The sequence below is a fragment of the Sorghum bicolor genome, chromosome 10 (genome assembly GCF_000003195.3).
Source record: "Sorghum bicolor cultivar BTx623 chromosome 10, Sorghum_bicolor_NCBIv3, whole genome shotgun sequence".
NCBI lineage: Eukaryota > Viridiplantae > Streptophyta > Magnoliopsida > Poales > Poaceae > Sorghum > Sorghum bicolor.
In genome coordinates, this window is record NC_012879.2 from 6,416,740 (window position 1) to 6,486,393 (window position 69,654).

The 69,654-nt window shown below is 44.1% G+C and overlaps 8 protein-coding genes across 11 annotated transcripts; 6 read left to right on the top strand and 2 right to left on the bottom strand.

Annotated features, from left to right (window-relative positions):
• Positions 4,647–6,000, top strand: LOC8077322 (anthocyanin regulatory C1 protein). 2 transcript variants are annotated; one of them, XM_002436613.2, is made up of 3 exons: positions 4,647–4,811; positions 4,956–5,085; positions 5,168–6,000. In XM_002436613.2, exons 1-3 carry the CDS (start codon positions 4,679–4,681, stop codon positions 5,772–5,774), a joined length of 870 nt encoding a protein of 289 aa, XP_002436658.2. In that variant the 5' UTR covers positions 4,647–4,678; the 3' UTR covers positions 5,775–6,000. The 2 variants fall into 2 exon arrangements, with proteins under 2 accessions (XP_002436658.2, XP_021305926.1); XM_021450251.1 differs by having other exon boundaries at positions 4,656–4,795.
• On the bottom strand, positions 11,447–15,512 carry LOC8077323 (mechanosensitive ion channel protein 10). Its single transcript, XM_002437980.2, has 5 exons — positions 13,917–15,512; positions 13,698–13,821; positions 13,011–13,304; positions 12,724–12,926; positions 11,447–12,281 (listed from the first exon to the last, which is right to left on the bottom strand). The coding sequence occupies exons 1-5, from the start codon at positions 15,254–15,256 to the stop codon at positions 12,005–12,007; spliced, it is 2,238 nt and encodes a 745-aa protein (XP_002438025.1). The 5' UTR covers positions 15,257–15,512; the 3' UTR covers positions 11,447–12,004.
• LOC110431064 (spidroin-1-like) lies at positions 23,660–24,770 on the bottom strand. Its single transcript, XM_021449753.1, has 2 exons — positions 24,278–24,770; positions 23,660–24,165 (listed from the first exon to the last, which is right to left on the bottom strand). Exons 1-2 carry the CDS (start codon positions 24,768–24,770, stop codon positions 23,660–23,662), a joined length of 999 nt encoding a protein of 332 aa, XP_021305428.1.
• On the top strand, positions 25,935–26,894 carry LOC8077324. The gene has a single exon (XM_021449754.1). The coding sequence runs from the start codon at positions 25,935–25,937 to the stop codon at positions 26,892–26,894; it is 960 nt and encodes a 319-aa protein (XP_021305429.1).
• LOC8077325 (omega-amidase, chloroplastic) lies at positions 34,269–36,973 on the top strand. Of its 3 annotated transcripts, none has more exons than XM_021448987.1 (10): positions 34,269–34,463; positions 34,725–34,919; positions 35,106–35,324; positions 35,448–35,541; positions 35,802–35,876; positions 35,991–36,069; positions 36,259–36,274; positions 36,352–36,438; positions 36,546–36,628; positions 36,717–36,973. In XM_021448987.1, the coding sequence occupies exons 2-10, from the start codon at positions 34,776–34,778 to the stop codon at positions 36,832–36,834; spliced, it is 915 nt and encodes a 304-aa protein (XP_021304662.1). In that variant the 5' UTR covers positions 34,269–34,463; positions 34,725–34,775; the 3' UTR covers positions 36,835–36,973. The 3 variants fall into 3 exon arrangements, with proteins under 3 accessions (XP_021304662.1, XP_021304663.1, XP_021304664.1); XM_021448988.1 differs by having other exon boundaries at positions 34,270–34,463; positions 34,803–34,919; XM_021448989.1 differs by lacking the exon at positions 34,725–34,919 and having other exon boundaries at positions 34,270–34,463.
• On the top strand, positions 38,587–46,511 carry LOC8077326. Its single transcript, XM_002436617.2, has 11 exons — positions 38,587–39,028; positions 39,630–39,673; positions 40,296–40,422; positions 40,735–40,849; positions 41,376–41,893; positions 42,669–42,978; positions 43,470–43,728; positions 43,908–44,012; positions 44,355–44,453; positions 45,130–45,576; positions 45,862–46,511. Exons 1-11 carry the CDS (start codon positions 38,815–38,817, stop codon positions 46,201–46,203), a joined length of 2,580 nt encoding a protein of 859 aa, XP_002436662.1. The 5' UTR covers positions 38,587–38,814; the 3' UTR covers positions 46,204–46,511.
• Positions 49,227–52,731, top strand: LOC8077327. The gene is made up of 6 exons (XM_002436618.2): positions 49,227–49,505; positions 49,602–49,652; positions 49,783–49,834; positions 49,929–49,987; positions 50,862–50,907; positions 52,406–52,731. Exons 1-6 carry the CDS (start codon positions 49,377–49,379, stop codon positions 52,543–52,545), a joined length of 477 nt encoding a protein of 158 aa, XP_002436663.1. The 5' UTR covers positions 49,227–49,376; the 3' UTR covers positions 52,546–52,731.
• On the top strand, positions 64,360–65,729 carry LOC8077328. The gene has a single exon (XM_002436619.2). The coding sequence runs from the start codon at positions 64,375–64,377 to the stop codon at positions 65,464–65,466; it is 1,092 nt and encodes a 363-aa protein (XP_002436664.2). The 5' UTR covers positions 64,360–64,374; the 3' UTR covers positions 65,467–65,729.

Sequence of the window (69,654 nt, forward strand, 5' to 3'; positions counted from 1 at the left end):
AGCCCGGCCTTCACACGCGCCTCCAGCGCGGACTTGGTCACATTGCAGGGAGGCCACGCCTCAACGCCGGCCATGGCTGAGGGTGGAGAAGGACTTCTACGCGGCGGAAGTGGACAAGATGGCAGCAGAAGAAAAGGCAGGAGGCAAGAGCTTTTTGGCGCAGGAGCTAGAGGAAAGAAACCAAGTCCCCTGCGGCTGCTTTTTATAGAAGGGGCACGCCACAACCACACCACCCACGCAGAAGGCCAAGCGGGATGGAGAGCAACCGTCGCCCACTCCCCACCAGGTGAAAAACTCGAAGCACCAACTCCCTCCGGTTCCCGTGACCGTCGCACGCGCGCATTTATTTCGCAGGTGAAGAGTCCCATCCAGCCAGGGCGAAACGGCACGGCCGTTTCGAGTCCCCACGCGCCGCGCCTCAAAAGGTGCGCCTTGAAAAGTCATGTCAGGGCGGTTCCTTCCAAGGCAAGCGGCGCTCGACCCCCCGCTGACCAAGGTCGCAGGGCGGTCTCCGTCGGACGCAGTCTATGTCTCGCCCGACCCCCATACTAACCCCGAGCTAAAATCGCAAGCCGGTTCCCGACGGGCGCAGATTCCGTCCCAACCGACCGCGACACTACAAACAAGTTCAAAAAAGCCTTTCGAGGCCAAGAATCCCCAGGCCATGGCCGCCTACGTTCCAGAGGTTGCGAGACTGACCCACAAATTGGGTTCGAACAGTCGCCTCAGGATAACCGAGCGAGGGATGACTGAGGATGAGCACAATAGAGGCCATGGTCCGACCCCACTAGAGGATCGGCGCATCTTTGCCAGTCGTGTCCGAGACCCATACGGGTGTCGCGTGAGTGGGATCCCATCGAGGGAAGCATCGAGCCATCAGAACCTAGCGAACGGTTCCGACATCCACCGTGACTGCCCTCGGGTATTTTTGAGATGTGCCCATAGGGCCACTAGCCGACCCCTATCGAACGGAATTCGGACATCCACTTGGATCTACCCGCCTGCAGCTCCCGGGAAGCGTCGTCACTTGCCCATCGAGGGTAGTACGGCACGACCCACCCCTCCTCCGAGCGAAAGGAAGAATGAGGGACGTAATTACAAGACGAGAAAGAACCTGATCGACCCTTGTGGGGAAAGGGCTCGGGGGCTCCCTCGCACCATGGGAACAGGCACTACGTGTAAAGAACACGCAACCTACCCCTCAAAATACTCCAAACTATAACTATCAGGGGTAAAAGCCTTTGAAGGAATAACACCATTCCTCCAAAAGGCTCGGGGGCTACACCCGGCGGGTGCGCTCGCGCGCACCCTCCGGAAAAAAGTAAAAAAGCTCTCAGTCAACATTAGTCCCTTAGAAAAAGAACCTCTGAAGAGGTGACCTCACCCCTTCAGAGGCTCGGGGGCTACTGTTGAGTACCATAAAAAGGGATACCCAAATCAGAATAATAAAAAATGAAAAACAGAGCATATTAACCATAATCACCGGGGCACGGTCCCCAGCTCATTCGACCCCTCAGGGCCTCGGACGCAAGTTTCGACTCGCCCGACCCCTCAGGGCCTCGGACGCGAGTTCTGACTCGCCCGACCCCCCAGGGCCTCGGACCCAAGTTCCGACTCGCCCGACCCCTCAGGGCCTCGGACCCAAGTTCCGACTCGCCCGACCCCTCAGGGCCTCGGACGCAAGTTCCGACTCGCACGACCCCTCAGGGCCTCGGACGCAAGTTCCGACTCGCCCGACCCCTCAGGGTCTCGGACGCAAGTTCCGTCTCGCCCGATCCCTTCTGGGCTCAGGCGCCGAACCCCGCTCCACCAGGTCAACAAGACTTCCACAATACGGCGCCCGTACCCACAAAGTGACAAGCGCGATGACTCCCATACCGCAGCAGGGCAGGGTGCCGACTGTTCCAACCACCCTGGTCACTGTGGCCTTACCTCTTTCACTATGCAACCTTACCTCTTTCACTGTGGCGCACTGCCTCACAGTAAAAAAGGGGATGGGGAAGGTCAACCAGCGTCACTGTCTGCTGTCTTCTCCCACTATTAACAGGACGATCAGCAGTATCACCGATCCGACCCCCCTGACTCTTACAGGGCACAGTAACCCTCTACAGGAGCAGCCATGCTGTCAACCATCCCTCAAGGACGAGATGGACTGACGGGACTGTGGCTTCACCATTCAACAGAAGAAATCTACTCATGTAAATACTTGTCTTCCCTTGAGGCTATAAAAGGGGAGCCAGGGATCACAACTAAGGACAGGTTCAGAAGGTTCACACACGCGACCACCACACTCTTTCACAGAGCAGCGATCAGCACTCTGTCCACCACTAAGCCGAGACCTGGGACTTAGCCCTCTCTCGCAACCTGCTTGTACCCCCTACTACAAGCACCTTTGGGTGCAAGGTTATACAGAACCCCCAATCACACTGGACGTAGGGCATTCTTGGCCCGAACCAGTATAAACCCTCTGTGTCTCACTTGCATCACCATCCAAGCTTGGGTAGTCACGCAGACTTACACTCGTTAGTGCCTAGACCACGAGTCTAGACGCCGACAACTACTCTATGGACTACTCTATAGACTGGTGTCACAATGTTTCAGCTAACTGATACAAATTATTACCCCCTCTATCCCAAATTATAAGTCATTATAAGAATCTTGGAGAGTCAAAGCACCTCAAGTTTAATCAAAGTTATAGAAAAATTACAAAGATTTATGATATCAAATAGATATAATATGAAAATATAATTTATGAAGAACCTAATGATACTTAGTTGGTATCATAAATGTTATTATTCTACTATATAAATTTGGTCAAACTTAAAATGCTTTGACTCTCTAAATTTTTTAGAATGATTTATAATTTGAGATAGAGAAAGTATAATACATATGGACTACTTTTGAGCAATATTTTGAATACTCTAAGAGTCTAAGGTCTTGTATTATGGGACGGAGGATGTAGTTTGCTCGAAACATCATAATGCTATATATGGTCTCCAAGCTGCTAAGTACTACTAGTTAGTTTTGTCTAGTTCTAGCATCATAATGCATCGGCACAAATGGATAGACAACGAGAGTAGTACTATGCATTATATATCAAGATATTTTTTCACGTGATGAACCTATGTAGGCAGCGCCGTCAAGTTCTCTATAATAGAAAAAAGTCCAAATAACCCTCTAAACTAACATTTGGTTCAATTTACTCCCTCCAACTATTTAAGTTGGTCCAACTAATACCTTATATAAAAAGTTTTTTTCTTTTTTGTTTCTCTATGCATAAATTATATTTTAGTTTCAAATTTTGTGAGGTGATAGAGGACTTTGTATTTTGTGTTAGAAAAATCCAATATAATTTTTTCATCATTATGTTTTTTATGATATTGTATCTCTACTGTTAATTTATTTTTAAATTTCCTAAGCTATCAAAAATTTGGTAAAAAGTTAAGATATATTTTTTCTAACATAACTTATAATGTTCTCCAATATATCACAAAACTTGATATTAAAACTCAACTTATATGTGGAAAAACATAAATAACAAATCATGTTAAGGGGTAAACTAAACCAATTAAAATGGTTGGAGGGAGTAAATTGAATCAAATGTAAGTTTAGGGGATAATCTGAACGTAGGACAAACTTGAGGGGAGTAATTTAGACATTTTCCTCTATAATATATAGGCTAATTTTACTTATAAAGGAAAACTAAATGCAATAATATATTTAAAATTAAACATGTTTGATAATTATCAAGATCGAGAAACAATGTAGGACCTACACAATTTAGCACGATCTTATAACAGAAAATACAAAACTGAATTAATTAATCAAATTAACAAGAACCTGATTGGTAATTGCCTAAAGCCCCTAAACGCAGCGACAGGTGTTGGCGTGTGTTGGCGGCGGCCGCTTGGCTGATCGGCTCGTGACTTAGCCCTTAACCTATACGTATACTAGAATATACATACATGGGGTTAGGCCCCCAAGCCGCTAGGGCCCATGGCCTGCGCACCCATAGGGCTGGCACTGTATGTAGGGTACAAAAACTATTACTAATTAAAAAAGTGTAAAGTTTACGCATATTATACAGCACAGAAAGCAGTTAGCAGTTTGGACAAGAACCGGCACCACCCATGACACGAAAAGATGACATATATATAGGGTACGGTGCAGCCCAACCCGATCCTAGTATATATCATGCAAAAGCGTTTTGCCACCTTGTAGAAACGACAGTGACACTCATCTGGAAAAATAATCACTCATCCCTCTCCGCTCCAAGGCAACGTGCTCTATTTTGGAACGAACCGGAGGAAGCCGACTCGCCACCTAAATCGAGCGAGCCATTCGAAAGCTGCTACCCTCACATACCGTACGCGTGCGATCGATCGAAAAGCAACCATGTAGCCGGCCGGCCGTCCGTTCGCTGCATGATCTACTAATAAAATACTCTACTCCCTGACCCACCGGCAGTGTCGTCCGTGCATGCAGTTTTAGCTTTGCAGGGCCTCAACTCGGCCACGTAGTGCTGCCAGTGCTACAACAGAGTGAGTGACCGATCAGCCGGCCGGCGGCCGGCCACGCGCACGTCGATCCCAAGTGGCCACTGCATATAAATACGCCGAGACGGATCGGAGCTCGGTCGACGAGAGTCCAGCAGAGACACCACCGCACCGAGAGAGAGATGGGCAGGAGAGCGTGCTGCGCCAAGGAAGGCGTGAAGAGAGGGGCGTGGACGGCCAAGGAGGACGACGTCTTGGCCGCCTACGTCAAGGCCCATGGCGAAGGCAAATGGAGGGAGGTGCCCCAGAAAGCCGGTAAAATTACCTAGCTAGCTAGCTAGTCTCTTGCTATATATATATATATATATATATATATATATATATATAGAGAGAGAGAGAGAGAGAGCTTGAACTATGAACGGATTTCATTTGGCTGATCATGCATGTGTGCTGGTGCAGGTTTGCGCCGGTGCGGCAAGAGCTGCCGGCTGCGGTGGCTGAACTACCTCCGGCCAAACATCAAGCGCGGCAACATCTCCTACGACGAGGAGGATCTCATCATCCGCCTCCACAAGCTCCTCGGCAACAGGTCGGTGTCGGTCGTGCGAGCTGGGGGTGGCCGGTGAGTTCAGAGTTGAAGCTCATGCGGCATGTGTTTCTTTGGCTGGCAGGTGGTCGCTGATCGCAGGCAGGCTGCCGGGCCGAACAGACAATGAAATCAAGAACTACTGGAACAGCACGCTGGGCAGGAGGGCAGGCATCACCACCGGCGCCGTCGGCGGCAGCAGGGTCGTCGTCGTCGCGCCCGACACCGGCGGCTCGCACTCGCGCGCCACCCCGGCGGCGTCTGGGAGCTGCGAGACGGCCGGCCGTCAGAAGCAGCAGGGCGCCGCCGCTGCTCCTCCTCCTCCTCGCGCGGACCCCGACTCAGCCGGCTCCGCCGCAGCAGCGGCGGCGGCCGGGACGACGACGGCGGTGTGGGCGCCCAAGGCCGTGCGGTGCACGGCGGGCGGACGACTCTTCTTCTTCCACCGGGACACGACGACGCCGACGCCGACGACGCCAATGGCCGGTGGAGGAGAAGCGTGCGCAGGATCGTCGCCGGACGACTGCAGCAGCTCGGCGGCGTCGGTATCGCCCCTCGTGGGAAGCCAGCAGGACGAGCCGTGCTTCTCCGGCGGCGACTGGATGGACGACGTGAGGGCCCTGGCGTCGTTTCTCGAGTCCGACGAGGAGTGGCTCCGCTGTCAGCAGACGGCCGAGGAGCAGCTTGCGTAGACAACAAGTACACGTACGGTACTACGGTGTAAAATATATGTAGCCATGCGTATGTATACTTTCTTTTTAGCCTCCAAAATCCAAACAGAAAATACGTATGCGTCTCAACTGCCGCCGCCTGCCGGTGTGCGCGCGCGCGAGGCGCGACCGGGGGCACGTGTGCCCCTGTTGTTGTACACTTTTTCATCATGGCCATGCTGTGGATTGGCCTGTTGTGGCTTCATCATGTTCGTAACCATGCATCGTGCATGCATAAATGTTGGTATCCACAGCGCATATATATGTCGCATAAATCCTGCGCCGTACATGTAGATAGACAATACCTACTCTCTTTTTTTAAAAAAGAAAAAAAAAGGTAAACTGCACTATATACTTGTTGTTCAATGTAGTAGTGTTGTACGCGATATTAGAGATGTATAGATATTTACTATTACTAGATGTGCATATAATACGGTAGCGCTGAATGCTTTTGTAATATAGAGTACGTCAAAAGCTAAGCAACTAGCCTTCTACTTATGTTTACCAAATTCCCCTGCTCCGTTAGACAAATCCACATGCAGCGGCAAGGGAGATATTGAGTCCACATGTTGTCCCTATCGATCAGTCTCGTGATTCTCTAGACTATTATTAGAGCATCTCCAAGGAACTTTGCAAATGAATTTTGCATTTGATGTTGTTTGCAAAGTCCCAAACTCATTTGCAAAGTCTAAAAATAGTCCAACTCCAAGGGACTTTGCATTTAGACTTGGCGAACCCAAAGTGTGGACCTCACTTCTGAATTTTTTTTTCACCGATCGCGCCCGCGCGTTTTTTTCCTTCGCGCCATTTTGACGTATGTCATGCGTGCCAGTCGCCGCCCAGGCCAGGTCGCCGCCAGTTGCCGCCCACCCCAGGTCTTCGCGCCAGTCGCCGCCCAGCCCAGGCCGCGTTCGTCGTTCGTCGCCGTTGTCGTTCACGTCAGTTCGGCTCCGTCTACCTCCGTTCTCCTCCGAGGGAAGGTCCACCTCCGTTCCCGCGCCGTGGCCGCGTACATCGTCCAGACGTGACCGCGTACGTCGTCGTTCGTGGACGCGCGCGAGTCTCCGTGGTCGCGCCGCCGCCAGTTCGGTGCGTCGTCGTGAAGACACAGGGCGGGCGCGCGCGGTAGGGAGGGCGGACGGGCGTAGAGAAATCGCGCAGGGTGGGGGGCGGGGGACGGAGTCTGACGTGGAAGGCCGAAATTGTAGATGCAAAGTGGTGGGAAGGTTTGCATATATGCAAAGCCTCCACCTCTATTTGCAAAGTTAACCAAATTGCAAACCTTATTTGCAAAACCATTGGAGGGGTATTTTCTACTCTTTTTTGCAAATAGGGCAATGCAAAGTTTGTTTGCAAAACCCTTGGAGATGCTCTTATTATGTATTTCTATAACATCCTAATTAAGGCCCTAATATATACTTCCTCCGTCCCAAATTAAGTCGTTTTAGAAGATGGCATAGCTTCCAATGCTGAAGGCAAATGACCTCGACGCCAGAAATGACCACAATGCCCGAATGCCTATGGTTGGCACACAGACAGTGCACAGGTGAGCGCTCCTCCTCGGCGGCGCGCGTGCCTCTCCCAACACGACGACAACTTTGGCCTTGATCCGCGCCCATCCTTGCCGGTGGAGAAGAGGAGAGCCTGGAGAAGGAGAAGAGGAGGAGAAGAGGAGGGAGGACGCTAGATCTTGGTAGAGGACAAGAGGAGGGAAGGCAATGGCTCCTCGTTGGTGCACCGGCTGTGCTCACCTTGCCAACCCCGCGTCTGAACACTTGGGGGAGCGCTACTCCTTGCCGATGCATGGGCCTCGCTCTCCCAGCACAGTGGCATCTCTAGCTTGAGCCATGCCTGTCCTCGCCGCTAGAGAAAAAGATATTGGCGGACGCGGGGGGGGCTAGGGTGGCTACAGCCCCCCTCTTGGACTCAAAAATTTTTTAACATGTTTTTTTTTTTGCAAAAGATTCTATATATTTGGTATTTTTCTATGCTTATTCTACGAATCTTTGTATTTGAAGACTTTGAATCAATACTGAACTATCAATCTTAGCTATATCTATTAGTGTACTGTATTGAGCAAGCAAAAAAAATTTAGCCTATGTTATTTAGCCCCCCTTGTGGTTCGTTTCTGGATCCGCCACTGGAAAAAGAAGGAGGGCGTCGACGGAGGATAAGGGAAGGAGCCACCGGTAGAGGAGAAGATGAGGAAAAGCGTTGGATCTCGGTAGAAAAGACGAGAGATGGTGCTAGACTCTCAACTGGCAGAAGAGAAGGTGAAGGGACGCCGCTGATGGTGAAGATGGTTGGGTGCCGCCCGTGGGGTGGTGATGGGGTGGAGATGAATGCCGGGAAGTAAGAGGGAGAAGATGAGGGGTCGCGGGGAGAGCTGGTGAAGTAGAGCACAGCTGGGAAGACAGCAGTGTGGGATAGGTTATGGAACCCATTAGGGTACTTTTTTGAATGCTAAAATAACCTAAAGTGAAACAAAATTCAATGCAATTTGGATGAGACAACCATGACAGGGAAACAAAATTCATGCCCACGTTACCATGCGCTCAACTCATCTGTCCGTCTCCATCACGGTGAAAAAAAAAAGAAGGAACTCATCTGTCCGTGGCGTGGGATGCATGGTACGTGGATTCCAGCTGAAACTATGTAACGAACTGCATCTTCTCCTCCTTTGTTTGGGTGCGGGGATGCCACGGTAACTCCCATTAGACGCTTCGTCAGTTACAGATATCCAGCTTCCCGGCCCCGTCAGCAAACTACCTGTCCCGTTCCATGGGAAAGCTAGCTCTTCTGTTCCATCGGAAAGCTGCCAAGCAATGCGCCTATGTGCAAGCACATTAGCCGCGCAACATTGGTCCGATCAGGCGATGTCCACGTCTCACAAACGTCCACGTCGAAGTATATATCACAGTTAGTTTGGCGACTTGGAAAGTTCAGATACCTTTCAAGAAAAAGATCGTTCTTTATTGGTTACTTGACTAAAACAGGGATGATTCTATAATAATTTACCAATAAGGAATGGGAGTGAAGATTATAGGTCGTGTTAACTCTACACAGCAAGCCAGAAATCATCTAATATTTTATTCTTTGATTGTTATTAGTCCATATGGTGCTAGGAACTAATCTCCTCTAAAAGTCCAAAACAATTTCGAACAATTTCTATCTACTAGTCGCTTGGATTTATATATATATATATTTAAAAGTCACAATTTCTATCTATTTTTGAACGCAAACAATTTCTATCTATTAGTCCCTTGGATTTTTTTTAGTTCGTACAGGCGATCACTAATATGTTCCTTGGTGCCAGGAAAGCCGTTGCATGGTCAAAACAAGCGACGGATGGCACGTAGTCACGGCTGCTAGCTGCGTGGATTCTCTAACTTGTAGTAAAGTCACAGGTGGCTTTACCTCACCCGGATGTCATCTAATTCCCATCCAACGGTTGGAGCGCTCTTCATTTTATTTTATTTTTGAGAAAAGGGATCGGATTTTCAGATCTTGTTAAAACAAATGTTTTATATCCAGCCCCCTAACAAGGCACCCCTGAAAGAAAGAAAAATTATAAATGAATCCACTGAAGGACCACCCAGAGTCCAGAGACCGTCATTGTCGCCGAACGCTGTTGCCGCAAGCTAGATCTTTCCCACCTCCTGGTTCCCACAATGAAGAAGACCCAGAATGAAGTTCATGGTTGGATCCCAAATCAATGAAGAGTCAACTTTTAAGAAGGCCATCAGTAGCACACTGCAAGCATGCAGTTTATCTGCTAAACGCTCATGCCAAACCTCGATTTCACCAGGATCGGACATCGATCGCCTCACCGGCCAAGCCCAATCGACAGCAACTGACCCGCAAGAGGGATCGAAATAATACCAACCCGTGTAAATGAGAAGGTGGAGAAGTAACCTCACAAGGCAATTCCACTCGACGCCGCAGCCATCTGAATCATCTTGAAGGGCCAAAACAATCTTCCAGACACCAACAACCATGTCGATCGAGGGCTATGGCGCCACCGGCGTAGTGAAGCTCACGGAGGATTCGAAGACCAACGCACAAGAAAACATCGTTGGTGTTGAACCCTCTACATATAACATCGTCATTGACTCATTGTGCACCACACGTACATCGACAGCCACCCGATCCCAACCACATTATTCTTGGAAAAGAACAGAAAAGAGTCCGAAAGGAAACAAAAGGGTCCTGACGAGCACCCCACCAGGAACAAATCCAACCCTAACATTATTCTTGGAAAGAACAGAAACCAAGGTCCAAAACCGAGCACGTCGATGACACCTGCCATGCAAATGTCAGCCCAATTCATGGACGGAGCAAGGATAGTTGGCAGGATTTTCCTTTTTTTTTTCTTTGCAGCTTATCTTTTTTATATAAAAACTACTCAATTCATCATAAACTATAATATGTTTGATTTTTTTAACACCAAGTTTGACCACTCATCTTATTGCAAAATATCATTTCTTTTGCTGTGGCTTGATTTATTAATAAAAGTTCTTCAAGAATGACTTTAAATTTAACTATGTTTGTACAAAATTTTTGAATAAGACAAATGGTCAAACCTAGGGTTAAAAAAGTCAAACGTTTTGTAATTTGGGATGGAGAGAGTATTATGTATTAGCTTGGTGAAGATGAATTTTATACGAAAATTATAGTACTCAAGAATATCTATAACTTTGTATATATTTTTTTCATTTAAAATTATTTTGTGTGAATAAATGACCTCAAATTATCTATTGTTACATAGCAAATCTCGAGCCAAGATAAAACTTATAAAACAATCTTATTTGTCAATAATATATATAGCCTTTTAAGTCATAATAGTTTTTATTTGAATCCATCTTGGTACTGAAATAATCGATATAATATATTGATCTACAAGTATCAATTGTTCTCACACAAAATGGTTTTGATTTTAAATGAAAGGTCACGTACCACAGAGTTGTAGATAGCATACGAACTTTATCTTTATTTCGCTATCAAGATGGATTCAAATATTTATGCAATCTCATATGTAAAAGTTTTGATATAAAAAAGATAAGCTGCACAGAAAAAAGAAAAATCTGCAACTATCCTTACTCCGTCCACGAACTGGGCTTTAAATGGGCTATTATTTGCATCTCGGCTAAGCACTAATAAGTGAAGCGCTTTCCATGCACCGGATAGGAATTAGATGGCATTCGGGTGAGGCAAGGATGCAAAAGAATTAGACACGGACGAATATCACTAATATTTTATTAGTTTTCATGTTGCTGTTGGGATTTGAATTCAAATACCAATAGTGTAAGCTATATCTACTGATACTATTGAATATCTACATCATAAATGGATTGGAGTGTTTAGATACGGATGTAGTATCAAATGTTGAACTCCTCTAAATGAATTTGGTCAAAAATATGATCTAAAAATATCGTGACGGTTTGCACTTACTGCTGCAAGTCAGGCAATCCACGAGGGCGATCTCTCTGGTCACCGGTTTGTGTGGGGAGCCCGCCGGAGGAACAAAACCTGTTCTCAACCAGACTATTTCCGATGGAGTTCTTAGAGTTAACTATTGTACTATTATATATGGGTGGACCAAGGGATAGGCTGTAAAGATCTTTACAGTTTACAGTGAGCAGCAGACAGGTGTATTATTAGTCTTGCTCTAAGATGCAGAGCCCGGAACTTTTCCATTATCCAGAAAAGCCAATCCATCCTCCTGCACCCAGACACAGCAGGAAGGCAAAAACCATGGTGCAAGACACCAAGTGTTCAGATGTTCTTGTCGCATGTCACCATGAGCGGTCCACATGAACTGTCAATGACAAATGTAACATGAAAACATTTGCACGGTCCATGATGATTGTTCATATTCCCTGCACTGTGGCCAAATAAACTGTTGACCGGATTGACAGTGCTTCTCCCACTGCTGCAGTGCTGCTTGAACATTTTGTGGTTGGTGACTATTTCCTAACAGTTTCGATTGTGATGCACCAAACGGTCTAGATAACCATAGCCAATCCCAAAGCATCGATCATCAGTACCATCACCGCTTACAAATCCATTATCTGACAAATTATTATACGAGCTAATATCTACTGTGCAGAGTTTTAAGAACTTCAGAAAAGACTGCACAACTAGCCATCTATTGTCAGATCCCACGAAACTGATCTAAGTTGTTAGTATAACACCTCGTCTTCACCCATCTTCTATCTTGTATGAGAAACAGCCATAGGCAGTGGGTTTGGACTGACATAGGTGAGTTCAACTTTCTGGGGTAGAAGATGGTACCGGATGTTCATCTCCTCAAATATTTTCTTCAACTCCATAACGAGCTCAGACCTCCTGATGTTCTTCTCCCGGATGTTTTGAAAGTTCATGGTGTGCTGGACACACAGAGACATGTTGATCTTGTTCACATCCAAGATGTCCTTCAGGTTTACTGTGTGGACAGGGTGCCAATGTGTTGGTTTGCTCTCCAAGTACCTGAGAGTAAAGGAATCAATGAGAATTGATAATGTGAATTCTTCATAAACATGTGATTAAACTAAGATAACTTATTCATTGCTGGTGTCATCTGCCGTTTCAGCTACCTCATATCTATAAGACTACAACTATCTCCCTCTCCAATTTCCTCTTTTGTGGACAAATTTGAATTGTACTCTCTCCCTCACTCCCCTCTTTGTAAAAGTTCTGCAAGGGTTTGCTTGCCCCCTGTAATCTTAATCCTATTTTAATAAATAAAGTACAAGCTGCCTAAACTGGTTGACGTATGTCTGAAAAGCCGTGGCTGAAAATACTGTTCGCTGATTTATTGTGAGAGAAAAACACCGTTGGCTGGCAGAAAAAGTGCGGCTTATAAGACAAGAGAACAATAAATTTACAAATCTGAAGTTAAATATGAATTCAGATTAAGTTTGAGACTTACCCTTTAATTTTGGACCTCAAAGCTCCAATGCTCTCGACTGAAGTTGAAACATCAATTGCAAAATCAATCGTGTCATACATGTTAGGGCTTCGGTAAAAGTTGCTGATTGGCTTTGTGGACAACACAGAATTTGGATAATATATCTTTTCGTTGTCATTCTTCAACAAAACAGTGGTTAATATATTCATTTCCTCGACAGTCATCTATCATCAGAGTACATTCATGTCAGCAACAAAACATGGGAAATCAATCGAAACAGGTACCAGAAAGGGTGATCTAGAAGTTACCTGTGTTCCGTCGATAACACAGCGGTCACCAACATCAAATGGATGCATGATGAATACAAATATAAGGGCCTCAAATACAGTCTTGCATGCATTCCCAAATATGAATACCACAACCAGAAGCTGGGATGAGATGACAACAAGGATCTTGGTTGTCGCGAGGCCCATCAACAGTAGCGTAACAATGATGATTATAATGATGACTATAACACTGATGAGGTTGTGAAGTTGCATAACTGCGGTCTTTGTGTCATTCAGAGAATGTGCTAGAGATTTGCGATCGAGGTATGCTTTCACCTGGTAGTAAAACAAGATCAGGAAAGCAAACTGGCGTCTTCCAATACAAGCCAAATGATTTGCAATGACTACATCAAACTTCACAAGACAAAACATATATTGCTATATATCGTGTATTGTTTCCTGTTTCAAGGAATCAAATGATTTGCAAGAACTAAAAAATGGAATGACTTCTAAATGCAGAAGGAAAAAAAGCCAGATGACAATTACGCAGAAATCATATAATCCTCAAATTATTATGCATAACAAGGCTCAATACTTACGACTGCATCGGAACAGCAAATTAAAATTCAAGACACGAGACATGGGCCAACCAATAATATGTTCCTATGAATTCTGAAACAACAGGAAAACAGAGATAGTAAATGCATTTATTTTTTTTTTTCCCATTACCACCCAATTCTTTAGAGCAGACTTTTTTATCTTTCCGGTCTCTGATGCTCCCTCAAACATTGGAATCACAAGGTCCACCTCCTCCTTGCTGAAAAATCTCAGCAGATCCACCTCCTCAATGTGCCTATGTCAAAATTGAAAAGAATTGCGCATGTTGAACCATGCATATGTAGACAAGAAATGGCTACTGAAAAGTTAAAAGTCGTTCTCAGTTCTCACTTGTAGCCGGGCCTTGCGACATTCTTGAATATGGCATATGCAGCGACCTTGGCCTCCCATTCACTATTTATCTCTTTATCCTTCTGTTCCATGCCATCTACATCATCAAAGCTCTCGAGAGTATTAGATATGGTTGACAGCCTAGAGCTTCGGATTGCTGTGATGAGCCCTCTCATTGTCCATGCTGAGACCTTCTCCTGACTCATCCTCCTGAGCTTGCCAACATCGATCACCTCCGGCACGCCTTTCTCCTCCTTGTCCTTGGACCTGCTGATGCTGACCCGCCCAAGGCCACTGCCCTCCCGCCCCACATTCTCCGCCAGCTCCATCAACGGCGGGCCCGACAGCGTCTGCAGCACGTACTGATGGAACACACTCTCTTGGATCCGATCGAAGAAGGTCTTCCGGTGGAACGTGGACGCGACCAGCTTCATGAGGAAGGTCTTGACGAGCCAGATGACGGAGCCGATGAGCATGGAGGCGAGGAACCTGGAGACGTAGTTGAGGATCCTGGCGGTCTTACGGGAGCGGCCGACGTCGCTGTCGAAGAGCTGGGACCAGGCGATGAGCACGAGCGCGAGCCAGAGGCAGACCTGGAAGCTCTTCTTGAGCCCGAAGACGAAGTAGAGCACCTTGGTGCGCAGCAGGAAGTTGCGCTCGACGACGAATACGATGACCGTGACGAGCCACTGGCTGAGGAGGTGGCCGGAGAAGACGGCGATGACCATGACGCACCACTTCCAGATCTCCAGCCCCCACAGGACGCGGCCCTGCAGGTGCGGCACGACGAGGCTGACGACGAGCAGGCCGAGGAAGAGGACGAGCACGCAGAGCTCGAGGCCGAGGCGGGCCCGGCGGCGGCACCGCGCCGCGGACGCCGGCGCGCGGGAGCCGTCCTTGTTGCGGAAGAGGTCCTCGTCCTCGTCGGCCTCCGCGGGGGTGTGCGGCGTGGAGACCCCCGCGGCGGCGCGATGGGTCGGCGTGGCGGTCAGCGAGGCGTTGGCGCCGGCGGCGGCGGCGGCGGCGGGGTGGACTGGGGAAGTGTGGGCGGAGTCCGGGTGCGTCGGGGTAGGCGGCTCCACGAAGCGCGACTTGGGCTTGGCGATGGAGGAGCGGCGGCGGAGGAGCGCCGCGGGGGGCAGCGGCGGGCGCGAGGGGCTGGAGGTCGGATGCTTCTCGGGGTTCTGCTGCGAGAGCTTGGGTGTCTCCGCCGGCGGTGGGTTCGGGTGCTGGTTATTGCTCGGGTGCGGCGGCGGCGGCTGGTGGTCGGGCGGGATGAGGAGGACGTGGTCCGCATTATTTGGCGGCGCGGCCGCCTTCGCCGTGGACGACGGGTCCATAGCACGTACGCCCCCGCGCGCGGCGGCGGCGGGCCTGGTAGCCTGGGTTTAGGTGGGTCTGACGGCGGCGGCGGCGGCTGAGCCGGAACCGGGGCAGGCGCGGCGGAACTGGGGGCGGGAGTGACCGGCTTTTATCTGTGAGACTGTGACGGGGTAGTGTGGCCGTGTGACGCCGTCGTGCGGCCGTACAGCAGGTGCACAGGTGCCGTGGTGGGAAGGAACGGAGAGAAGATGGGCGGTGACCGTTTTTCGAAGTTTGAGCGAGAGAGAGAGAGAGAGAGAAAGAAAGCCCGGGCGCAGGCCCACGCTGGGGGGTGTGGGGAGGGGCCGCAGAGGGATTCGGCTGGTGATCACGCGCGGGCCCACGCTCGTCCGGCGGACCGGCACGCGGCGGGTTCATGGCGTTTGTCGCCGGTTCGTGGCGTTTGTCGCCTCGGTTCGCTCTTTTTGCCTCGCAGCCTAGGGCCGGGTTTCACGCTCCGACTTTCGGCGTGTGGAAATGGAGGCCTTGTTTAGTTTTAAAATTTTTTATAGAATGGACACTTTTATTTGTATTTAATAAATGTTATTTAATTATAGACTAACTAGATTTAAAAGATTCGTCTCGCTATTTTAAGTAAACTATATAATTAGTTATTTGTTATATTTATATTTTATATTTTATATATGTGTCGTAAAATTTAATGTAACGGAAAGTCTGAAAAATTTTATAAATTTTGTAGGAACTAAACAAGGCCGCGGAAGCAAAATCAAACCGGCCAGCGCCACACTGTTCTGATCCTCCATTTAATTACATGATGAAGAGGATAGACGAGTACTAATTAATTCATAAAAAAAAATAAGGATGGCTGACCTCGCGCATCAGGCACCACCGTGACCAGTGGAGTGGGTGGCTCTAGTCATTTGCAGGCCAGAACAGATCAAATGTCTCCTGAGTGGCGGTGGCTCTACCCTCCTATCGAATCTTACACGTATACGGAGTATTAAATATAAATATAAAATAATTAATTATATAGTAAATTTATAAAATAAATATTTTAAATTTAATTAGTTCTAATTAAATAATAATTACTAAATACAAACAAAAAAACTATAATAACTAAAACAAAAAATTTTGTGAACTAACCGGAACAAAACAACTGCAGCCCAGCTGGAGCTCCTCGCCAGCTCATCTAATTTTCATGTGGCGTTGTCAGGGGCAACTCTGCGTTATATTTTCCATGTTATTATTAGTAATCATACTTATTTTTTAAAAAATGCTAGAGATCATAATTAGACTAATGAGTGTTTAGATTACTAATAAATTATGCATGTTTCCTGCAGTCCAGGCTCAAAAGATTTATCTCGTGATTTACAGGCAAGTTGTGCAATTAGTTTTTTGTTTTTATCTATATTTAATGCTCTATGCATATACTGCAAGATTCAATATGACAGAAAATCTTGAAAAGTTTTGAACTAAACAAGTCCTGAGAGAGATGGAGCGAGGAAGAGAAAGAAGATGTGTAGTGCTTGTCTTGTGAAATGTGGATGGTTAGATAAGATCTAATGGATAATGTTCATTGCCTGAAAAGGCACATGAGAAATAGCAAGCCCCTAAATTATCTCATAATAATACATTAAAATATTTATACCTTGTTTGACACCCTTCATCTTCACGTGAAGCTGTTTTTAGGGATTTTCGCTTTACGAATAGCTTTATGAGTGAAGTTAAAGTAGTTTTGGTAAATCATTTGGTAAAATAGCTCTACATGCAGATTTCTTTAACATATGCTCTTACCTATACAGGTTCCACAAGTGTAGAGTCAATCTGTAAAAAGCTATTGTTTTCAGCTTTATCCCATCCCATTTTTATGTTGGAGCACAATTTAAGGATTGTTTGGCTAATAAACCATGGCAGAAAGTACTATTGGCTAAACACTGTTGAATGGCTGGCAGATTCGACTGATAAGCTCAAGCGAACAAAGCATCATCAAGTTGTTAGTGAAGTTATGCTAAACATGACCTTCAAGTACTCTCAACCCAAAAAAATACTAGTTGCTTCTCATATTCAATAATTAAGATGCCAACTAATCAAAATAGTGACGTGGTATTGTAACTAACAAATAAGAGAGGAGGAAATGGTTTCTTGGAGAAGAAACAATGTTCACGTGAGAACCAGGATATGAAAAGAAGTGACAGGTAGATGATATATGATTGGATAAATTTTATTTTGAAAAGACCGTCCATTCAGAATTTGATTTTGATATTTGGAATATGATTTTGATATGTAAGTGTCTTCATGACTTGGCAAGTATATCCATAGTCTCTGGGTTACGATTGGCTGCCCTTGTTCCATCTAAACGGGGTTAATAAGGTTTATGCTCAAATTCTCTCACCGAATTTTAAGAATCTCACGCCCTGTTTGGTTCCCTGGCTAAATTTTAGCTAGCTAAACTTTAGTCACTTTAGTAGCTAAAGTTCCAAACACATTGACTAAAAGGAGTTAAATAGTTTAGTTCCATTAATCACCCAAGAGTAATTAAAATAATTTTAGCTAGCTAAAATTTAGCAAAGGGAACCAAACAGAGCCTCAGTATATATACAGACATCTTGTTTTCGTCATGGAGAAGATCCGTGACAATTTTGGTTTCATTTGAACTTAATTTTATCAAGATTTAGGGTCTGTTTGGTTCTTGTTGCTAAATTTTAGTCTATTTTAGCTACTCTTAAGTGACCAGTGGAACTAAACTATTTTAGCTCTCCTTTTAATTAGTATATTTAAAAATTTAGCTTGCTAAAATTTAACAAGAGAAACAAAAAAAAAGCCCTTAGATTTCTTTCCTTTTGGCTCCGGCCAAGCTAGTTTTTCTTTTGTAGCACTTTGAAACTTTATTGTGTTTTTCTGCTTTTGTGTTGTTTCACTGCCTTCTCTGGTCTTTGTGAACTTATCCAGTCACGAGTTGGCTAGTGTAAATTAGATTGGGCTTTTGAGCACGTTGGGGGGTGTTGGGACCTAGGCCTTGTTTAGTTCCGAAAACTTTTTAGTTTTCGGGACTATAGCACTTTCGTTTTTATTTGATAAAAATTGTTAATTATAGAGTAACTAGGCTTAAAAGATTCATCTCGCGATTTATAGGTAAACTGTGCAATTAGTTTTTATTTTCATCTATATTTAGTGCTTCATGCATGTGCCACAAGATTCGATGTGACGGAGAATCTTGAAAAGTTTTTGGTTTTTAGGGTAAACTAAACAAGGCCTTCATTTTTTTATTCCAAAGAGAAAACTCTTCTTTATCTAATTATCTTAAAGGCTTGATCAATACTCTCTGCTTGGTCCACATCATTGGACTTAACCGGAAGTCATGCGGCCGTTAACAGGCTAGCCCAATTCAATCACATCGCCGTTGGCAATTTTACTAAGGCCCTGTTTAAATTGAGAACGAAAATTTTTTGGATGTCACATCAGATGTGTCGGAAGGATGTCGCGAAGGGTTTTTAGAAACTAATAAAAAAACAAATTACATAGCTCGTCAGGAAACTGCAAGACAAATCTATTAAGTATAGTTAATCTATCATTAGCATATGTGGGTTACTGTAGCACTTAAGGCTAATTATGGAGTAACTAGGCTTAAAAGATTCGTCTCGTGATTTTGAACCAAACTGTGTAATTATTTTTTTTATCTACATTTAATGTTCCATGTATGTGTCCAAAGATTCGATGGGATGGATGAAAATTTTTTGGGTGAGTAACTAAACAGGGCCTCAAACACTTGATCATGCTGCCACCAACAACGTAACCAGCCTGAGCACTCGGGCCTTGTTTAGATCTAAAAAGTTTTTAGATTTTTACATTATAGCACTTTCGTTTTTATTTAATAAATATTGTTCAATTATGGAGTAACTAGGCTTAAAAGATTCATCTCGCAATTTACAGACAAACTATGCAACTAGTTTTTATTTTTATATATATTTAATGCTCCATGCATATGCCGCAAGATTCGATATGATGAGTAATCTTGAAAAGTCTTTGTTTTTGGGTGAACTAAACAAGGCCTCAGTCACGCTGCCGCTGACAATGTCAATGGGATTGACCACTCGGTCATGCCACTAACAGCGACGTCATCGGGCTTGACCATTCGGTCATGCCGTTGTTGATAACATCGTCAAGCTTAACCCCTCTATCTGCTGCCATCAACAACATTGTCGTGCTTCACCACTCGATCACGTTGCCTCTGACAACGTCACGAAGCTCAACCCTCGGCCATGCCGCCATCGACAACCATCCCCGGGCTTGATCGCTCGGCCATGCCACCACCAACAATGTCTCCAAGCTCAACCTCTGTCATGTCGTAGGTGACATCACCGAGCTTAACCACTCGGTCATGCTGCCACTGCCACCACCGTCCACCAACACCATTGGGCTCTCGGTCGAGTTGCTCGCGGGCGCTGCCGAGAAACATTGCCAGGCAACTCATCGATCCAATTAAATTGCATCGCTTTGATAATTGTTTCTTCATATTCATGGATAAAAACACCGACAAAGGAAAAGACAGAGAGTAATGCTTCGTGAATTGGGGGCTGGACAAGGTATTTACCATCACGGTAGGCAATGCTTCAGCTACCGATGGGACGGTGTCCTACATGTACCTCATGTATATCTTTGAGCTCCTAAAATGAATCAAGTGCGCACTCAGTAATTCAGCTTCTAAAATGGGGCTATAGTTACAAGAAGGGTTCTCTAGTGAGGCCGAACTGGGTAGGGCAGAGCTGATTCTCTATTGGGTCCAGCAGGAGCTTTACCACGCGGTTTTTTGAGAGAAATGATTCTCTACTGATTTTGTGAAGTGATTTTTCGAAATGAACTAAGAGGCTGAGAGCTGAAAAAAGTAGCTTCTCATTATTATGTGGAGTAATTCTCGATTATGATTTTTAGAGTTATGCTAAAGAATCTAATTTTTTTAAGAGAATCACTTCTATCAGCTTCCATAAAGAATTAGAATTAGATAGAGCTCTACCAAATAGACCCTTATGCATCAACCACGAAGGAAATCTTTAGAGGAGGAATGAAGACGAACCATAGAGGTAATTGGTGGACGGAACATTGTCTGTCAACATGACTAATGACGCCGGCCGGGTGTAATGAAGTATAAGAGTCATATCGTCATTCTTCATTTTAAGCAGCCTTTTGGGTACAATTGGTTTGTGTTGTGCATCCAACCCAATACGCGAAGCTAGCTGGTTGAGGTTCTAAATCTAGTACTTAATCCATCCCAAACGATAAAACGTTTTATTTTTTTATTTCAAGTTTGACCACTCGTCTTATTAAAAAAAATTAGGCAAAATATCACTCCTTTTGTCATGGTTTGATTTATTAATAAAAACTCTTCAAAAATAACTTAAATTTAACTACATTTATATATTATTTGTTGAATAAAATAAGTGATCAAGCTTGAGATAAAAAAATAAACGTTGTATAATGTAGGATGGAGGGAGCAAGAGCCAAACACAGGACAATATATGTGGTATAATGGCGGCTGGCCGGTAGGCTGGGAAAGACGATGTTAGACTATGGTCTAGTTCACCCAAAATCCAAAAAAATTTCAAGATTCTTCGTCACATCAAATTTTACGACACATGAAGCACTAAATATAGACGAAAATAAAAACTAATTGCACAGTTTACCTGTAAATCGCGAGATGAATCTTTTAAACCTAGTTACTTTATGATTGAACAATATTTGTCAAATAAAAACAAAAGTGCTAAGGTTTCGAAAACCAAAAAGTTTTCGGAACTAAACAAGGCCTATGTGCAAAAGGGAAAAAGAACGCTAATGCCATCGTATGAAACATGCATGATCGAGCTGTGAAAAAAGGTGTTTTGTCCATGCAAAACATTCAGTGTTGCCTAGAGGGGCCCCTTCATCAACGTTTTCATAACTTTTAAACCCCGAAATTCTCAAATAAAGAAACTTAGCACTTCGGCTATCATCTACCGATCGCATTTGTCTACCTCGACGATGCTTATTGTCATGGTCAAAAGCACTGCTAGTACTGTTGTTGCTAAGTGATTAAAGCAAAGCTGTGGAAATTCAGGCCCTGCTTCGAATCTGAACTTTAGTCACTCATCAGGGTAGTCTCCATCAGGCGCCCCCCGCAGCACCAAGTGCAAACGGCTAATCAACTTTTGTATAGAGGGTGTGCGTGTCCACCAGCCGCCAAATGCTGGCCCTTTTAACGGCATGATTGATGCAACTTCGACGACCAAAATCTGTACGTATCACAGCAGCTACTCGGTTCACCATCAGAGAGTTTAAAAGCGATGAAGCAAGGGCTAGTGTATATGGCAACTGATGACAATCTGGCTAGTGGGAAAAGCAACTGCAAATGTGTAAGCAAATGGAATGGAATGTCATTGCCCCCCACACTTGAAGGCAAGTTAGTTTTGGCACCAGATGTTTCTAGTACAATGTCACATTCGGCACCAGTGATGTGCAAGTAAATGGAATGGCGTGGCAAGCACTTCATAAGTTCATATCCTTATGCATGATTGGACAAATACCGAAACGAGGCCTTGTTTAGTTCCTAAACTTTTTGGATTGTAACACTGTAGCATTTTATTTTTATTTAATAAACATTGTCTAATCATTGAGTAACTAAGCTTAAAAGATTCGTCTCGTGATTTACAGTGAACTGTGTAATTAGTTTTTATTTTCGTCTATATTTAGTGCTTCATGCATATGCCGCAAGATTCGATATGACGGAGAATCTTGAAATTTTTTTGATTTTTTGATGAACTAAACAAGTCCCTAGGCATAATTTTTGAACATAATTTTCCGCTACATTTAAAAATCTCGAACATTTGAATGGGGACGTAGGGATGAAAATCGATGGACCCAAAGGTATCCATCTACCCACTTTTTTCAATTAATAATGCATAATTTTCAATGGATTTTTTTGAAAGATTCGTACTATCAGTTAACGACGGGGAGTCGATATTTGCATTGTATAACTGGATTATTACAAGAGTAAAATTCATCAACAGTCCCTAAACTTGCAAGGCTTTGACAACAATATATAATTAGCAATGCTATATTAGTGCTATCTATACGTTGACATGTAACTTTGGAAATCTAGTACATGATAATGTCATATAAGTTTTAGAGCTCAAATACCAAATTTTGAGAGTTAGGGGCCACGTTGATGACACTATCATATGAGTTTGGAGATCCATAAATCAAAATTTTAGAGTTAGGAACTCAGATAACACCGTATAGTATAGAGAACCACTAGTAAATTTTACTTTTATTACAAGGTAAGCCGCTGCCCAAGGTTATATTTGGTTTTGGTATATGTAAACTAAATATAAGAAGCATAATAAAGAGTATTTCTAAATCTCACTCTCTAATTATTATTTGATGAAGAGTCATTGACATAAATTTTTTTTATATCTTTTCACGCTCTTAACAGTTTTTATATATCTCGTACGTACTATAAAGAGTCATACTCATCTTCTATTTTTGGCTGGCGATAAATGAGGAATTAAAGATGTCTATATTTGGATAATCATTTAGACAAGCTATTGGATGATATTTTTCATCAAAATCTCTATTTCTGCCATTTAAGAAGGCTTTTAGAGAGTCTCTTAGAGTTGCTTTAAGGCACTCTAACTTTATTGGAGAGTCAAACCAACTCACTAAGCGGTGTTGCACTGTAGTTACGGCACGGCCAATGAGTTAGTTTTTTTATAAAATGAAAAGGCAAGGGCTATAATTTTTTTAAAAAAAAATAAAAAAGCAAGGAGCCAAGGACTGTAATTTTAGAATTAGTTTCAGTCTTTCAGAAAAGGTTAAAAATGTTACGGATATTTTCCGGGGTGATCTCATCTCCTCGGATTCCCTTTACGGGAGATCTATCCTAACTACGACTTCCCCCACGACGGCCTACGGGATATCACCCACGACTACGCACGTACCCGTGGAGACCGGTTCCACCTCCGTGATATCACCCACGACTCATCGTGGGCACGAGTTTACTTGGGGCGAGAGTTTCCTCTCCCCCCCGACTGTATAAATACCCGTGATCAATGAATAAACAAACACCCCGAGTTCATTCTATTCCTCTCTATTCTCGTACTCTCGCATTCTACTTGTAACACGTTATCAGCACATCGCTCTCCCCTACCCCAGAGGGGAATAGCTCGGTTGGATAGAACATCGTCGAGGGATCGACCTTCACCTAGGGCATCACCCCAAGGTAGAATCATGCCTTTTCCTCGTCGTAATACTGCCTCAATGGCTTCTCTCATCCTTCAAATCGTCTGGATGGCGATGAACCGTGCCCGGACATTGGGCACACACTTCGGCAACAACCGCCTTCAGGCGGAACTACTGGAGGACATCCGGGAACTCCTTGGAGAGGCTCGCGGCTATCGCTTTCGGGGCGAACGCCGTGATCTCAACAGGAACCCCGGGCGTTTTCCTGTACGACGTCGTTTCGGGGGAAACCGACATGCAAACGTCGGCCCTCTGTCACGGCGTTCGGTGGTGTCGTCCATCGCTTCGCCCGCGGCGCCATCCGCGGCTCCGCCCGCGGCGCCACCGTCGAGGGCACCAACTCCACCAGCACCTCCAGCGCCGGTCCTCGCCTTGCCGGCTCCACCCCGGCCTCGGTGCCCGCTCCACGGCGACGGCCCGTGCCCACCACCGCCACCATCCATGGTGGCCAGCCAATGGCTGTCACTGGGCATAGAGCCGCAGTTGCCGATTCGGTACCCGACGCCGACGCCGTCTTCCGAGCAGGCTGCGCACAGCCCGCCCCCGCGCCGTCCGTCTCCACCAACCATCGCGGCGCGGATGTCGGCGCCGACTCGTCTGCCGGCGTACTTCGTCGACCCGGCGCTCGCTGCACCACCACCGCCGCCACCACCTCCTCCTGCGCGTCTCCGCCGCACGTGGATCAGCGTCCCCCACGGGCCATCGGCTCGGGGACGCGCTCCCCTGGCTTGAGAACGTCACTGGGGGAGAGGGGGAGGGGGAGGAGGTGCCGTTCGCGGACTCGACGGACCACCGCGCGACCTCAGCGGCCTGCCCCGAGCGGTGGCCTCGCGCGACGCCCGTTGCGGCCTCGGCACGGTGACCCGACGCCGCAGCTCCCGTTCGCCCGCACGCGCGTGGCACGGCCACGGCCCCCCGCCTGCGGTGCGCGGCCTCCGAGGCTCCTCCACGCGCCCGCACGGCGCGGCCCACGCGCGCCGCGCGGCACGAGGCGGCCTGCGCGGCCCCCGACGGCGGCGTCCTCCGCGGCTTCACGCGCCCGCACGGCGCGGCCACGGGCGGCTCCACGCGCCCGCACGGCGCGGCCCCCGCTCGCGGTCCCCGCTCGCCCGACGGCGCGGCAGCACCAGGGCGCGAACGAGCAGCTCGACGCGGCAGCCTCGCGCGACGCCGACACGCCGTGCGCGCGCAGCACCACGCCCCCGCGCGTCTGCGCCCACGGCCGAGCAGCTCGGCCTCCGCGCGACTCGACGGCGCCCTCATCGCGACGAACAGCGGGTCGCGTCCCGACCGCGTGGCTTGGCCACTCCTCTGCCGCGGCCCCTCGCGCGCGGATCGAGGTGGGGCCACACGGGCCCACGCGCAGGGCGCGCTCCCATCCTGGTCCTCTGGCGGCGGCGGTTGGAGCCGCCCTGGCTCCTCCTGGCGGCGGCGGCTGTTGGGCTGGGGGTTAGGGTTTGGAAACCCTAGCCCCTGGTTTATATATGGCCCACCCCCCCCCCCCCCTCTCCAATTGGGCCAAATTGGTGGCCCAGGCCTAGGTTGGGGCCTGCGAGCTTTCAGCCTGGACCAGTTATCATTGGCTATTTTATTTTCTGAATTAGCTAATTTATTTATTTACATAGCATTTTTCATTCTCTGAATTACATCAGCTTGTTAGTCTAATTTTATTGTAAATTTAGACACTGATGTCTATATTGCATTGTAAATATTTTTTTTTACATTCCGCAATCATATTATGAATGAAAAATTTATTACATGTCGAACGCGTTTTGTCTTTACAATTCCCTATCACATGTATATATGTAAATATTTTTATGGTCAATTTTTCTCCCTATTTGGAATACTATTTTTCACTAGATGTCACCTTACTTTATTATTATTTTGGCGACCACAAGGTAGTACTCATACTAGTGCGGGATTTATTCCTCAAAGTGCTCTCCCAAATTTAATAATAAACATACAAGGACTACATCCCAAAAGTGAAAATATAAAATGGTCTACACCTCCATGGTGACTACCTATGTTCCACAAAATGAGAAATCAAAATACCATAAAACATATGCAAGTTTACCTTGCTACACATAAACAAGTTTACCTTGTTATTTACATACGCAATTTTACATTGCTTTACATACGCAATTTTATATTGTCTTACATACGCAATTTTACATTGCTTTACATATACAATTTTACATTGTTTTTATATACGCAATTTACATTGTTATATAAATATGCAATTACATTCTTGTTAATTTTACAACCCCGCAATTAATTAATATTATGCAAATAAACATGTAGACAATGGCCACCAAAGAGTCCGATGCCCAAGTTTCTTCTAAGAAGGAATTTGCCGAGCTAGCTCTTGATGGACACAACTTTCCTACATGGGCGATGGATCTCAAAGTGAGTCTATCGTTACGCGGAATGTATAGGGCAATTGACACTCCCAAACAGGGAGATGCTCCATTGTCTGAACCATCCAAGTACCATGCCTTATACATAATAAGGAACCACATCCATTCAGATCTCAAAGCTGAATATCTGATGGAAGAGGACCCACGGGCTCTCTGGCTTGCTTTGCAACAGCGGTATGAGCAACAAAAGGCAGTTATTCTCCCGGAGGCCACTCATGAGTGGAACCACCTCCGCATTCAAGATTTCAAATCTGTGAATGAATATAACCATGCCATGCACAAACTCAGTTCCAAACTGAGGTTTTGTGAAAAGGAGCCATCTGATGCGGAGAAAATTGAAAAGACTTTGTCTACCATGCTTCCCGCTCAAATGATCCTCCAACAGCAATACCGTGAGAGGGGATTCACAGTCTATTCTGATCTCATTAAAACATTACTTCAGGCTGAGAGGCACAATGAGCTCCTCATATGGAACTCCAATCAAGGCCCTGTCGGTGCCAAGCCCTTGCCCGAAGTACATGCAAATGCTCAGAAACAGACACCAAAGGATGCCAACAAGAATGGCAATCCTAGATCCTCCAAAGGCAAAAACAAGCGCAAGGGACCCCGTAAGCCTCGAGGTGCTAAGGGCAAAGGCAACAACTCTAAGTCAAAAGACAAGTCCTCAACTTGTACAAAGTGTGGTTGCTACAACCACCCGACTAAGAAATGCCGCACCCCTAAGCACCTTGTGGAACTGTACTTGCATTCCGTGGGACGAGGACGCTCCAACCAAGGACGCTCCAACCAAGGTGGACAACCGTCTGAAGCACACTTCAACGATCTGGCAGCCCCAGGATGTTCCAACCCCGCCCCAGCGGGACCGAGCAACACAATGGCGCCTCTTCCACCTGATGGCATGGCAAATGACTCCACCAACAACATGATCATTGAATACAATTCTGATGATCTGTTCGCCGACTACAACTAGATTGATAGTCATTTGAGATTTTAGTTTCATCATTCGCCTTCGGGATTGTAATAATTGACAATTTATTTTTTGCTGCACTCTGTTTGATGTTCATTGACTTATGCACAATTCAACATCAATAAATGTTTATATTTCATATATATTCATGTTGAGAATTTCATTCTCTTTTATATTCTCTATTTTCATAGATTGTACGAGAGTCAATCCGATGGATGAGGAAATGTGCCTAGTGGACAGTGGCACCACTAACTCTATACTCAGGGAAATAAAATATTTCCAAACTCTCACAAAGAGCAAAGGAAATGTTTTAACAATCGCTGGACGCGATGCAGTAATAGCAGGCTCTGGTAGAGCCATTATTACGCTCCCTATGGGTACAACGATTACAATCGAGGATGCACTGCTGTATCCTGATTCAACTCGTACCTTATTGAGTTATAGAGATATCCGCAAAAATGGGTATCATATTGAAACCCATCACCAAAATAATGAGGAGTTCCTCCTCATTACAAAGGATAACGGATATGACAGAGATACTCTCGAAAGAATTCCCTCAACTTCGTCTGGATTGTACTATTCATACATAAAACCCGTACAACATGTTGCGTACAAAGTAATTTTTCAGAATGTCAATGCATTCCAAACTTGGCATGATCGCCTTGGTCACCCTGGCATAGGGATGATGAGAAAAATTACTAGCAATTCTGTTGGTCACTCGCTAACCAATGCAAAATTTCCCCAATCCTCAGATTATACTTGCACCACATGTGCAACAGGGAAATTAATTTTGAGGCCCTCTTCCCTCAAAATCAAAGTTGAACCACTCAACTTTCTTGAACGCATTCAAGGGGACATATGTGGCCCGATAAATCCTTTATCGGGACCGTTCAGGTACTTCATGGTTCTAATAGACGCATCCACACGATGGTCTCATGTGTCTTTGCTATCGACACGAAACCATGCTTTTGCCAAAATAATTGCGCAAGTTATCAAACTCAAAGCGTAACATCCTGAACATCAAATAAAATCCATTAGGATGGATAACGCTGCTGAATTTTCCTCTCGTGCCTTCAATGACTATTGTATGGCCTTAGGAATACAAGTACAGCATTCTGTCCCATATGTCCACACACAAAATGGATTAGCCGAGTCTCTCATCAAGAGAATCAAGCTCATCGCTAGACCGCTATTGCAGAATTGCAATCTACCAACCTCATGTTGGGGTCATGCAGTCTTACACACTGCTGAACTGATTCAATTGCGACCAACTGCATACCATGCAACGTCCCCGTTGCAACTAGTACATGGAAATCCCCCAAGCATTTCCCATCTGCGAAAGTTCGGTTGCGCTACATACGTACCGATCTCACCACCGAAGCGTACAACAATGGGCCCCTATAGAAAATTGGGGATCTATGTGGGATACAAATCTCCGTCGATTATAAAGTATCTGGAGCCCACCACAGGGGACCTCTTTACGGCCCGGTACACTGATTGTATCTTCAATGAAGATCATTTTCCGGCATTAGGGGGAGACTTACCACATCACAAACAATGCCAGAAAATCAATTGGGATGCCCCAAACATACCCAACTCAGATCCACATACTTCAGAATCTGAACTCCAAGTTCAGAAAATTATAAATTTGCAACACATTGCAAACAACGTGCCAGACGCATTTACTGATTATAAGGGTGTTACAAAATCCTATAATCCAGCGAGAAATGTACCGGAAAGAGTAGAGGTACCAAACAAAACTACTCAACTCCCTAGTAAGAGGGGGAGAAGTACGGCTATCTCCACGGATACAGCTTCTAGCAAGCAAAGGAAACGGAAGACAAAATCTTCTGATCCAGTAAATGCAGCTCAACCTCATGTTGAGAAACACCCAATGGAGGTTCAACCTTCACATCCCACATCAACAGTGCACTCAATTACTGATGCTGGGACATCGGAATACCCTGATGCGACCATCTTGGGAAATAATGATGCATCGAAAAGGGTCCACGAAATTTCCATCAACTATGCAGAAACTGGAGAGTCATTTGATAGAAAGACTACAATTGTCGACTCATATTTCTCCGCAATGATTGTCGAAATCCTTGAAAATGATCCAGATCCTAAGACCATGGCAGAGTGCAAAACGCGCTCGGACTGGAACCAATGGAAGGATGCAATCCAAGCAGAAATATCCTCGCTCACAAAAAGACAGGTATTCTCACAAGTAATACCTACACCTCCACAAGTATTCCCTGTGGGATTCAAGTGGGTTTTCGTCCGAAAGCGGAACGAGAACAATGAGGTGGTGAGACACAAAGCGAGGCTTGTAGCACAAGGGTTCACGCAGAGACCCGGCATTGACTTCAATGAAACATACTCTCCAGTCATGGGTGGAATAACATTCCGATACTTAATCTCTCTGGCTGTACAAAATCGTCTATCTATGCAGTTGATGGACGTAGTGACTGCATATCTCTATGGGTCACTCGATTCGGACATATACATGAAGGTTCCTGACGGAATCCCAATACCGAATCAAAACACAAATCGCAACATGTATTGTGTAAAGCTACAGAAATCACTCTATGGCTTAAAGCAGTCGGGAAGAATGTGGTATAACCGACTCAGCGAGTACCTTCTGCAGAAGGGCTACTCCAACAGTGATGGTTGCCCATGTGTCTTCATCAAGAAATCCCAAACGGGATTCTGCATCATATCGGTGTATGTTGATGATTTAAATATCATCGGCCACAAACAAGATATTGATGAGGCATGCAAACATCTTAAGACGGAGTTCGAGTTGAAGGATTTGGGTAAAACCAAATTCTGCTTAGGCCTACAGCTTGAGCATCTTTCAACTGGAATCTTTGTGCATCAATCTGCATATGTCCAGAAAGTATTGGAGAGATTCAATATGGACAAAGCATATCCTTCCAAAACCCCTATGGTTGTTCGGTCTTTGGGACTAAACACTGATCCATTCAGACCACAAGATGAGGGGGAGGAAATCCTAGGACCTCATGTCCCATACCTTAGTGCCGTTGGAGCACTGATGTACCTTGCCAATAGCACCAGGCCTGACATCGCTTTCGCAGTGAATTTGCTAGCAAGGCACAGTGCCGCTCCTACCAAGAGACATTGGACAGGAGTAAAACAGATCCTCAGATATGTTAATGGCACAAGGGATCTCGGATTATTCTTCCAAAGAGGAACAAATCCTGAGATGATAGGATACACCGATGCTGGATATCAATCAGACCCCCATAATGGCAGATCACAAACCGGTTTCGTATTCTTACAAAACGGAACCGCCATATCATGGACATCATCCAAGCAAACCTTGGCAACAACGTCCACGAATCATTCTGAAATAGTCGCATTATATGAGGCCTCATGTGAATGCGTTTGGCTTCGCAGAATGATCAACCACATACAGCAGTCGTGTGGTCTTAAAGCTATCATAGCTCCAACCATTATCTATGAAGATAATGCTGCTTGTGTTACACAGATGGAGACAGGCTATATCAAGAGCAATATCAACAAACACATCTCTCCAAAGTTGTTCTATCCTCATGAATTACAACAAAAAAGGAGAGATTGATATCTTGAAAACCAAATCATGCGACAATCTCGCTGATCTATTCACTAAGTCCCTACCAGCTTCCTCATTTGAAAAATGTGTCAAAGGAATTGGTATGCGACGACTTAGGGATTTACAAAGTTCAGGGGGAGAAATCTCCTAGACATTGGCCTGTCTACACCATCATATTATACTCTTTTCTCTCTATGAGTTTTTCCTCACAAGGTTTCTCATAAGGAGTTTTTAATGAGATAATATTAACACAAGAGTGTCATATTCCTTGTTTTCCCCACAGGGGTTTTTTAAAGGAGTATCAAAAACACATATTGTCCTCTAAACTACAATATGAGTTTTCTCCTGCAAAGGTTTTCTCATATTAGTTTACAATGAGGCAATCATTAAGTGCTATAACTTTCTCCTTCTTTTCCCAAGCGGTTTTAAGGAGTTTTACCATAGCACATATACACACGTATTTTTCCTCGTTTTTATCCTACAGGAATTTTTGGAGGAGCAATACGATTCATTGATCTCAACAAGTGATTCGATCAAGGGGGAGTGTTACGGATATTTTCCGGGGTGATCTCATCTCCTCGGATTCCCTTTACGGGAGATCTATCCTAACTACGACTTCCCCCACGACGGCCTACGGGATATCACCCACGACTACGCACGTACCCGTGGAGACCGGTTCCACCTCCGTGATATCACCCACGACTCATCGTGGGCACGAGTTTACTTGGGCCGAGAGTTTTCTCTCCCCCCGACTGTATAAATACCCGTGATCAATGAATAAACAAACACTCCGAGTTCATTCTATTCCTCTCTATTCTCGTACTCTCGCATTCTACTTGTAAAAAAAAAACTGCGAACAATGGGCACGGCGCATGTTGAGCCACGTTTCGGCGTCACACTGCGAGGTGGGGTCGGACTGACGCCGGGTGGGAGAAGAGCGGGCGGCGGCGAGTCGGCGACGCTCGGGCGTGAGCGCTCACTGGGCCGGTAGGGAAAGGAGCGAGGCCGGCTCAGGCCAGGTTTGGCCCAAAAATTGGGATAGAGAAAGAAAAAAGATTTGTTTGCTTTAAATAATTTCGCAAAACAAGTCAGGATGAAGGCGACCAAGAATTATTAGTACTTGGTTTTGTTAGTTTTCTCGCTGATTTAATGTTGCAAAGCATAAAATTTCTAGTCTAATGTTACGGTGAATGTTTCTTTTTGCACATACATGTGAGCATGTCGAGGATGTGATTACGTGACTTTATTCCAACTAACCTGGAACCACCAACTCCTAAGCACAACCTTTGGTGATCAGGCTGTCCACAATATTGAGTCTACTCCCATTGTTCCTCATACTGATAATGATGTTCTTAGGTGGACGCCTACCAAAGATGGAACTTGTACCACTAAAGCTGCATATTCCCATCTATCTTCTTTGCAGATACACCAGCTCCCAAACCAAGGACTCAGAAGCATTTCGGAGCAAGGCAACACAATTCTTCAGAGCATCTGGAAGTGTAAGTTAATACCTCCAAATATCAAAACCTTTGCTTGGAGACTTATTAGAAGAGCTCTTGCTACTGCAGTAAGAGCTGGAACTTTCTCTATTCATATAGATATGAACTGTGCTTACTGTGGGCAGCAGGAGGCAGATCAGCATCTCTTTTTCACATGTACTGTGTCAAACCAAGTCTGGTCTTCAGCCAACCCTCCCTTCCTCACTAATCAAATTCCAGAAGAAGATGATGGTGTTCAGCTTTCGTTATCTTTCTTTTTCCAAAATGATATAACTGACCATGATTTATGTAACAAACTGTTTCTTCTCTGGTATATTTGGAAAGCTCGTAATGATACTAGGTTCCAGAGAAAAACTTGGACTGCAAATCAGATCAGGCTAGCAGCAGCTGCCCGCATCAATGCTCATTTGGATGCGCTACAAAACCCAAATTCTCTAGATATCAGCCTGTTCACTAACAATACCTCTGCAGGAACTGAGCAAAGGAGTTCTCAAACCTCTTCAGATCCTTTTCTGGTCTCTTTCCCTTCCTCCTTTGCAGGAACCAGATGCTACACGGATGCGGCCACATTGCCAGACAATCTTAATTCAGACACTTCACAAGCAGGACTTGGAGTTTTTATTGTTAATACGGATGAACATCCTCCAATAAGTATTTTTGTTAAAGCTCTTCTGCAGGAATCATCCTCTGTTTTGATGGCAGAATCTGCAGCTTTGGCATTAGCAACTGATCTGTTAAAACAGATCCAATGCACAAGATACACCATTTTCTCTAATAATCAACAGCTGGTGAATTTTCTAAACCAATCTGATCTCTCCAACCCGTCGGACCGGAGAATCAAGCCTTATTCTCAACATGCAGCAAATTTGCTGGCAATTTTCGGTACACAGGTGCGAAGAATTAAAAGAACCCAAAATCAAATGGTGGATTCTTTGGCAAGACAGGCTTTTCAAGCTACTACTTCCAATCAGTTCCAATATGAATTCAGTTGTTCCAATCCTAGTCATGCAAATGATTGTCCCCTTGTTAGGGCAATCAACTCTGTAACAATAGCCTCTGTAAACATTCTATCAGCCATGTGCTGTTAATAAAGTTGCTTACTTGTCAAAAAAAAACTACTACGGTGTTTTAAAAATAAAATAAGTGCTACCTAAGCTTCATGACTAGATAACCTTTTTTTTTGATTTTATCTTTGAAATGCTTATAATCAATATGAATAAAATCTATTAGTTATATTATCACAGTAACAAAGACAACATATAGAGCCTAGTAGTAAAAGTTTGAGTTAAAGCAGCTCAGACGAAGTGGCACCAGAGGAAATGAAAGAAAACTAAAGAGAAAATTATTTCCTTGGCCCAAAAAAAGTGTTGCTTAGTTTCTTGGTCTTTTTTTATTTGGCCCCTAAATTTAAAATATTTTTTGGAAAAATAAAAAAATGATTCGATGCTTCAATTTATTGTACTTCCTTCGTTCTAAATTATAAGTCGTTTTGACTTTTTGGTACATCGAATTTGCCATATATTTAGACATAACATATATCTAGATACATAGCATGTTGGATGTATAAAAAAGTCAAAGTGATTTGAAATGGAGGGAGTACCTTAGGCCTTGTTTAGATGTGAAAATATTTTGGATTTCGCTACTGTAGTATTTTCGTTTGTTTGTGGCAAGTATTGTTCAATCATAGACTAACTAGGATTAAAAGATTCGTCTTGCGATTTACAGACAAACTGTGTAATTAGTTTTTGTTTTCGTCTATATTTAATGCTTCATGCATGTGCCGTAAGATTCGATGTGACGGGAAATCTTGAAAACTTTTTGGTTTTCAGGGTGAACTAAACGATGCCTTATTTTTGAAAAATTATTGATGAGTGAAAGACTTGTGAATGGTAGCCTTCGGTGCCAGGGGTAAAAAGAGTCAAATTAGTGGAAGGACTAAGAAACCAAAGAAATTTTGTTTTAAGACGAAATAAGCAAGTTTGAGAAAAAAAACTAAACAACACTTTTTTAGGCTAAGGAAATATTTTTCTCAGAACTGAATGAAGCTAACTTGTCAACTTGGAGTGGCAGTAGAGGGAACGGAAGAAACTTGGCTCACCATGACTTAACGCCGGAGCGGTTATTTCCTCCACAAGTTTAACACCGTTTGAAGGAAAATAGATAGAAGTGGCATAAGATAAATAAACAAAAATTTAGATAAATAAACAAATATTGCTGAAGACCGTCGAACCCTTTTTTTTCTTTGATATTTACGGTGAATCACAGATAAAAGACTATATTTTTACTGAACAGCACATAAAGAAAAGCCAGAAACTCACAGAAGTCAACAACCCCAGCAGACTTCCTTCCATCTCTCCAGAATTCACAGATCCTGATCGTCCTGCCTCCCAGTCGAAGTATCGAACTGAGCCTGGCTTCGTCCTCGACCTCGCCGCCGCCGCGGCTCCGTCCTCTCAAATCAAAGCCAATATGCAGAAGGTATACAAACCACACAGATCTCGGCTCTCAAGTCTGAACTCTGAAATCCTAAGGCTTTGTTTGGATGTTGTCGGATTCACCTCAATCCACGTGTGTTGGAGTGGATTGTGGTAGAATTTAGTTTAAATTTCACTCCAATCCACTCCAACACATGTGGATTGATGCGAATCCGACTACATCCAAACAAGACCTAATCGTTTTTTGAGACAAGTCTGAAATCCTAATTCGTGCGCACCATGTTCATGCTCGCCGGAAATCCAGTCTCACCTGTTTCAGTTCGGTCGCCCAAGCTAACTGTTGTGATATCCGTTCATGGTCTGTTCGCTTGTGTGTGACCAGCACAAGGTCGCGTTGTGCCAGCTCGCCGTCACACCGGACAAGGACGGGAACATCGCCCGCGCCCGCGCCCGCGTCGAGGCCGCCGCCGACGCCGGCGCCAAGCTCGTCGTCCTGCCGGCAAGTCGTCGTCCGCTCTCTCTGTCAGTTACTGACGTGTTTACCGCCTCAAACCACAAATCGCTAACTACTAAGCAGACTAAAAGTGCTATTAGGACAGATTAAGGCCGCCTGATCAGCTGAATGAAGGCAGCAGAAAGTTATAAGCATTGCTTCATTGGCAGCGTTCCTCTGCTTTTGCTTCAGGAGATATGGAGCTGCTCGTACGCAATGGAGACACTGGCAAGTTACGCGGAAGACATAGACGGCGGAGAGTCGCCGTCTATCTCGATGTTGTCGGAGGTCGCCGCCGCCAAAAAGATCACCATTGTAGGTGGATCCATACCCGAGAAGGCGTCTGGGAAGATGTTCAACACCTGCTGTGTCATCGGACCGGATGGAAAGATATTGGCCAAGCATAGGAAAGTAAGTACAGCAGCTGGAGAGGCTGTTGTCTGAATCCAGATTTTTAGGTGTAGGAGTAATTTGCAGCTGGTAATTGGATGGACCTGCACAGTGATTGATTGCTAACAAAATGGGCAATTTCAGCTGCATTTGTTTGAGATTGACATCCCAGGAGACATCACGCTCAAGGAATCTGATACATTCACAGGTGGACAAGAAACTACTATAGTCGACACAGGTACGTGGTAAACTGGTGACTTCAGAGGTAGGAGCATATTTGTGGCGACATTTTACTGTGCACCTTGTTTCATGTCTGAAAATGGTCTCCTACATGTTACGCTGAGATTTTGTAAAGCTGCAGAAGTACATTTACAGCTCACACACTCATGTTGGACGGATCGGCACAGGAATCTGCTTCTGTTTTTGTGATAACGCATTCTGCATACAGTAGGAATCTGCTTCTGTTTTTGTGATAGCTTTCTGGCACATGCGTTACAGATGTTGGACGCATTGGCATAGGAATATGCCATGATATCCGGTTTCCAGAGCTTGCAATGTTGTACAGATCAAAAGGTATGCTTCACCATTTTTTGTAGGATGTGCTACATTGGCGTCACGCAGTGCTAGATCCTCTCCCATTTCCATGAACAGCTTAATAACAGGTGTGACTTGCCATTGCCAAACCAGGTGCGCACCTGATATGCTATCCTTCTGCATTCAACATGAGCACCGGGGAGCTCCTCTGGGACCTCATGCAGAAATCCAGGTTCGCTACAGTGCCACAGCTTTTCCAGCCTTTTGCTCTTCATCAGTTCTGCTCTCTGTGCCACGATCACGATGCCATCAGAAATACAGTAGTGAACTTCTGTTCAAGTTGGGATACGAAAACTCCATCTCTTCATGTAGTAGTTATCTGACTGACTTTGTTTTCCCCTCTACCCTTTCACTCCATCAGGGCCGTTGACAATCAGGTACATATCCTCTTCTGTTATTGTACCAAAAATGTACGTAAAATCAAGGCAGGGTTACTGAATTTTCTTGGTTCCAGCTGTTTGTAGCAACCTGCTCGCCGGCGCGAGACCCTAATGTGAACTCGGACTACATGATCTGGGGCCATTCGAGCCTCATCGGACCAGTAAGAAACAGCAAAAGCTAAGCATTTGCAGCTTTGTATCTTCTCCCAATTGACAGTTTCGGTTCAGACACGATTGGTGGCTAATTTATTTTTGCAATCTATTTCAGTTTGGTGAAGTGCTTGCGGCAGCTGGGCATGAGGAAGCGACCGTCATCGGCGAGATGGACCTCACCACGATACAGTCTACAAGGCACGCGATATTGAGAATTTAAGATTCAAAAAATCGATTTTGGTTGCTCCTGTCCTGTGTTTGTGGTTTGATCAAGGGACATTTGCAGGGAGAACCTCCCGTTGGAGATGCAAAGAAGAGGAGACCTCTACCGATTGATTGACGTTCTGGTCAATGACTCGATGAAATCGCGCTCTGATAAGCTGTGCCTCAAGATGCCTGCCTAGTCACCCACCAGTGTAGCACTGACTGACTGACTGACATGTACGAACGGTTGGGAACTTCACATGTTGGACATGTATATCATACATTTAGGCCTTGTTTAGTTTACCCCAAAAATCAAAAAGTTTTCAAGATTTCCCGTCACATCGAATCTTTCGGCACATGCATGAAGCATTAAATATAGACAAAAATAAAAACTAATTGTACAATTTACCTGTAAATCACGAGACGAATCTTTTGATCCTAGTTAGTCTATGATTGGACAATATTTGCCACAAACAAACGAAAGTGCTACAGTAACGAAATCTAAAATCTTTTCGCATCTAAACAAGGCCTAGTATTCTTTTTTTCTTCGTGTTAGCGTTTAGAAAGTCTATCACAGAGATGACTGATCTCCGTTGTCAAGTCTGTAAACATGTTTTTGGGATGTGTTGTATCGCAATTCTACTCCCTTTCTTTGGGAAAACTCTGTAGGACAATTGATAGACGTGCCATGCTTCAGCGCGCAGCTGTGTTTGAAGAAATATTGAAGCCAAACCATAACCTGCTGCATCCGAAATGTGCCATAACTAGCATATATTTTGCAGTATAAAAGACAAGAAGAAATATTGAAGCCAAACCATAACCTGCTGAATCCGAAATGTGCCATAACTAGCATATATTACAGTATACCTTCGCAAAAAAAAAATATTACAGTATACGGAGTATGTACGAACGTGTTCCCTTCGTTATAAATTATAAGTTGTTTAAATTTTTTTTATTCATCCATTTTTTTATGTATGTAGACATATTATTATATTTAGACATATAGTAAAATGGATGTGCTAAAAAAAACTTATAATTTGGAACGAAGGAAGTACCTAGGAACATATGTTCAATCTCTTGGGGGCCCTGTTTGGGAGCTGAAAACTCTGGCGGAAAGCTTTCTGAAAGAACTCGGAAAGCTGCTGTGCTTTTAATACAAAATGCAGGGAGTTTTTGTCAGCTTAGGCCTTGTTTAGTTTCAAATTTTTTTGAGAAATCAACACTGTAGCATTTTTGTTTGTATTTAACAAATATTGTCTAATCATGGGCTAACTAGAGTCAAAAGATTCGTCTCGTCAATTTCGACTAAACTGTGCAATTAGTTTTTATTTCGTCTATATTTAATACTCCATGCATACGTTTAAAGATTCGATGTGACCGAAAATTTGAAAAATTTTACAAAATTTTTTGGAACTAAACAAGGCCTTAAAAGCCATCTTGTTTGGAGGAGCTTCTAGTTTTTCGAACTTTCTATAGGAAAGCTTCTAGAAGCTCCCAAAACAGGACCTCAAACGGTTAGAATATGAGAATTTCTTGAAACAAAAGGGACAAGCAAAGGGAAAAAAAAGAAAAAGGGAAAATCTTTTGTTCTTTTTGGTCCAGCAAGACGGCCCCCGGCGAAAAGCCCAAACCACAAGTGCGAGGAACGCAGGCCCGGCCCACAGAATCAGCCTGACTTGAAATACAAACAAGAATAGTAGTAGCCCGTGCTCAAACGAAATCGAATTTACCCTACCGCCATTCAAGATGACGCTTCCACCCCTCGCCCCCCTACCAAACGGAAAAATTCCGCGCTCACAGCTATCTAACGTAGGGGTATATCCGTCATTTCAACACCTCTGCTCCCCACCACCCCGCGTTCACGCACCCCCGCCTCGGCCGTAAAACTCGTGCACAGCTGCCACCACCACCCTCGCAAGTCGCGCACCGCAACCCTTTCAATTTCCATCTATAATTTTTTTTTTGCCCGCAATTCCCTTCCCTTGGAAAACCACGCACCCACCGAGCCCGGCCGGCCCCAACCACTCCAACCAAACCAAAACCCAAACCCACTGCACCCCCCCGAAACCCAGGGCCTCGCGTCGTTTGATGCGATTCCGGCGGCGATCGCGAGCGCCTCCACCACCACCCGCTCCCCCGTCCCAGCGTGCGTTCGGGCGATCTCCCCTCTCGCGGCGGGCATGGCTGGCGGCGGCGGCGGCGGCGCCGGGGCTCGCGGCTCCGACAGGGCGGGGGCGGGGGCGGCGCGCTCGCCCACCACCACCGCGGCGATCCAGACCACCATCCAGTCGATCAAGGAGGTCGTCGGCGGCCACTCCGACGCCGACATCCTGGACACCCTCCGCGAGTCCAACATGGACCCCAACGAGACGGCGCAGAAGCTGCTCAATCAAGGTCCCCTTTCCTCTCCCCTGTTCCCCCGATCTGGGTCGCCTCGACTCGATCGATCTCGTACCGGTGCCGGGAGCTAGGGTTTTGGGGCGCTCGCTGAGCCGCATTGGGTCGGCTCTGCCGCTGCATCCGTGGGGGGCGCAGGGGATTCCCACGTACGGTCTAGGGTTTTCGGGCTATATGGATTTCGGGGGGCTCTGCTAGGAGGCTCAGCGTTTAATGGTCTATTGATTAATGATACTAATCACCAGGGTCGTGATTTATGTATTCATGATACTCTTGCAGGGTCAAATTGTTAACTTTAGTTGTTGGCTACTTGTATTTTCATGTTCTCTTCTATGTTGTGCATTTGTAAAAGGCAGTGCTTACTATTGCTTACAGGGCGTGGGTTCTAACCAGCTTATAAAATTAGATATTGTTATGGTCTCCAGGATTTTTTTTTGGGGGGAGGTAAATGAGCTTTGGCGTTTTGTATGGTGCTGATATGTGGGATGTTTATTATTTGATGGATGCGATGCCATTGTTTGCAATATATATTGCCTCTAGTATTTCTCCTCATGTTTTCTTTGTGATTAAAGTTTTTATCGTTTGTTTGTATTTGCAGATCCTTTTCATGAAGTGAAAAGGAAAAGGGACAAAAAGAAAGAGGTATGCATTTGCTGTTTGGGTAAATTTTCAGTGCAACGGTAAAATTACAGATTAAACCTAATGTCGTTTCTTTTTTGTATTGCTCCTTTTTATTTTTAGCATACTTGTACATATTCTTGTTGCAAGATGTTCTGAAGCAATCGAAAGCAAAAATGCACATTTGGGGTTCTATGCCCTTAAATTCCGTACACACAGTCACTTAATAGGCTTGCAAAAGAAACCTGTCCTCCAAAGTCCAAATACTAGATGCAAGTTTGACCTAGGACAAAGCTAAAATGACTTGCAATTTCGAATGGAGGGAGTAGGAGTAAGATATGATGAGACTTACACATTGCTTCTGCACAGCACATGCATTCCACAACACTTCATTGGCACTTATGTGTTTCTCTCTTGCTTTTTTTCCTTGTCATCCCCCGACCCCCTTGTGGTGAGCTTTCAGCACTGGCTATGAAGAAATGAAATTAGTTCTCTATCAATTCAGGAAGCATGTTAGGTTCATTGCTTCTTTGCTAAAGTGTGTATTGTGTAATGCACGTTGTGAAACTTCAGTAATGCTGAAAATCATACATTGCTATTCTTCTATTCTATTCTGTCATGCTGAAAAAAACTATTGCATTGTTAGAGTGCTGGCCAGAAGAGCTTTGCTGATAGTACTGCACAAGTTGAGCAGAGCTCACAGTGGATGAAGCCACATACCCAAAGGATGGAAAATGATCAAAGAAGAACTCCCAATCAGGGTCAGAATTCAGGTAACATAATTGAGGGTCACCATTTGTAATTCTGATCTTATGTTTAGTAACATAGAATAGATATGTTTCTTTCACTGCCAAGATAGTTCCAATCATCTTTATATATTTCTAGTGATCCAGCTTCTAGACAATGATGAAACATATAGCTTCCTGTTTTCCATCGCAACCTTGTTTGTCTCCAGCTTGTCTTTGCTCCTGGCTTCCCATTACATAAGCTTCTGCAGTTTTCACATATGGCGCGACATATGTGCAATATTATGGTTGTGTAACTTGCAGGTTTCCACCTGACTGTTTACTGATTGCTTGATGCAGGCCCTAGCCGTGAATTTCGGGTTGTGAGAGACAACAGATTTCAACATGGTGTGGTGGAGAACAGACCAGAACTAGGACACAAAGGTTCAGCAAATGTTCAAATGTCTGATAGGAGGTATTGTTTGTGTGACAAATTTTGCCGCTGCTCTTACTGTCCTGTGCACTCATTTTTGTTTGTCAAACAATCTTGTCATCATTTTTTTAGTTCCGGTTAAGTTTACTGATTATAATGCAGCTATCAAGTACTTATTCAACTTCCTAATAATTTCTTTATATCTAAAGGTTATCTCATTGACTGTAACCATCGTATTGCCTCCTCTATCAAACCCTAATTTGATAATGTGAAAACGAATAAGTGCTTTAGGTTTGATGTTTCATTGTTATGGTGAGGGTACATTTCTTGAGGTGAATGCATGCAGGCAGGTAGCCGGGTTGACTGAAACCTCTGTTGCTTCTGACTTTATTTTTATGTGTTGGCTATGGCCATTTTGTTGTTGTTTTGTAACTATACATTGAACAAATGTCTAAAATACAGTTATGAAAATTGCTATCTTCCTTATTTTTTATGGTCAGTTGTTTTGCATATGACCATCTTGTTATAATCAAACTAATACTTCCCTTACTGGGCTGTCTATGTTCAGTACTGTTGTTCAGTCTGGTCGAAACCGCTCACCTGCTACAACCTCAGACGGCCAGATCACACATCAAAATGCTATGCAGAATTCCCACTCTGATACAACTCAAGGGAAGAGGGATGGTCAAGGTACTACACAGAAGCATGCGAAGCCATATTTGAAGAACTCTCAGAACGAGCAGCACTTTCCAGGTTCTGACCCAGCACATGGGTCAGCCAATGTTAGAATTGCCGGTGGAACTGTTGGACCTGCTCGACGTCATGTTGGAGTTATTAATTCTACTAGGCAATTTACTGGCCGTTCGGGTTCTCAGATGCATGCGCCAAGTGGTTCTTCTCATGCAAATATTCAGAGGGGGAGTTTTACCTCAGTAGGGGCATCTGGGCGTTACTCACCTTTTATGTCTAGAAACATTCAACAAAACCAGAGACCTGATACAATATTTCGTGGAAGGCCCACTGGTAGATCTTTTGTTGCACAAAACGTCAACAGGTATCACCAGGGTCCTACTAGCAACCAAAAAGGTATCATCTGCCACTGATGTCTATGCTTTTATTTTTGTCAGAAGAAGAGTTGATATCAAAATGTTAGTTTTTGTCAGCAGCAACTTTGTAAGGGCTTGTTCAGTTAATCCCCAATCCGAGGGAATTGGAGGGCACTTTGGGATACAATCCCCTACAAGTCAAAATTCCCCTCAATCCCCTTCAATACTCTCCAACTCCCTTGGATTGGGAACTGAATTTGAAAAAATATATATTAGCGATCAGCGATGTGCTTTATATCTTTTAAGTTTGTGACCAAACATACTGCAGATATTTTGATAGACAATTATTTCTCCAAGTGGTTTTAATCAATTTTAGTACTGGGTATATTATGTACTGTGTATTCCAGGAAACCACATATTGTGCTCTCCTTTTTTTGTGTGTTTCCATTTACATTTGTCCCCACCTTGCGTGGTGTTTTTCTGCACCGACCACCGAGCAATCCCTTTTTCCCATATATATAAAAATTTGGTGGCTCTCATGTTACTTCATTCTAACTGTACTTTTACTTTTCGCTTTTGTTTGAGGATCTTTATAACTACCTGTTAAGATTTATTCACCGAAATACTTGTTAATTGACAATGACTTTGTAACTTAGAATGCTGTTTCTGGAAATGTTCTGTGTTGCCACAGAATTGCTAAATTGAAAGAAATTATACCTGCCACTTGATTTCTAGCTTCTAGTTTTTCTTTATCCATTATATCTAGTGCTTTTAGGCAAACCTTCTTATAAAATGACACATTTTCTCTTCAACAGTACACCCTATTAAGGAGTGGAAGCCAAAATCGACAAAGAAGGCACCCACCACCGATGCAGATAACAATATAGCTGATGCTGCATCTCCATCAGCTAGCAACGGTGAAAATGCTAATGCACCGGATGTAAACAGGTTGTCTGAAAAACTTTCACAAGCTAACTTGCATGAGGTGGAGCATGTTATTATTCCGGAACATCTTCGTGTGCCAGAATATGAGCAGACAAAGTTAAGGTTTGGCAGTTTCACATCCGGCTTGGAATCAGAACAAGTACCTGCCTCGACCCCACAAGACACTGAGCAACCAGAACAGTTAGGTGAACCTTTCCCAATTATCTTAATCAAGGAGAAGATAATCTTGTAGCAAGCACTGTTGTGGCAGCAAGTTGTTCCCTTTGAAGTTATTTATTATTGAATACTGATAAACTAGATTATGTAGTTCCTGTTTTTTTTTTCTTTAGTTAAAATACTTTATTCAATAAACTTGATTCAATAGTTTTTGTCACATCAATTATTAATGTGCTATGTTCTACCTAAGCATCTATATTCTTTTTATATGGTGAAATAGTTTACAAGCTTGCAGTTTTATTGGCATATCATTTGGTTTTAAGATTCTTATTAAGTACATTTGTAACTTATTATTATTGGTTTATGTTTGATAAATTCTAATCATACTTTCTTTTGTTTTACTTTAATAATTATCGCATGTCATTTCTGAATGCTATTCTTGCACTCTGGTACATTACGTAGGTAATTTGGAGAATAATATGCCTTCCTCTGACATTTCTTTTTGTTATATGTAGTTTACAAGAATCAGTTCAACAGGTCAGTGAAGATGATAGTTTGGATGCTGGACATGATGACATGGATGAGCAAGCTAGATCTTCACAGCACCTGTCCACGTCAACGGCTGAGATTTCCTTGCCCCCATCTGAGGATAGTGATCGAATGAGTGGGCAAGTAGAGAATGATGATGGCCTGGGCTTAGTTCAGAGTGACACTCCAGTTGGAGCAGCAGATGGTGACAGCACCCAAATTACCTCGACTTTGACTCCTTTTTCGGTAATAGGAATATTTGTATAATTGGCTTGTCAGCGTGTATCTTCGTTGATGCTTCACATGGTTGAAGAATTTTTTATTTGGCATTTTCTTTGCTAGATTATCTTATAGTGAAGTTGCAATTCTCGTTTCCAGAGTTTTTTTGGCATCGTCCATGACATGTAGAACTTGAATATCTGCAGGCTTATGGTCATGAAGATCCTAATATGCATACAACAAATGAGGCCCAGTTATATGGACTGGTGGAGCCTAATGTACATCCGCAAGTATTAGCTTCCTCTTCTCAGGTAAATGTTAAACTCCAGTTGCTAATTGGTCTCCTTGATTGTATTACTTTCCGAAGTCAACAAAAAACTTGTTTTTTCTGGATATAGTTGGCATTTTCAAAATACAACTTCAAAAACTAATTCCTACTCTAGTATTTGTAGAAATACTAATGTTACAATATTTAGTACTTCTGAAATCAAACAAACACATTTTCATATGGCCAACTTAAATGAACCTAAATATACTGGTGGAGAAATATTACCGATGTTGACTGCTTGTATCTCAAATCAGCATATATCCTTAACTGGAGTAATATGGAAGAAATCTGTTATTTACTGCTTACAATCCCTTGCTCTCATCAGGGGTATCCTTCAGAAAATCCGGAAGCAGATAATGCTGTGCAAGTCTTCAGGATGCCAGAACCTAATGTTCACTCACAAGTTCTCCCTTCCACATCTGAGGTAGCACTGTATTTTGATTTTAAACTGCTCTCCTGTAGTCCTTTCTGTATTATTATTACTTGTGATCATTTGGATATAATCTTTAGGCAGCTTAATTTATAGTGCCCACCTTGCAGTCTACTAGTCTTGGCACATCATCATGTTGACCAGGGCTGCTAATGAGTCCTGTTTTAATCCACTTACCAGATTTAATAATCTCTACCTTGTTCTCTTCTTATTGGACTGCTTTTAAAATGGTTCTGCGGCAAGTTCAACACGGGACGCTTTGCTGGGTTGTAGTTGATGAAATTTATTCTGCTTACTTTGAAATAAAATTCAAGAAGTCAGTCTTGGTTTTTGCACTTGGACTTTGTGACACTTGGACGTTTGTTCCTAAAGCACTCTCCCATATGTACATGTCATAGCAAAAGTAGTGAGGCCATCTCTGAATTCTACCAACTAACAGGGTCAAACTGTCTGTACTACTTGACTAAAATCTACAATACCAGCTACTGTTCTACAAACAGGCAGAGATGAAAACAAAGGATCAGTCCCTATGACAAAAGAAGAGTGGAGAGCAGCTGATCATCTAACATAACTTTGCGTTCTAAGAAAAAAAATAAAGACAATTTCGCTTCTTCTTTTGTGTAATGCTGTCTTAGTGAATCTCATGATTAAATTGTGACATCTGTTGCAGGCCCTAAATCCACAGATTGTGAGCAACAGCCCTGTTCCGATCTCTTCACAGCAGCAGCAGCAGCATATCTCTCAGCAACAAGCTGCAGCACAGATGTACCCTCAAATGCATGTGCAACATTTTCCAAATTTCATGCCATATCGACAACTCTATTCTCCAGTTTATCCCATGCCTATGCCAAACTACTCGCCAAATGTCCCTTATCCATCAAATGGAAATAATTATCTTCAGATGCCCAGTGGAGGTTCACATTTAACTGCAGGAGGTGTGAAGTATGGAGTTTCACAGTATAAACCAGTCCCATCTGGTAACCCTTCTGGCTATGGAAATTACACTCATCCAGCTGGTTTCACAATGGGTTCTCCTGGTGTTATTGGAGCTGCAGTTGGTGTTGATGATGTCAATAGGATGAAGTACAAGGACAACATTTATGCCTCAACTCCACAGGTACAATTTACAATTTTTTGAATGCTATCAAGTCTCAAATTAGAGAGTATTGGTATCTTTTTCGTTGTTGTTTTGTAGTACTTTATTTAATAGGACTTTCTCTTCGTTTGTTTATGGATGGAGTACTTTAACCCTGTATAAAAGTAAATCAGGTGGGAATGGTGCCATTCTCTTCCAGTCTTCCTATTAAGAGAATCTTATAGCGAAAACATCTTTAGGCTGTAATAGTGTTCATGGTTTCTGAGTCCGTTCGTTTCATTTTACTAATTTGAGTGTCTTCCACAGGTCGAGACATCTGACATCTGGATTCAGTCAGCTAGAGAGATGCCACCTTTGCAGGTTCCTTCATATTATAACATACCAGGTCAAGCAACGGCTGGTGCTTTTGTGCCAAATCCAGCAAATGCATCTTTCAATGCTACAGCTCAATCCTCTCATGCGCAGTTCCCAGGCTTGTACCATCCTCAACAGCCTCCCTCTATTGTAAGTCCGCACCCCATGGTGCATCAACAGGTGCCATCGGCCATTGGTCCCAATGTTGGGGTCGGGGTGGCAGCTCCAGGCCCGCAAGTTGGGGCTTATCAGCAACCACAGCTTGGTCATATGAATTGGAGACCCAGCTTTTGAAGAAGGTTTCTTAATTATCTGTAATTAGGGGGGCCACAAGAGCCTTTATGTAACAACAGTAGGCTCCTTTTAACAGGAAGCACCTTTGTTTTTAGTGCAGCTCTTTCTGATCTATTTAAGCTATAACAAGGTTTTTGTTAGCTTTTCCTTCCCCCAGGTGAATTCGGTATCCCATCTGAACTGGTATGATGTAGATTTGTGAGTTAAACATTGGGCAAGATCTAGCGCGAGCACCAAGGTTGAGTGCCTTACATTTTGTTCCATTGTTTTGTTTCCTAATCTAAGTTGTGTAGGTTGAGTACCTTCCATTTTGTTCTATTTTTTCCTTATCTGATTTATGCACGCATAAGGTTGTGAATTTTAGGTTTTTATTAGTAGTGCAAGCATCATTGTAGCGTGTTCTGCAATCGAATGCAATGTGGTAACCTAGTGAGGGTTCTTTGTAACTGGGCTGTCCATGTCATAATGATCACGTACATTTTATGATTCCTTGGAACAACAATTTACAACCTAATTGTGTGGAAATTTTCTGTGGTACCTGAGGACTTACTTTTATAGTGGGCTGTTCTGTATGTAGTTGGAGTCTATTGTGCACTGATTTAGTTTTCCTGGAGTATTATGTATCATGGATCTGAAAGTTCAAATGGGCATGACAGGAACAAATTATGTCATTACAGTTGTTCCTAATTTTTTTCCATCTTCTCGGCAGTGAACTCGACTAACATTTGTATGCTTGTTTATTGCTTGCTTGCTCCGTTTCATGTGCACCCCTGTTTTGGCCATATAATTTTGTTCAGTATCTGAGGGGAGAAGGGAATGGCCCATTGTTTGTTTGTTAAGCTTATGGGTTTTGTTGGTCCAAGTTGTACTGTTCGCTATACTATGTGTTGTGATTCGTTTCATGTCTTTGGAAAGAAGTTGAAAAACAATGGATTGTAATTAATGTTTATGTTTTGGAGCGTATCCATCTATTGATTATTCTGTACTTAATGCCGCCATTGTGGTTACTGAACTGATCGCTACCTATGATTGAAATGATACGGAACTATGTATCAGATGTAGTGTCAAAGCTAATTTAGGGTCCATGTTTAGCTGGACGAAAATGAAATCGTAAATACCAACGGCTTCATTGGTCTTAGACGAGCCTCGGTTCCCTCTGATCTCCTTTGGGGCTGCCGTGTCGCCTCTGTTCCCCTCTGATCTCCTTTGGGGCCGTTAGGCAATCCCAAAGCAACAAGCTCAATAGCAGCTTTGCCTCTACCTCGGCGTCTAGCGTCTAGATCACCATGGTTTCACAAGATCAAAGCGACAGTAAAGGCAACTATTGCTTCCTCTGACAAAAATACAGAAGCACATATTCTAGCTTGTGATCTACTAACTTTTTTAACCCTCGTTGGTCCTGATTTTATATAGTGGCCCATTGACAAAGGTATATTATATATGGATATCTCTTTTGGGGCCATGATGCGGTGGCCAATTGACAGGTATTATATGCAGTTGGCTAGGGAGTAAGTCCTATGGAGATCTCTAATAGGTTATAGTGCCAGAGGATCGATGTCTTACAAATGTCTAGTTTCTATTAGGTTATACTAGTTTCTTTAGGGTTTGGTTTCTAGTAAGAGGAGATGATGACAAATTAGAATAAATAAGTCTCCAAAATTTTCCTATCTTGATGATATCCAATCCATCGCTGACAATCAAGATCGTGACTGTGTGAAGCAGTTGTCTAGTTTTTGATGTGGTCACTCCAATCTCCTCTTTGTGATTATTCTACAAGTAGTAACATTGGTAGCCACAAGCTATTATTTTGGTGTTTAATGCCATGCGTGACAAGGTTGGTAGGTGTCTCTTTTTGTTATTTTCTATTTAGGACTTGTTTAGTTCACCCCGAAAACTAAAAAAATTTTAAGATTTCCCATCACATTAAATCTTTTGACAAATGCATGAAGCATTAAATATAGACGAAAATAAAAACTAATTGCACAGTTTACCTGTAAATCGTGAGACGAATCTTTTGATCCTAGTTAGTCCATAATTGGACAATATTTACCACAAACAAACGAAAGTGCTACAGTAGCGAAATTCAAAAAAAAATCGCATCTAAACAAGGCCTTAATAAACAATCTTCAAGTTCTGCGCAGACGGTAACACAATGAAGTAACAAGAAGTCTTTTTTAGGTTGTCTATCAACTTGCCCTTCTCTTACACTAACCATGATTTTAAATAACGGGCCAAACTTAGCGATATCCTTCTCCTAAACACAATATAGTTGAAGTAACATCATTTAACGGTTCTAGAAAACATGAAAAAAAAATAAAGTATTTTAAAGAGCGAGCTATGACATTTAGGCTTTGATTTAGCGATAGCCTCTTTCTAATATAAATAGATAGAGAGAATGATGGCTAAGCTGTACTTGCATATAAGTAATTTTACTTTCTGGTGGATCATACTTGGGCCTTGTTTAGTTCCTAAAATATTTTGCAAAATTTTTCACATTCCTCATCAAATCGAATCTTACGTCACATGCATGGAGCATTAAATATAGATAAAAAATAACTAATTGTATAGTTTATCTGTAATTTGCGAGACGAATTTTTTAAGCCTAGTTAGTCCATAATTGAACAATATTTGTCAAATACAAATAAAAATGCTACAATCCTCATTTTGCAAAAAAAAAAATGAAACTAAACAATACCTTGGTTAAGTTGGAGAGGAGCTAAACCATTTCAGGTCTTATTTGGATGTACATGTATCTATATTAAACCACAAGTGTTAAAGTAGATTGGTTCCACTTTAATCCACTCCACTTATGGATCGAGAGAAATACATACACATTCAAACAAGCCCTCAGTAATATTTGCTAAGTTTTAATAGTATGTGTATCACAATAAGATACATGTCCAGTCGCTAGGGAAATCTCTCTTTTTTTTTTGAAACGTAGGGAAAATCTCAACTGGATGAGCAGGACTGTGTGGATGAGGACTATGATGAGGTTAGTGAGCGACCGTCCCATACATTTTTTTTTTCAGTCGCCACGCCCCGCGGTCCAACGGGAGCTGGAGAGTCCAGAAGCCTCGGGCCAACCCGCAGCCCAACAACGCCGCCCGAGGCCCCGACCGGCCGACCCCAGAGCAGGAGCGGCGGCGGCGGCACAACCCTCTCCGGCAATCGGCATGGGCACGCGGGAGGTGTACGAGGAGAAGCTCCGGAGCGGCGCGCACCTCCACCGGGATCCCACCATCAACCCAGGCCTCGGCTCGCCCCGGTGCCCGCGATGCCTCTCCCTCCTCAACCCCACCGCGGTGTGTCCGTCTCTCCCCGTTCCCTTCCTCTCCCGATTCCTCGAGGCGCTTCCTTGGCGATGTTTCTGACCTGTTGTTCTTATATTCTGCCCGTAGGGAGAGAGGGACTGGGCCATCACCTCCGTCCTGCACGACGCCACCGCCGTGGTAACACGTGACCCCCCGCTCGCTCGCTCTTACGCGGCTGAGAGATTCGTGTGGTCTTTGCGCCACCGCTTTAGGAAAATTGCTGCTAACCTGTGTGCGATTTGTTGTCCGGTTTGTGCTGTTGCTGTAGGCTGGCTCCGGTGCCGGCGCTTTGCTCAGTGCTGTGCACGGGTTTAACACAGGTATCTTCCAGTTACTTGTTTGGTTTTGGGATTGGATTAGTAGGCATCCAGGTTTGTACAAATTGATGTTTTTTTTGTTGCTTCTTTGGAACAGGGATCCCTTTTGTCCAGAAGCATGTGAAGGGACCGAAATGGCTGCAGTTGCTCGTTGGGGTAAGTCTAGGCTTTTGTTTACTGATGTACATGTATGTTCTATTCTGATCTATCTTAGATAGCTTACTAAAGTTTGGTGTGAATATTGATCTAGTAGTTTGATTCAATATTTTACATGTGTGAAGCCTAAACTCTGAAACAGTCTTTTGATGTATCATGTATATAGAAAAAAGTTACCCATCATTAGGTAAAATGCTGATCTTTGGCAAACAAATTATCAAGGAAAAACTCTACTTGTTTAGTAAATCTGCAAAATCAGCTTTAAGAAGGATATGTGAGTAAATGAATGTCTGGTTCTCTGGATGTTAGGATCAACTCAACTACAAAGTATGCTGATGTTGCAGGATTTTTTTAAAAAATACAGAGTAGTATTTCAAGGCAAAGTAATAGTGAAAGTAGGATATTTGATTGCCTGCATAGCCACTTCTCTGTTAAAAGCCATTTTTAATTTATCTTTAAAAACATTGGACTGGGGAGCTGAACAAGGCATTCTACACATTAGGGTTTAGGGAGTTAAACCTTCCTAACATATTCAGGTTTTATTATGTGGTTTTATCAGTATCGTGGCTGTCAAGTCCTTGATTTGGCCAGTTGCTGTCAGGGGTGACATAACGTTGAAGTTACCTGGTACGAATGCACCAGGGTAAATTTTTTTTGGCCATTCAGCAGCCTCATTTTCACCATATGTTTCAACAAAATTGTTATGCTACTTAAATAGTGCACCAGGGTTCATTTGCTTGTAACTTCGCCCCTGTTTTCTGTCCTGTGTTTCAGTGGCAATTGCTATTAGCTTATGTAGGCTTTGTGATTTGAACGCTATAGAACTTTGAGAAAGGATGCTTTGTTTCACTCTGGAGAATTGCTACTTCTGTAGGTGCCACCTCTGCTGATGTTCTCAGGTGCCAGTGCTGTATTTGGTGGTAAGTCTCCAGTAACAATATTTGTTTCTAGAAAATGCAATAAGCTCTACGAAATTGTCCGTACAAGTTGTTTTGACTTTTTTTTAGCTATGATCTGAGGCCTTGTTTAGTTCTGAAAAGTGAAAAGTTTTCGGTACTGTAGCACTTTCGTTTGTTTGTGACAAATATTATCCAATCATGGACTAACTAGGATCAAAAGAATCGTCTCGTGATTTACAGCTAAACTGTGTAATTAGTTTTTGTTTTCGTCTATATTTAATGTTTTATGTATGTGCCACAAGATTCGATGTGACGGGGAATCTTGAAAACTTTTTGTTTTTCAGGGTGAACTAAACTAGGCCTGATTATTAAATAATGCTTCTTTATGTGCTTGGGCTGGGAAGCTATGCAATATAAGGGGTCGTTTGGATCCATTCATTTGGATTGAAATCTACTTAATGGACTAGGCTATTTTGGCTTGGAATTTGACATTCCACCACTTTCCAAAGTTCACATATAAGCCTATCTCAAATAGTCAAATTCATAGGGTAGGAGATAGAAATTGCTATGTTTCTACTTTGCAACTTATAACACACTCTTCAACTTGCTCCTTACAGTAGAAATGCAACACATAAGTATCTCTCTCGTATAGCCAACAATAAGATACAAATATAATTCATATACAGCCATATTAGCTTAATTATATGTGTCTAAATTATGATTATTAAAATGAATTCAATTCCAAGGATCCAAACGGGGCCAGGAAACATGAAAAAAATTGCATTCTTTGCGTTTAGACTATAGCTTACAGGGGTACAGAAACAGATACAATTTGTCTTCAGGGTTGGATTAGCTGTGGTTTCATTCCTGTCAAAACACTACATGAACTTCTGACTTCTCCATCTTGTTCTTTCTAAACCCATCAACCTAGACATATGTATCTAAAAAAACATTTTTGTTTAACAGCTTAATCTTAGACAATATTGGCTTGTATACTTCATGTTTATTGTTATATAAGATACTATCATAATTGTTAAGTGTCGAAACAAAGCAAGTTGAGGTTCCGGTAAAGTTTGAAGTTCCTTACAAAGTTATTTCAATTTTCAATTCTTGGTCTCACATATCTTGCCTGTCCAATAGAACAGGATTGTCCTTCTGAAAGTATAGCCAGAATGCCAGGTGCAATGCACTAGGATAGGTGTTTTGAACAAATGGGAGGGATGTAAATTGCAATTTTATACAGTCTAGATGAAATTTATAGAGCTATTTGAATCATAGATATGTATCACGGTAGCCATTCCAACGAATGTTTTTCCTCGAGGGATGGGAGCTGGAAGTGTCAGGCTTCCCGATCTGTGCCAAAGTTCCTTCAAATTTATCTTAAAGTCTTCTTCAAAGGAACTTACTCAGCAAATCCTGGCTTCCATCCAATTCATGTTTTTGTTTGACAGATTTGTAAGCAAACTTGATTTATTTTTCTCTACTTGACTAGTACCTAATGATATATTACATGATGCAGCATATGCACTGCCAAGGTTTGCTCAGCTCACCGTGACGTCTTACTACGCGGCATCAACTGGCTCGCAGTACGCGGTTTCACAGATCACACGGCAGATTGAAAGAGCTCATTTCCAAGAATCCGACGAGAAATCTAGATGAGTTGTGGTTTGGCATTCAGTTTGTTTTATTGGTCCCATGTACATGGTATATAAGTACGTTTACTGCTGATTTTGCCATGTTGCAGTACAGTACTAGTTTTACTGTGTTCCAGACAGCACGCACCACGCAGTGAATAAAATTAAATTGTCTTGGCCCATCTGTCTGTATTCAGGGCTTTGTTTAAAATGTTTTTCCCCCACTTAGTAAAATGTTAACTTTATGCGCGGAGAATTGAGATGATCTGGTAAGACTGTAACTGCTCGTTTGGTTGGGGGTAATTGAAAGCAGGGAATATGAGAGTTTAGAGGTTCTGAGTTTAGGCCCTCGGGGAGGGGTGGTAATTGGGAGGGAATTGTGCTCTTAATAAAAGAAAAAATAAATCCTCACCGTCCATGATTTGCCTTTTAATTTTCTCTTCAAAACCCTAATAATACCAATACCAAACTACCAAACAGGAGATATGAATTCCTTCTTTAATTCTCTTTTTTATTTCCCTCCACGAACTAAACATAAGTCAATTTCCCACCTTAGTTCTCTCTGTAACTCCTACCACTAATTCCCATGTCTCTTCTCACGTACTCCAGTTGCCAAACACACCATAAGAATAAACACAGATTTGCAGTGAAGAACACGAATTGGTAGACAGTTAATGAATCATTGATGAATGATGAAACGACCTGTAGCGACTACAGCATATCAACGATGTACTCCTATTTGAATATTGGAAATTGGAAACAAATCCTCTACACCAATTCCCCAATTCTTGCTCAGACAAGGTCCAAGTCGATCGGGATCGGAGTGGGCTAGATCCAGGTGCCCGGCCCCGGCGGCGGTGGTATCCCGACGTAGCACAGCCACGCCTTCTCCCTCTCCCGCCGCTGCTTGCGCACGTACCACTCCCGCCACTGCATGAACTCCTTGCTCCGCCGCGCGCCGTGGTCGGACCCGGCGGCGCCCGCGGGCGGTCGCACCACCGCGCGCCTCCGCCTCGGCCGCGCCACGCGCGGCGGGCCCGGCCTCTTCATTCTGATCGCGACGACGACCCCTATCATCGGCGCCGGCGCCGTTGCCGCCGCCCGCCTCCCTCCGTCGTCGTCTTCTCCCACCGCGAGATCGTTGACGTCGTCGTCGAACGAAGCAGAGGCCGTCTCCTGACCCGCGCCCGCGCCCGCGCCTTGTCCCGTGTCCGCTTCGCCGGCGTCCATTTTGCGTAACCGGCCGCGGCTACGGCCCTAGTAGGGTAGGGTCGGTCGACGCGTGTCACGTTTTATAAAGCCCCCACGTGGCGGTGCGGTTGCCCTGTGGCGGTGGGCCGGTTGGGTTGTTCCATCCAAACCCGGGTCTTGTTTAGATGCAATTTTTTTTAAAATTTTTTTTAATATTGTAGCATATTCGTTTGTATTTGATAAACATTTTCTAATTATAAACTAACTAAACTTAAGAGATTTATTTTGTGATTTATAAGTAAACTGTATAATTAATTAATTTTTTATCTATATTTAATACTACATTACATGCGTCTAAAGATTCGATGTGATGAAAAATTTTGTAAATTTTTGGAATTTTGGGTGAACATGGCCCCGGATCGACGCCGCATCGCCTGTTCGGTTCTCCCGGCCGGCCGGATTTCGATCGATCTTCACCATCATCGTGCGTATTTTCGTCTTTTTCTCCCCCCGGATGCTTCACGTACGTTCGCCGCTCGCTGTGAATACATATGTGCGCGCATGATCTGTATATTCTTTTGTTTTGTCTATATACGAAAGAATACGCAACGCAAGCGTGGAGATTGACAAATTTACACATCTCCTTTTTTTTTGTTTGACGAAACGAGACACATATGTAATATGTTAATTACTAGAGAGAGACGTGAAGTAAGAGTGTACGTCATTGTGTAAGAGACTAGAGTCGTATTAAATTAACCGGCCTGTTAGTGAACCAGTGGGGACGTGCGTACGATGTAACGGCGTGTTTGGTTCGTTGTATACGACGAAAATTAAGGCCGATGATCCGGCCACACAAGTACTACGTGATGAATGCATGGATCGATCCATCGATCGTCCGGAGACGGAACGCCTTCCGAGACGTCGTCGATCCATATGCATCGAATCGATCTGTCGATGGATCCATGGACAGAGTACGTGCCGGCCGGCTCGTTCGAAGAACGTACAGTAATAATAAGCATGCATGCTGCGTACGTGCAGGACGCGTACGTGCGCACAGCATGCGTGTGGAACGGATCGATGCACCGGCGCCGCGCCGGCGCACGTATAGCTAGCCAGAGCGCCCAGCGGCGTGCATGCGCTGGCCGCTTGCACCCCGGCCGGCCGCTGGATTGCAAGGTGAGGCGGCCTCGGAGGCGGCAGCAGGCACCAGGCAGGTCTCGGTACGTCGAGGCCGGGCACACGCCATGTGGTCTGGATGTGTACGCGTACGCGTACGCGTGACTTGGATTGGATCAGATCCTAACCGGCCGGCCGGGCCCTCCCTCCTCTCGTACCGGCGCTAACCCACGATCGACGACAGGCACGTAGTGAGCCCCCGGGCCGGCCGGCCGGTACCGGTACCGCGCTGGGTTCGGTCCGAGAGAGTAAGTACGTGCATGCATTATTAACAGTAGGGAACGATAGGAGTCACATTACGGCATTGCCTAACATGCATGTCTTGATCGATTTTGCATGCATGCATGTTCGTGATGATGCACGAGAGAGAGGATCCAGGACACAAGACTAGCTACGAGAGGATAGGCCGGCCGGGCACGTGCAGGTACAGCAGTACGTACGTGTGCTGTGCACGTGTTATTATTATATATACAACGCACGCACACGACACGCCGGATGTATGTACGCGGCAATGCCGTAGTGTTACTTCCCCTAATGTTGGCAGCAAGTGCATGCGTGTAGCCGCGTACAGTACGCGTCTACGCTCTGCTTCTGAGCTTCTAGAACTCTGTGCTATATACATGTCGTGAATATGCTGCCATCGATAAGCTATTCACAGCATAACTTTATATACCAAAATTATGTAACTTTTTAGCTAACGTCTTTTTTCATTTGAAATAGGTTAGAAACAAATATGTTTAAGTTTTTATAATTTGAAATTATTTTTTGTTGATTTTTTCAAGTAGCTTTAGATATCGGACAAACGATCTAAATTGCAGTACTCAAAAGATTTGTATTTTTTTAGTTGAATCTTTTTTTAATTAAATTTCAATTTAGGATCTTAAATAATATTATAATATTTGCTAAAGTGAATGGCTAAAAAATGTTGTATCTGTCGCTTAGTTACAAACAAATACCGCCGGTAGAAATGGTTCTGCAGTAGTTTAATAAACGAAGATCGTGCGTGTATGCATGTTAGTCAGCGGTGGTTACCAGTATCAAGCCTCCCGTCGACAGTACGCTGGACTAGCTAGTGCCCTACTGCCCTTCATCCATGATTACTGCCAAGCACGACCCGTGGAAACAATCCAAGAGAATATTATTTTATATGGCGGATTATACACTACTACAGTTTAAGGACTGTAGGTGCAGCTAAGAAGTCACTGTAAGGGCAGTCCCAATGGAAGAAACTAAGTAGTTTATATAGTTTAGGATAGAAACTACTCCTTCTCAACCCATGATTTCCATAGCAGTGCTAATACAAAGAATGAATTAAATGCAGCATTTAGAAGAGATGGATCAGTTGTGGCAGAGAGGCGTGTGTTCAGCAAACAAATGCAGTTCAGCAAACAAATAGAGGCGTGTGTTCAGCAAACAAATGCAGTTCAGCAAACAAATAGAGGCGTGTGTTCGGCAAACAAATGGAGCCGGCGCAGCTGATCCTCCGAATTCAATGCTAGAAACCATTAGTTTCTCCCCAATGGCGATTTTACGGTGTCTAGCTGCTTCGTTTCTTGCGTAGACGCAGTTTCGTCCTGGAGAAATCGTTTCTCCCTTGCACCCTCTCTCTCTTCTTTAATTCGTGTGCCACGTCAACAAAAATCTGAGTTGTCCAAGTAATTAATATACATAGAAATTACTATAAATACACCATTGGGACTGCCCTAAAGACGGTTGGCCTAGCCGTCCCTATTTTAACGTTCTTATGGCCCTTACTAATGTTCACTGTAAGAGTGGCTAGAAACACTGTAAGGATGGCTGGAACATCACCTACCCTTAGGTCTTGTTCAGTTTCCAAAAATTTTGGATTTTTAGGTACTGTAGCACTTTCATTTTTATATGATAAATATTATCCAACTATAGACTAACTAAGCTCAAAAGATTCATCTCGCGATTTACAGGTAAACTATGCAATTAGTTTTTCTTTTCATCTATATTTAATGCTCCATGTATGTGCCGTAAGATTCGATGTGATGGGGAATCTTGAAATTTTTTGGAAACTAAGCAAGGCCTTATAGTGGTCATTAATAAGGGAGGCTGGTGTTTTCAGGCACCCCTATTGTTTCCATTTGTAGGGGTGGTTCAATCTAGAACCGCCGCTATAGTTATTTTTTAGCAAAAATAAAAATTACAATAATCAAAATCATAGCACAACATAACATATATATATAATCAAACCTGACCATATCACAGCACAAACATCAAATTTAAATTTCATCATCAAATTTACAAATTTAAAAGTTCCAAGTCCATCACATCCACAAGTCCATCAAAAGTTACACTTCCACAAGTCCATCACAAGTTTCAAAGTTAAATTTTTCATCCTCTCTAGATTTTCTAGACCCTTTTCTGTTGTAGTATTTCTGGTCCAATGCTCCGAAGCATTTTCTTTAAGTTGTTAAAGTTTCCTGCATCCCCTTCACGTGCTCCACCATCATTATTGTTGACACCACCAACATCACCATCATTATTGTTGACACCACCGGCATCATCACCATGTGCTTGTTCATTGGCTGACTCATGTTGCATTTGTGCTTCAAACACGTCCTAGAATTGGTACTGTTGGGCTTTGACATCGTCTTCTTGATCATCATTATTGTCGTCAACAACCATTACTTCACCATGATGAATTCATACCGTGTAGTCCGTCATGTGGTTCTTGCAATCTTTGCGGGGACAAATAACTGAACAATTAGTTCCTGACAACGTCTTTACATGATTCACTGCGGCTATAATAAATTTATCCACCTCATCAACATAGGCTTGCGAGTACCTTAGCAAATCATACATCCAAGTAGCCCTGTCCTCCATCTTTAAAAAACAAAGAAATAAAGTAATTACTTGAGAATAATTTAAAAAATTGAATTAGCCGCATACATAAATATTCACAAAAATAATATATATATATTAGCAACAAAGATAAAATAAATATTAGCAATACAATTATTAGCTACATTTATGTTAGGAACAATTATTAGCCATAATTATTAGCCACATTTATTATCTACCATTATTAGCAACAATTATTAGTTTACCAACAACTTTTCATACCAACCCCATTCCAATTTCATGAAACAAAAACTATAGAATAAAAAAAAGGAAACCCTAGATCTAGAACAAGTTTTTCTCTCTATAAATGAAACTGTAATTAATCTCCACTAAAATGAAGCTAGATCCACTAGTTGAGGGTGCAAGGTCATGTCTCCACCTAATCTGATTATTATCAGTTACTGTCCTATGATCTTGCAACATCTTAGCATAATTAGCATGAGTAGGGAAAGGATCTTCAACCTCTTCATTATCTTTTACCTCTGGTGCAGTGGGTTCGCCAAAGATGGGCTCACTGTATTGTGTGACGTTACCCCACCGATCTTTAGAGCGCAGCTCGTGAGGAACGCTTCTAGATTGGCAGTGAGCTTGGCTTGAATCTTTTTGCAAGGATTGTCAGAAAGTCGATCACGCCGACGAGGTGATGTTGCTCGGATATGTATGTTTAATGTGATCAACCGCCTTCTTGTTGTCGTCTAACATGATGCTAAATTGGGTTACACACCAGCAAGAGCTGGCACGACTGATATCCTACACCTGATAAAAACAACAAGACCGACCAGCAAATCGATCGTCTGTTCTTTGCTTGGTAGACTATTGAACACTTTCTGGAAAAGACATGTTGGGAAGGGGCACAACAATGTTGTTCTAGGATCAGCATGCAAGGCCACATAGAACATCGCCAAATCTAGTCGAGAGACATCAGCATAGGCTAGAATAGTTGGGGCAAAAGGAGTAGTAGATGTGCTTTTTAACGATTGGAAGTTTGATTTTTCAATTGGTCTTCTCTCGTATATATAGAGGGGTTGATTTTATCCCTGTAGGAAACATCTCCAGATCACAGTCTATGTGTTTGATGGTTCTCAAGACCAAAAAAAAAAAGCCAAATCAATACCAAGTTGGACACAACCCAGTCTCGAAACAGCAAAACCGGCTAAGCCGATCCTGAAAGCCAGCTTAGCCGGACTCCTGGGGGCTGAGGAGACTTGCCACATGGAGCACAGTCAAACCAGGTTTTGGCTAAAATTGTCCAACTTCTTTCTTTTCGTTATTTAAACTCCGATTTTGATGTTCCAAATTAAAATCTTCAATGTCTCCAAGACAGTAACTTATTGGTGGAGTCCAATGTCCATACTCTTGTTCGCACGTTTTTGCTATCAACAAGAGCCTACTTGACTGACTTGCTCCATGAACAAAAGAGAAAATTATAGAAACAATCACAAAAAATTAAGGCACTCAAAGAAAATGAAGATCTCAGTGTTTTCCATGTCTCTTGGAGTTTGCTCCCTATTCTACTCTATATAAGCCACAAAATAAGCTATATACTGTTTTTCTCTGAACATGATATACCGTTGTTGGAACGTGAGTACGTGACATCGTGCTTTATTCCAAACAGTTTCTGGACTGGACTCGATGGTAACGCGAAGCTGTACGTGTTGGCCGGGGCGCGGTGGCGTGCGTACGTACAATCAACACACGCGCATCCATCGTCATCATCAGCTCCCTGCGTGCGCCCAATGCCCATACCCTGCCGCCTCCGCCGAAACCGAGGCGGCGATGGAGAGCCCGGCCGACGACCACCTCAACCCGTCTCACAGGGATCCTATGGGGCAAAATCAACGAGAGAGCGGCAGCACGCGCGGCACGACCGCTCGAACTCTGCACTTATTTCCATGCGCTGGCCGGTCGGCATTCTCTTGCCGGTTTGTTTGGTCGATAAGTCATGATAATTTGATAGGTAATCTCAAACGAACAAGCTGTGGCCGGCGCACAGCACTGTGCAGCAGCGGCCGCAGGCACGATGCCGGTCGGCCGGCGGCCGTCCTCTCGCCGTATCATCCCGGCCGGCCGGGAAGATGATCGTGTGCTGGCGCCGGCCGGCCGGTGCTTCATCTCTCTGAATCTCTGCTTTAACAAGGCCACCACCTGCTCCTTTCGCCAGCCGGCCGGCCGGCCAGAGAGAGATCAGTACTGGTAGATCGACGACGACACTGCGTGATCACAGAGTTGCACGGCTTGCTACCACGTTGCTGCTACTTGCGTGCGTACTCCGAGTACCATGTGGCTGGCGAGCAGGCAATGCATGGAGCCTCTCACTCGATTGTCAGGATGACTGTCGCTGAAAGATGGAAACAGAGGATTGGAGTAGGTTGGAAATAAGTCCGCACTTCATCAGTGACAGCCAGCCTGACTACCGGCCCTCTGGTACCTGAATTATACCCTCAGTTCTTAGTTACTTCTTGGCACGGCATTCAGGCACCGTGGAATTGTTTCTCAGGGTATATATATATGATCTTCCATTCCAGCGCCTAGAAGTATATATATAAATATATACGTACCAAATATAAATCCCATGAAGCCTACTACAACTCTAGGACACTGGATACGCGGTAATTTGGCGCGCTGGCCGGCCGGTGGTACTGCCTGAAGCGATGCTGCAGGCCAAATAAAGACGTTGGTCCGGATGTTGCTAGCTGCCGCCGTACGTGCTGATGACGACCGGCCGGGACTTTTATGTGAGGCTTGCAGGATCCACAGGATGCTTCAGTACCACAGCTTCAAAGTCCGGGAAAAAAATCATTGGAAGACTTGAAGCATGCAGCAAAAGCGAGAGAGACAATTCAAGCATGCATATGCATCGATCGACCACGAACGTTTGCATGCAACACACGTAGTATGTAGATCCCACAAAAAAAGCTTTTCATCCCATCGAACACAGCACCAGGAATAATCAACACTGATCAGATACATATATACCGGGGCAAAGGGAACTAACAGAGTTCAGATGCCGTCAGAGAGCAATGTAAAGGCGGGACCTTCAATTCAACAGCATGCATGATGCGTGTGCATGCATCCTGGCATCTTGCTCCCACACACAGGGGCCGGCCCTAGCTAGAAATAAATCATTGAACCATGGGACAAGCTACTGCAATACTAACGTGTGTGTGTGTGTGTGTAGCAGCAAAGCAAACAGGCAATGAAGCACACGCAGGCACGTCCCCGCCGGGCGACCCCATGGCATTGGCAATGGCAAGAGAGGACCACCTGGTTATGGTGTAGCCAGTCAGTCAGAGACGGTCTCACACACCACCATGCCCTGAAAACCATGCATACGACCCCTTCCTGTCAGGAAGACAGGAACCCAACAAACAGTGACATGCAGAGACACCAGGGATCGGAGTCGCAACATGCATGCATGGCACATCATACTGCTTATAGTGTCTTCATGCCCGCTGCTAGTGATAGCTGCTCCTTTGTGTACCTACAATGATACGAAGCCAGCGAAAAAACAAACAAACAAACAAACAGCTTTATGTCTACTATAGTACTTACTGTGCTTAGAAGCATGATTTCCCAGCCAGCTAGTTAATCCACTTATATCATTATAAGGGTCAGCGAAAAGAAACTCAACGCCGCATCCCGGAGTAGGGTTATGTTCTAGCTAATTTGAGCTTTTTTTGCTAACTCTTATATAAGGGTTAGCAAAAAAAAAAACTCAAGTTAGCTAGAAAACCACTACTCCTTTTTCTTAACGAGCCATCTTAGGGCACTCATAATGCAAGACTCTATCACAGAGTCCAAGACACTTAATTACATATTATTTATGATATTTTGCTGATGTGGCAGCATATTTATTGAAGAAAGAGGTAGAAAAAATAAGACTCCAAGTCCACATTGTTCGAGATAATAAATAACTTTAGACTCTATGATAGAGTCTGCATTGTGAGTGCCCTATGAGCCACATCTGATTAGTTCCTACGTAGGGTTGACAAATATGGTGTTAAACTCCAACTGGCTAAAGTATAATTATGTTTGATTTGACCAAGTTCAAATTGATTACCCCGCCCTCCGGTGTAAAGATTAGCTAGGACAGTCAAATGTAAAGGGGCAAATTTTTTTCTCGCTTAATTAGCATGCACATGTGATACCTGATATACAGTCTATTTGCTCAATGATAGAGGTCTATGATAATTGTGTCTAGTTCAAACCTCAACGTGCTCATCAAGGCCGGCCGGAAATTCATGTTGACGCACGGTCGCACGGACAAACAAACACAGATGCTTGTGGTGACGGTGGCTGGATGCATGAGGGTCGGCAGTCCTAATGTAGAAATTATCATAGTTTCTATAGATATTAATTGCAGTGTTATCTAAGTATTTTGGTGATGTGGTAAGATAGTCATTGAAGAGAGAGTAAAAATCATAGAAACCGGATCTAAGTTAGAAACCATGTCTACGCGAGATCTAAGACATGAAGTGATATGATTAGTTGAGAATGGAGAGAGAATGAATGTAATTGGATAAAAAATTATTCTATTAGAACCGTAATTTTTATACATAGTGTCTATAGAAATTAATAGGTACAGAAATTAAATGTACTTTCTAACATTGAGAGTGTCCTGAGAGATCGACCCCCCCCCCCCCCCCCCGGGCCGGCTGGTAAAAACCTCTAATAGATGAGCAGGGGTGGAGGATCCCATACGGCAAGGTATGGCTCTTGCCATACCTCAATTCTGGTGTGGATATCCACTGCGAATTGCATGTCTTGCGTCTATGTTTAGCGTTCACTATGGCTGATTGTGAGAGAAGCTCCTTCGGCAGGAGAAAGGTCACACTTGGACAAGTGAACCGTTATTATACTTGAGCTCTATGATATGTGTTACCAAGGCCCACTTGAGCTCATAACTATCTTCACCGGACACTATTAATTTTGATACAAATTTTTGGCATTTGTGTTTTCCACGCTTTCGTAAACCGAATGATGATGCACCAGACATTGTTACCATTCATATCTATATTACAAACTTCGCCATACCTTAGTTTTAATCCTTCCTCCGCCACTGTAGATGAGAGATCGACGCTGGCCGGCTTGTAAAACCCTTCGATATATAGATGAGAGATCGACGCCGGGCTAGATGCAGACTTTCCGGTGCCAATGCTATAGATGGATTTGCGGCCAGCAACGCAGGATTTTCTTCAGACGAAAAAAATCTAATCCAATGTCTATGGATGTTTAATTCGGGCTAAATAATTCAAGGGACGCTTTGGGGAGCTTTTGTTTTGATTGATCTCTCGTCTAGGGCTACACGAGCTAAAGATAGGATCGAACGACGCTAGTCTATCCTTAGGGAACCCACAATGGATGATTTTTAAGTTCGGTAATGATATGTATCAGGCGTCCAGTCCGTCCGGACGGACTAGCACACAATACAACTACGAAATGACTCCGACTCGTTTTCATCTGTTTCACTCGATGCACTTGAAGTGTTTTTTGTGCCTTGGGACAGTGGGGAAACGGGGTACGTTAGGGACGGGGTTAGGGGCACGGTGCGAACGGAGGACAGGGGCACATTGGACACAATTTCATTCAGTTCTATTTTATTTTTTGTAAGTGTTTCATTAGCATGTTTCGAATGTTTCAGCTGTTTCGTACTTAATGTTGTAGGTGTTTCATCTAGATGTTTCAGAAGCATATCTGGTGTTGCAAATAGTGTGTTTCAGATGCAAGTTTCATATGTTTCATCTGCCTTCAGATGTATGTTGAAAATGTTGATGTTTCAAAAGTAGATCGAGTGTTGCATCCCTGTCTTCACTTTTCTACTCCCTCACCTTCACCTCGTTGTCTCTTCCTCCTCCTTCCAGCCGACTAAGCATATGTCGCCTCTCCCTCTCTTCTGGATGTTGGTCTAGCCACCTATTGTAATCACTCGCCCCTCTTTTCTGGATGTTGGTCTAGCCACCTGTTGTAGTCATCCGCCGCAGCCGTAGGCCGCGTGTATGCGCGTGAGCAGCGGAAAGGTGCGAGCGGATTGGGGTAGCACGGGGTGGGTCCAAGCGGTGTGCGGCCCACATGGGTTGGCGCGGGATGCAGGCGCGTGCGGGGGAGATAGAGTGCAGGCCCGAGCGTCCGACACATGTATCCGTCCGGACGTCTAGGCGCTAGCAGTGCCGTTTTAAGTTAGCTCTAAATATTTTTTATATATTTTAATATAAGATAGAAAAACTAGTTATTGATCAAGACTCAAGAGCTATGCTTATACACACATTCTAAGAACATGTGAAAGTGTTACGTGAGCCTAATCGTACTATAAGTCATTGCTAAGTTAACACTATCAGAGAGGTTTACGGGTGCCTGGCTGCTGTGCTCAGAGTATAAGAATAGATCTATCCTAGTACTCTATCTAGAATTCTACCTCTGTTATTCCTAGAACCCTATTATTCCAAGAGGCATGAATTAACTGCTGCACGGGCAATTGGGCATGTGTGCACACAGGTCGGCAGTGCAGTACGCGCGCGGCTGCCTAGCTTGAGATGGTACTTCGGTGACGAGATGGTTAGCTACTCGATCAACGCCTCGGCTGCTGCTGTCACGGACTCCGGTCCCCCTCCTCTCATTGCAAATGGCCGGCCGCCTCGATCGGCCCTCGTCTCTCGCCTTAAAACCACACCACAACTCACACCCAGTTCCTGCTCCTGCGCGCACATCAGTGTGCTCACTGCCGAGCAGCACTGCACAGGCGACAGAAATCCTAGCTAGCTGGTGCCTGTCGTCGTTCAATTTACTGCGACGTGACCACAGTCCACACAGCCTTGTCGTCGTCGTCGTTGTCATGGCCGCCGCACCTCATGACATGCACGGCGTCGACTCGTTCGCACAGCTGCCCTTCATCCCCCGCGGCGCTGCGCCTGCGCGTGCCGCGGCACCGAAGACGACGCCGGCGCCGGCGAGCAGCAGGGTCGACGCCGCCAGCATCCGCCTCTTCGGCCGGGACTTCCCCAACGACGACCAGCAGCAGGCGGCCACGGCCCACCAGCTGCTGCTGCTCAAGGAGGACGCCGTGGCCGCGGTCGGGGACGGGGAGGAGACGGCGGCGGCGTCCGCCGGCGGCGGGGAGAGGAGGTTCGAGTGCCACTACTGCTGCCGGAACTTCCCGACGTCGCAGGCGCTGGGCGGGCACCAGAACGCGCACAAGCGGGAGCGGCAGCACGCGCGGAGGGCGCACCTCGAGGCCTCCTTCGCCGCGCACTGCGGCGCCTACCTGCCCGGCGCGCACCTCTACGGCCTCTTCGGCTACGGCGGCCACACGGCGCTGCCACCACCGCCGCACTACACGGCGGCGACGGCGGCGGCCGTGTGGGCAGCTGGCGCCGTGCCGGGGATGTGCGGCGGCGTGGGGCCCGTGGCGCGGCCTCCCGTGTACGGCGGCGTGGCCGTGCCGGGGATGTGGAGGCCGTCGCGAACGCCACCTGGGGCTGGGAGTGGTGGCGGTTTTGTCGCGGCTGGCCGACCCGTGGGGGCCGATCCCGCCGCGGGGTACGGAGAGATGATCATGGCTGGCAACGACGACAAGGTGGCGATGAGCGTGGTGACGTCACTGCCCCCTTTGCCGTCGCCGTCGTGCTTGTCCGGCGGCCAGCAGTCGGCGGAGATGATAGGGAGACCTGAGTTGGGACACAAGGATGGAGTCATAAGCTTGGACCTCTGCTTGTAATTTGTCTTGTGCCTGTTTTTGTTTAGATCGATCGCTTCCATTTCTTTTTTCTCTTTTTCCTTTTGGCTTGTTTCGAGAGGTGTTTTAAGCATGTTTCTTCAGCTAAATTGCGAGAGAGACATTTCCATTAGAACTGTCGAATGATATATGTACTTTTTCTTTAGTTTAAGGTAAGCATGAATGCAGTTTGGCTTGTGATATTTCGTCTCGGTAACAATGTACTGTTTTGACATTCAAAAAAAAGAACGTGCTGTTTTGTTTAATTTTATATTTCCTTTCTTTCAGTTGTTTTAGTAGGCCGGCCGGCCTCCTTTTGAGCAAAAAGGAAAATGAAGGAATAGCTAGAACGCGGAGGACTTCTATTGTGTTCTTTACATAGGATTGGGTCTCCAAAATTGTTTTGAAATTCCATATGCAACGACGGCTTGTTTCATATCATAGGAAATGCAGAGGACTAGCTTCTAATCAACATGGGGTCTAACCTTTCAGAAAATTATTTTACGTCTATCCTTTGTTGATTCCCAACATCGAAACTGCCAAATCCCATGTTTTCTTCAATGCTTTCGGTTCCTTAGGATTCAAGTTGGTAAGACAGTCTACTCTAGCATTTATCCTATTCTAGCTATATTCTGAAAGAATACCGTGTTTCAAAAAAAAAAAATCTTTAGGGAAGAAGCAACGTACTTCTTCCGTCCCTTTTTAATTGTCGCTGTTGGTGTGTGTGCCACAAGTTTGACTCGATTTGTAGAAAATACGTGCAACATTTGTATCTCCAAATAAATTTGTTAAAAAACTAGATTCAAAGATCTTTCTAATGATAATAATTTAGTATTATAAATATTAATATTTTTTAATATATAATTACCGACAGTTGTTTTTCGGGAAGCGCAAGCGACAATTAAAAAAGGACGGAGGGAGTATGTATCTCGCTGAACCAGGACACCAGGTAATAAGGTGCGCCCATTGAAAGTCTGATGGAGTTATTCTCATAACCACAATGCTAAAATGCGAGGGGTGGTATTAACTCGGTGGAACCCCTGCTTCTGCCACATCTTAGTTCCTAGCCCCATGGGTCTGCCTGAAGAGCCATCAACCTGTAGTGTAGATCTCCGATGCAGCTTTCTCTTCGGTGTCCCTTCCTCTCATGGGGTACTTGGAGTGTGGGGTGGCACCTCTACGGCTCTACTAGGGCCTTGTTTGGTTTCCTTGCTAAATTTTAGCAAGCTAAACTTTAGTCACTTTAATAGTTAAAGTTTTAAACACATTGACTAAAAAAAATTAAAATAGTTTAGTTACATTAGTCACCGAAGAGTAGCTAAAATTTAGCAAAAGGAACCAAATAGGCCCTAGGGCGTGTGAGGGAATTGACAATGAGCTAACGAGGGCACACTAGGGCAGCACATTGGCGAGGGTGTGGCCGTGTGGGTGCAGGGGGCGTGCATCGGTGAGGACCCGCGAGGTGGCGATGATGGTGATGGTGCTTCAGCTTAAGGCCCATGATGGCAATCTTCAAGGACGACATGAGAAGAAGAGAAAATATTTTTTAGTGCTTAGAGCAACTCCAAAAGCCTAGCTAAAATTAGTAGCCAAATTCTATTGTTTAACCATTTTGTAAAGTAGAAAACTTCTTAAAAAAGAAGAGATCCACAATAGTTGCTATTTTACAAAATCATATAGCTTGTGTCAATGGTTGGCTATATATGGCCAGCGAAAATCAAGGAATAACTAATTTTTTATTTTACAAAACTAGATAGCACATCTGTTAGAGTCAATCTTTTATTATGCAAATTCTAAAATAGCCTCCACAATAAGAATAGCCAAGTTGTTGGAGTTGCTCTTACACTTTGGGTAGTAAACTTAGGCCTTGTTTAGTTCACCCCAAAATCCAAAAACTTTTCAAGATTTCCCGTCACATCGAATCTTGCGGCACATGCATGAAGTACTAAATATAGACGAAAATAAAAACTAATTGCATATTTTACCTGTAAATCACGAGATGAATCTTTTAAGTCTAATTACTCCATAATTAGATAATGTTTGTCAAATAAAAACGAAAGTGCTACAGTTCTGAAAACTTTTTATTCTTACCTATTTCCACAATACTTCTTGTGGATAGTGGGCTGTTAACACCCCCCCCCACCCCCACCCCTCTCTCTCTCTCTCTTATTCACTGCATCGTCGTGGACGCCCTAATAAGGGGTGTTGTATTTTGTACTATACGGTAATTTTTGATTGTTTGGCACCATGGAATAAGAGGTACTGTTTACAAGGGATGAAAACGAAAATGATAATCTTCGATTTTTCAAAATCGTTTTTGAGTTTTTTCCGATTTTTAGGCCTAAACGAAAATGGTAGCGGTAACCGAAAAAATGAAAATGAAAACGATAAAAATAATCGAAAACAAAAGCGAAAATGATTTTGTCCTCTTCCGATCGTTTTCGAAGATTCCCGTATTTAACTGGTAATTTATCGTTGATAATTACCGAATCAAAGACCTCTAATTAATAAATTCTAATTTATTTATAGTAGAATGTAAAATGCATTACCATCTCCACACACAAGCACATAAGGCAAATATTTGTTTTTGAAACAAACACATCTCTGTAGTTCTCACGCAAGCTGCAAGCACATAACGGAATAAGGCAAATATATTTGTTTTGGAAGGAACTATCTATATAAGTATTTCATCTGTATAATGAGAAGGCAATTATCAATCAACCAATCACACCCTGTCACTTGCTCCTTGGTCCTTGCTGCACAAGTGCCCCCGTAACTCTAGCCACGAACGCAAAACTCTCCACGCGGCCACCGACGGCACTAACTTGTTTGCCTTCTATCCATTTCGTCCAGACACTAACTTATTAGTTGTGGCTTTATTTATTATTGTCATGTGAGATACTTCTCATATTACACGGTTTGACATGTTTATCGTTTTTGATGATATCGTTTTCATGGATCCGATCGTTATCGATGTATTTTTCGATCGACTACTATCGTTTTCGAAATTACCGGAATATCGACGCCGTATTCGTTTCCGATAATATCATATCGATTTTGTTTTCGAGAAAAAGTTATGAAAATGAAAGTGATTTAGCCTCCTATCGATCGTTTCCGATCGTTTTCATCCCATGTTTATTTCAGCCTGGCCATATTCCATTAGGGTGTAATTGGAAATTGAGTTATTCAAATTTGATCCCACGCATCCCCAATTGTAAGTTGTAATTGCATCTCTCTTTCCAGCTTAATTCGATTATATTTACGTTAGCGTAATTAACCAACGCTCGAACCCAGACACTGTAAATTGGCAATGCGGACATGCGTGGTGACACGCCAATCGTCACGGTGGATCGGTGGGACGTCTCGCACCGGCACTACTGCACGCGACGGCACTGCCTGCCTGTGCGTGCGATGATGCGTGTACATATCCATCACTTACGTACAGGTACAGCATGCAAGCATCTGCTCTGCCCAGCTAGCCTAGCCATGTACACAGTACAGCAGGACGTACGTGCAGGCACGTGCCACGTACGACCAATTAAGAATGCATAGAAGATTGCGCTTGGTTGCTAATGCATGCATAGTTGCATACATAGTACCGACCAAGCTACAGATCTGACGATGATCGACGTACACATGCGTGCTTCACTATTTCCACAGTTAGGCCTTGTTTAGATCAATTTTTTTTTGAATTTTGATACTGTAGTATTTTTGATAAACATTGTCCAATTATGGAGTAAATAGCTTAAAAGATTTGTTTCGTGATTTATAAATAAATTGTGCAATTAGTTTTTATTTTCATCTATATTTAATATTCATACATAAATTTTTTATTTTTGGGATGAACGCGGCGATCTGGCTAGCTAGGACGACGTTGTCAGAAGCAGTGACCGCACTACCACGATCGACAGTACTAGCAGGCTGCGACGACGACGACGGTACTAGCAGCCGATCCATGACCAATGTTACACTCTGCGCCCTGCTGCACCACTGCACGCACGAACCCGATGGCATGCATGCACGTCTGCACGCAGGCGTGTTCAGCGCGTACCTTCTCTTTCTCTAGCTATATGCCGGCAGGTACCGTACGTCGTCCCTCCCTCTATATAGCTAGGCCACAGCTCTGACGTACACATGCATATGGAAGAGGTCGATCCGTCGTCGCCCCGGCCGGCCGGCGGGCCACCTAGC

What these genes read in the sequence shown, in the direction of transcription:
- LOC8077322 (XM_002436613.2), top strand. Translation starts at nt 4,679, where the DNA reads ATGGGCAGGAGAGCGTGCTGCGCCAAGGAAGGCGTGAAGAGAGGGGCG. An exon ending in GGAGGTGCCCCAGAAAGCCG is followed by an intron (nt 4,812 to 4,955) that starts GTAAAATTACCT and finishes GTGCTGGTGCAG; the next exon opens with GTTTGCGCCGGTGCGGCAAG. An exon ending in CACAAGCTCCTCGGCAACAG is followed by an intron (nt 5,086 to 5,167) that starts GTCGGTGTCGGT and finishes TTTGGCTGGCAG; the next exon opens with GTGGTCGCTGATCGCAGGCA.
- LOC8077323 (XM_002437980.2), bottom strand. Translation starts at nt 15,256, where the DNA reads ATGGACCCGTCGTCCACGGCGAAGGCGGCCGCGCCGCCAAATAATGCG. An exon ending in GTGTTATCGACGGAACACAG is followed by an intron (nt 12,927 to 13,010) that starts GTAACTTCTAGA and finishes CTCTGATGATAG; the next exon opens with ATGACTGTCGAGGAAATGAA. An exon ending in TTGAGGTCCAAAATTAAAGG is followed by an intron (nt 12,282 to 12,723) that starts GTAAGTCTCAAA and finishes CTTTACTCTCAG; the next exon opens with GTACTTGGAGAGCAAACCAA.
- LOC110431064 (XM_021449753.1), bottom strand. Translation starts at nt 24,770, where the DNA reads ATGAGGGCGCCGTCGAGTCGCGCGGAGGCCGAGCTGCTCGGCCGTGGG. An exon ending in GTCCGTCGAGTCCGCGAACG is followed by an intron (nt 24,166 to 24,277) that starts GCACCTCCTCCC and finishes GGAGACGCGCAG; the next exon opens with GAGGAGGTGGTGGCGGCGGT.
- LOC8077324 (XM_021449754.1), top strand. Translation starts at nt 25,935, where the DNA reads ATGTATAGGGCAATTGACACTCCCAAACAGGGAGATGCTCCATTGTCT.
- LOC8077325 (XM_021448987.1), top strand. Translation starts at nt 34,776, where the DNA reads ATGGTCTGTTCGCTTGTGTGTGACCAGCACAAGGTCGCGTTGTGCCAG. An exon ending in AATGTTGTACAGATCAAAAG is followed by an intron (nt 35,877 to 35,990) that starts GTATGCTTCACC and finishes TTGCCAAACCAG; the next exon opens with GTGCGCACCTGATATGCTAT. An exon ending in ACCACGATACAGTCTACAAG is followed by an intron (nt 36,629 to 36,716) that starts GCACGCGATATT and finishes GGACATTTGCAG; the next exon opens with GGAGAACCTCCCGTTGGAGA.
- LOC8077326 (XM_002436617.2), top strand. Translation starts at nt 38,815, where the DNA reads ATGGCTGGCGGCGGCGGCGGCGGCGCCGGGGCTCGCGGCTCCGACAGG. An exon ending in GTTCAAATGTCTGATAGGAG is followed by an intron (nt 40,850 to 41,375) that starts GTATTGTTTGTG and finishes GTCTATGTTCAG; the next exon opens with TACTGTTGTTCAGTCTGGTC. An exon ending in GACACTGAGCAACCAGAACA is followed by an intron (nt 42,979 to 43,469) that starts GTTAGGTGAACC and finishes TGTTATATGTAG; the next exon opens with TTTACAAGAATCAGTTCAAC.
- LOC8077327 (XM_002436618.2), top strand. Translation starts at nt 49,377, where the DNA reads ATGGGCACGCGGGAGGTGTACGAGGAGAAGCTCCGGAGCGGCGCGCAC. An exon ending in CCCTCCTCAACCCCACCGCG is followed by an intron (nt 49,506 to 49,601) that starts GTGTGTCCGTCT and finishes TTCTGCCCGTAG; the next exon opens with GGAGAGAGGGACTGGGCCAT. An exon ending in TGCACGACGCCACCGCCGTG is followed by an intron (nt 49,653 to 49,782) that starts GTAACACGTGAC and finishes CTGTTGCTGTAG; the next exon opens with GCTGGCTCCGGTGCCGGCGC.
- LOC8077328 (XM_002436619.2), top strand. Translation starts at nt 64,375, where the DNA reads ATGGCCGGCCGCCTCGATCGGCCCTCGTCTCTCGCCTTAAAACCACAC.